Raw genomic sequence first — 69,301 nt, 5'->3', positions numbered from 1 at the left:
ACTTATATAAATTTCTTTTTTAAAATAAAATTGTGTTTTTTTTTACAAAATTGTACAAAAAAAAGTACATAATACTTTACAGTTTAAAATTGAACTTTTTAGATTTTCGACATTGGCAGTGCTGGGGAAACGTTTCTCCAGCACGCGCATAACAAAACCGGGTTTTCTCGGGTTAGGGGGGTTGTACAAAATTTAATTTTGGTTGTACAAAATTGTACAAAAAAAAGTACATAATACTTTACAGTTTAAAATTGAACTTTTTAGATTTTCGACATTGGCAGTGCTGGGGAAACGTTTCTCCAGCACGCGCATAACAAAACCGGGTTTTCTCGGGTTAGGGGGGTTGTACAAAATTGTACAAAAAAAAGTACATAATACTATTAAGGTTTGGTATTATGATTCGAAAGTGGCAGTGCTGGCGAGACGGACCTGTATATTTGATATGACTTAAATATTTATAAATAGGTATATTATTATTTGTATAATTTAACGTATCTTTATATAAATACAACTTAAATTTATTCAAGTAAAAATGAACGACTTTAATTTGTTTATTTTGTATGGTAAATGTTTTATTTCACAAACTGAATGACCACTTTGAGAAAAAATTACATAACTAGAGTGATATTATTTAATGAAAATATGACCACTTAGCACTTAGTGAAATATTTTTGTATTTTACCAAGTCTGAAAAAAACGTTCCCATTTCATGAAATTGAATTGAAAAGTTTCTAAAGAAAAGTCCGATTTTACGAAATTGCTACGACTTAACATAAAAAATAAAATTAAAACAATTAAACCACCGAGTAAAAAAAAAATCATTTCGATAACTATAGTTGTTTACTTATGTGTAAGACTTGATGACACGAATTAGGTAATTAATTATTTATTTGAATAAAATTAACCATTCTTCACTGGCCCTAACAATCAGGCTGATAGGACAAAGGAAACCATCATCAACAGGCTAAGAATAGGTCCCGCCAGAATAACCCATGGCTACCTAATGTCCCGAGTTGAGCCCTCCTCGTGTATGAGTGTATGACTCGCGGGGTCAAACTTACAATAAAACACATTCTTACCGAATGTAATGCATATCTTGAAGCAAGGAACCGCAATCAATTATCCGACGACATTTTAACAATACGAGTATACGACATACTTGGACCAGTTCTTCCATCACCAGGCTTAATATTTGTTTTACCCCAGGAGACAGGATTGGACAAACTAATTTAAGCATCAGAATAATACTATCTTAAAGTTTAAGCTCATAATATTATCTAGTTATTTGTTGTTATATAACCATTTTTATTATTATGTAATACTTTTATATATTCTACAAAAAAAAAATGTTATTTTTTTTTTCAATGGCCACAATGCCGAGGGTTATCTTAATAAAAAAAAAAAAAAACTAAATTATTTAAATTATTTATCATGGTTTTTATTTATTTACAACAAAAAACAAATTTAAGTACAGAATTTTTAGAAAATATTCACTATTGCTATGTTCCGCGTGGGTCTTTAGGAGAGAAAATATATTTTGCACTGACATCCTCTTTTTTATTTAGAACTTAATTTCCAAATTTTTCAACAAAATTATATTCGTTTCATTTTACACATTCGATTTATTTATTTTATCCATATTATAAGTCCATACTCTATAAAGTAATCCTAAAATAAATATATATTTATAAATACCTAACTTCTAAATATTAAAAACAAAATTTCAATAATGACTAATAATTATTATATTATTCGTTTTGTAGTTTATTTCCTATTTTCATTCAATAGTACTTAATTATATTATTTTACTTCAAATACATCAGTGCTGAACCGTAAGCCAAATCCAATGACACAATTATTACAGTAATGCCACCCTTAAATTTAATTAGAACACCCCTGGTTCCTATTGTCATTATAATTTCTAATACCAGCTTCATTGTTTTAACAAATGTAATTTTATTTTCGATGAATTTATTATCAGTTCACATTTTTTTTCTTATCTTGCATTTCCAATCGTATTATATTAGTAATGTATTACTCTGCATTACCTATCCCCGGGACTCGAGAGTTCGCCAACATGTGAACTTAGTATTTCAACGTTGCGAAGATTATAAAATTGGCTCAGAAGCAGTATGGTACAGCATCGTTTCACCAACTTAAGTATCATAAAGTATAAACATCGATAGAGATTTGGCTAATGAAATTGACACAGAAAATATATTAAACACATTTGCTGACATCGACATAAATGAATGCATACGTTTGGGCAACCAAAAGGCTAATAGCCTTGGAAACTACCGAACCAATTTTCATCAAATTTTGCACACACATTCTTCGGGACTATAGGTGTTTATTTATAGTTTCGATTTTAAACCCTTATAGATTGCTTTAGGGTGGCACAATTCACACATGAATTTCGTTTTGGCTGACGAAAATCTAATATTTTTTTTGCTTATATAATATAAGGTTGCCATTGGTTACAGACCGTATGCTTGTAGCTTATAGACTCAAAAACTACTCGACCGATTTTATGAAAATGTCAGAAGTTGTTCTCATAGTAGTATTACTAGCATCAGGAAAGTTCAGAGTATTGCTTAAGCCACATTATCGCGTTTAAATACACAGAGTGCCTTTTCTGCAATCCGACACAGGTGGATTGCCAATCTAAAGGGGGGTTTCCTGCAACACAGTGCACTACATACGTGTACGTTTACGTGCATATATTGACTGGATACGTTCGCTATGAACGGTCTCACAAACGTTTCCCATCGGTTAATTTGGGTTAGATCAGTTAGGATAGGTAACATATTATTTACCTAATATATTATTATGTTATCAATATTATTATCAATATAGAGCCGTGTACACGTGAAAAGTTGAACTGGATTCAACTTCATGGTATAAATGGTCAAGCCTGTGATAAGAACGTTTAACACTCTGGTATACCAAAAGCTTACCATGTATACCAACCAATCACAGAAAAGTATTTTTATGCACGTACACGTACAGGTATCTAGTGGAAACCCGCCTTCAGTCGAATTAGTCCGCAAAGCGACACCCATATTTGCTCGTGAACGGTGGTACTTACATTAAGACCGAGATACGCCGATTTAGCACCTACGTCCTACTCACTGTACCTACGACAGTTTTTTACAATACATAATATTTAGTTTATAAGTGAGCTATGAGCATTTTTAAATTGCGCCATTTTATATCTCCCAAAATAAATTAATTTACTTACCTATAATAAATAATCGAATTTCTGTTGATTTTATATTTTGAACAGACAGCAATATGGGTAGTTAGTGATCTCTAGTTTACAGATGTTACGAACAATAAATAAAATAACATAAATTATTTATGTAGGTACACTCAATGGCCAATGCTTAATAGTGATAAACTGATAAGTGATGAAAAAAATCTGCTTTTCTTAGGTGATCACTAGGGTTCGGATTTGAAGGCAAATGCCTTTCTTTTATTAATCATAATAGAAAAATAATTTTTATACAAAAATGTGTTTCATTTAATTTATTAGACGATGGAACCTTTTTTTTTTGCCTTTTTTGCCTTTTTACTTATAAATGCCTTTTTGCCTTTTTTTACCTTTTGTACTTATAAATGCCTATTTTGTGTTTAATTTTTCAGTTGATTTATAATTTTATACACAGCTTGCGTATATCGCTACAAATGGGTTTTATTATTCGCAATATTTATCGATATCGTCTTATCGAGTATTTGGTATTTACTGAAGACAGCCTATCAAAGTACATGGTAGTCAATTTTTTTTTTAATACCAACTAGTTGTTTATTTTGCATGCAGTTTTAATTTTTAATTTGTATTTTTCTCAAAATGTGTGCAATTGAAAGTATTTAAAAAATGTTCACTTTTTTATTTTGTAGTATATTTATGAATTGCCTTTTTATATAAATTAAATGCCTTTATTTGCCTTTTTTTATTGATTATATTGCCTTCAAATCCGAACCCTAGTGATCACCTATATGTGTATAGTTTAGGTATGACTGAAGTATGAGTAGATTCGTCATTTTCGCGAGTGGCACACAGTAAAAATTACAGACAGGATTAAGATTTAAGACCATTGGTGGCCTTTCCCCTACAAATCGAATTACAATATCGAAATCAGGATGCAGTCGATTCCCAGTCTATTCGCCTATAGGCATCCCCGTCTGTAGTTCTATAGAATCCCGTAGCTGATGTTGGTCAGTTGGCCCTGAGTGCTGCTCTGGCCTTGGCTTCCCGGATCCTTTCGTCCTCCTCCTCCTTGAGGTACACCTTACACCATCTGATAGAAGCCTGATGTGCTATGTGAATATGTGATGCAGCATCAGTCGGCTGCATTTGGTTAAGTACGCCGGTGCTTTTGTATGTTTAGAAATATAGATTCAAAGTCTATATACGACTATAGTATACCAAGACATAAAAATCAGTGCTCATACAGTCATAATTGTTTGTGTAACGCGGCGATCGTTATTCGTATCAGAGTCCGGTGCGTGATCCGTGGCAAACCCATTAAAAGGTTTTTTTTTAACTATACGTTATTTCATTTTGATTGTTTAAAAATGCCTAAAATAACAAATAATAGTCGTATAAATCAATACATATTATGCATATAGTTAGATCAGGTTAAGCAAGCCAATTATTAATTCATCAATTATAAATTATTTAACATTTTTATACGTAAATGGGACTTTTTTAACTAAAAAAAAATTAGTTTTATATTTTCAAGTATGTTTTGGTAAATTTGATTGCATATTTTAAAGATTTTTGTGTAATAAGTCCCAAACCCTAGGTATAATTTATAATTTTAATATTTTAAGCATAATATAATATATCATAACATACATAAATATTTTTAAAAATGGGGCTTAATTATAATATTATATATTTTGAGGTTTGAGACTTGGGTCCTCTTATATACTAATCTACGTAATAAAATATTAATAAACAACCAATTATAAGCAAATCTAAAGTGATTTAAATACTGCTCTGCTTGCATTTTATTACAGTTTATGCTATATTTTAGTAAAAAAAAAATGAAACAATCAACAGTAAACTTGGCTTTTAAGTTTTAAATTTTTAATACAATTAATTACTCTTACAATATATACTAAAGTAAATATTTTAAATAAGAAGCATAATATTATGATTATGAGCAAACTATATGAATTTAGTCATGAATTAAAGTTTTCTTTTAATCTAGGACCATTTAATAGTTTGTAACTTCTGTACTTGACTTTTTTTACATTTTAAATTAATGACGCCGAGTAACTAGTTTCCTAATAATACTTCCCCGATATTTCTGTACAACTATATCTGTTACCTATACTTATATGCAGTATGCAGCGAATACATAAATAGTTCTTATATTATTTTATAGGTATTATTTTTATATTTATAATAATTTGTTTTAGTAAATTATAAATTTGATTGGATTTTTAATTATTATAACAATTATAATTATAATAATAATTATGGCTGAGAAATTTCAGAATCATTTTCGTACTATTATTTTTGTTTTAGGTCTTCACATGTTTCCAAGAACCTTTAATTAATTATATAAGGTTATAATTGAAGTTTATTTTCTATTATTAAGTATTAAAAGTATACAAAAGAACTTGTAAAGATAAATAATAAATATAATTTTGATTTAACATTACTTGGTCTTGAAGTTAAAACAATAAATATAAGTAGATGTATTTGTTATAACTTACCTACATGTTATATCGCCATATAGGTGACCAACATGAATATATTATTTTAATTAAACAAACATTTACTTGGAATTTTGTTATGAGTTGTAACCCAAGGTTAATTAATTTTTTGCTGATATTAGTGATATTAACTGGATAGTCATTTTTAATTTATAAATTTCTAGCAAATGTACGAACATAATTAAACTATAATAATTAAAAACGTTAATTAAATATTTGTTGAGCTATACTATTTTTAACTAATAATAAGGACAAAAATACAAATAAAAATAAATAAAACCTCAATGTACAGCCTTCCAGTTTACAAAATTATACTATAAAATATAAAATAGGTTTAACTTATATCTTGTCGTAAATTTTGTTATGACTATAATTTTTGGATTTTGTTTGCCATTTCCAGTAATTTGACTTTTATTAAATTATACCTACATCATATTAAGTCAATCGTGAAATGTTCAGCTGTTGAAGCTGAATAATAATTTTCATATAGGTAATGCCATTTGAATAAAACAATTATGAATACAACAATATTATTATAGGTGTATTATTATTATTTATTACATTTGCTTTGCACTAAGCTCACTATTAAATTGTATAAAATCTTTATTTCTAATTATTTTACATAATTATTCAGTCTTATTACTTCCTTAAATCTATAAACTAAAGATTTTTTTTTTACAGTGGGTACCATTGGGTATATTAGAACTGTTTTAATGTATTTATTGATTATTTGCGTTAAACAATTGAGCATTATATTAAGCATGAAGTTTTAACCTTTAAAATTTCGTGTTGATCCTTTTTCTTAATTATGAAGAAATATATTTCGCAAAATGGTTGAGATCCCTTTAAAATATTTGAATATTCGTAGCTTTTTTTTTATATATTGATTAACACAGTGAATATGGTGAGTATTGGAGTAAGTAGGATCACCCTACTAGTATTTAATATATTTTTTTTTTCTGGTACAATATAATATAATTTTCACAATTTTTTTTCATTATTGAGAGATTAAAAAAATCGTGTAATCATTTAAATATTATTACCTATATATAAATCATATAATATTTCTTCGTAAAATTTTAATAGCAAATGTTTTTCAGAATAAATGCAAATGTGAAATGGTGCATGTTTATTACTTATTTCGAATAAATAAGTGTGCTGATGAAGTTTAATAAATGGTTTACCAATTTAACAGACATTATTCAATTATTTTAAAGTTATATAATCGTACTATTGGAGTCTCCGAAAATATATATGTAGGTACCTACCGCTTACGATAAGGAATACAATTTTTTAATCAATTTTTACTGCAAAAACAGTATTCATATATGCATTTTATTTTAAATTATGATAAAAAAATGCATGATATTTTATAAGTCCAAGGTTGAGTATATAATACGGCCTTGTCCTTAGTTGTGTTTCAAAACACTTAAAAAACAAAATGATAGGTACAATACTTAATTTTGTTCGATGACAAATTACAAATATATCTGATGCAAATTATCGAGAAACGCCCTAGTTTATTTCTTAAATTTTGTGTATAGTAAATTTGCGAATAATAATAATAATACGTAATGTGTACAATTTGAAATAGTTGAGTGTTCGTCAATCGCCGGTATAATATAAACAAGTACCTAACCTAGTAATAGTTGTGCAATAAGAGTAATAATAGACACAAGTCCGTTCAGGTGTACACGATTTGGTACAACACATAACACTCGTTTCGTTACGTTTAGATCAAATCCCTTTCGTTTTGAACGGGCTACGCATACGAGGCGCCGCACGCATACTTTTGCTTCGATAAAGGGAACAACGAATGATAATTGGAGAAAATGAATGGAAAACGTTCTACTTCGGAAAAATAAACTCAAGGTACACATTTACACAAACAGTGATTTCCGCGAAGCAACTTCGAGCAAGTGACCACCAATCGGCGGTGACGTACCGTTTTCTATAAAATCATTACCTACCGTCCTAGTTGTTGTACTTTAAAACCGAAATACTACGTAAGACAGTAAAAAACGATATCATCGATATAATGTTCGATATCGCTTTAAACGTTATAATATTAATACCTAATGATGTATATATATAATATATAGGTAACGATAAAATAAAATACATATTTTTTGAGATTTATTATTGGGAGGTACAACTATAATCGTACGCGTATAATGTTACGCACAAAAACGCGGTCTCGAAACCAGATCGGTTTTTTTTTTACTTTCCTGTAATATTATTTTATATATTATATTATATTATTATTATATTCCACTGCAGAACGTCGAAAACCGTTTTCCCCCTTCGCCGCCGATGATTCGTCCTACCCACCAACGACCATCGTCGCACCGGTGTGTGTGTGCGTTTGCACCGCGCGCACGATCGACTTGGGACCGTTCGGTGGCGGTGGCGGCGGTGGCGGTGAACTTGGTGAAATTTCCGGTTGCCCGTCGTCGTCGCCGATGCCGTAGTGCCGTACACACGACACCACCGCTACCACCGCCATTCACCATTCACCATCACCGCCACCGCACCACCGCCGCCGCCGACAAGAGATTCCAAACGTTATCGGCCGCCACGAGCTACGATAAAAACGGCGACGAAAAATTACCGACATCGTTCGCCGTTCGAATTTCGCGTACGGTTTTTTTTTTTCAACGACGGCGTTCGAAGCGGACACCACGGACCTTATGCCGACGATTATCATTCGGTTTTTGTCGTATTGCCGTAAATGCCGTGATACAAGAGTATTTATAATCACGTCGTATCAACGCATCATTCATACGACGCAATTTATATGCGACGAGCGCGGATATCAACCCGTCTGATATACGGTATCGTACGGTCGTCGCCGACGGGTGGTAACACTGCTCGACATGTATATATGTGTTGATCGGCGGCGGCGGCATGGTCCGTCCGTTTCCTAACTGAAAACAATGGCGGCAGTCGTATGACGCGTCTCGATCTGGCACACCGTATGTTGCTCCGCCGTCCTCTTTACGCACAAGCGATTTGTTGATTTTCATCGCGAATTCGATCTAATACACGTCCTGCGATTTGTATTTATTTGAATTTATTGATCCTGGTGCGTATACAGACTGTGTGGACGTAACGATTTTTGCGTAATAATCGTAATATAACAATAATAATGACAGTTTATCGGTGGCGATACCGACGACAACCTGTACAGACAACTTAGATCGGTTAAGTTCGATCTCTGTAACGATAGTGTATGTGTTGAGTGTGTGCTTGGCACTCGGTGATTGGTTTTTTATTAATCATTGCGACCATTGAACAATCCAAGACCGATCACAATGTACGTCGACCTGACGTGAACACGGACGCAATCATCAACGACCGTCCGCTGGACCACTTTTAGTTTTGACGAGTGCGTATCAAATTTTGATTCCTTTTAACGGTCAATTTAAATATTTTCACTCTACCCAATTATTAGTTGACGACACTTCTCGTATTGCTCAAATTTCGTAAAATATAGACTATATCATAAATTGTCCAGGTAGTAACTAGTTGCTGGTACATTGTTATCAGTTGTTGTTTATGTTACTCATCATCTTTCTAAGATCTTGTTTTGGTGTTTTATATTTAACATTTTTTGTTACATTTCTGTTTATTATTTACTATTGAGTGTTGATACCTGTTGAATAGTCTGTAATCTAGCTTAGTTCCTTCAACTAATTGTTCACCAAAACAGATAACCACCGGCCATCAATATTTATTTACAAGTTTCTTGTCACAACTTTCTTATCACTATTAAGTATTTGAAATTCTAAAAATATATCTTAGTATCAAATAATTAAGTCATAGAAAATATATTTTAATATTTTTTCCAAAAGTATTTTTAAAATAAAAATTTTAGGTATTTCAAGTCTATATAATAATGTATAGTTGATTTGCTAACATTTTGATTTTGTGGGTTCTAGTGCAAATGTGAGTAGCTGATCAAATTCATTCTACTAAACTGGCGAGCTACCACCTGAATTGCGGTCCTGAAGGATTGGACCAAGGTGCATTGTTAGGGGGCGGCTGTGGTGTGTTGCAGCAACAATCCGCCGCCCCCGGCATGGCCGATGTCGTTGTCCATAAGCGACAAGCAGTTATTGACAGATTAAAAAGACGAATGGAAGGGTACAGGAGACATAACCAAGACTGCGTTCCGCGCTATAACAACGCATTCGCAGAACAGCAAAATGTACAAGAAACATTAATGCTCAAACAGAAATACATGGAAACAAAGACCAAGAGGAATGTTAAAAAGAATGACAAAAAACCAATGGAAAATGGCAATACTATGCCGGTAAGTTTATACACATTTTCTTAAATATTTTTAGTTAGGTTTAGGCAAATTTCATTATCTTATTTCTTAAATATTTATTTAACTGTCATTTTTAAAATGTGTTAATTGTATTCATATTTGTTTAGCACAGTACTTATCTAGGTACGAGGTACATCCTTAATTTTGGTCTAGCCTCCTATTAGTATATTTTTCACATGCTATTTTATCAACATTTTCTAATATTTTTAGCTACCTAAGGTAGATTAGGTTAGGTTAGTAACCTAAACTTAATAAATAATTATTATTTTCTGGATACATAAGTGTTCATCCGGTTGTTTATAAGTGTTTCATAATCAACGATTTCAAGGTTGATAATTGCTGATGTTGGTATATTCTGGGGACTTGATGATTGATGTTGTGCTAAAAGTACAGATAAAATTCTTATCTAAAAATATAGCATTTCTATATTTTTCATCATACGGTATTAAAATCAAATACAATTTAATTTAAACCTAAATTGCACTGTAGTACCTATCAATTCATAATAATAATTATTGATCCATAATAATATAAATATATTTGCATGAAAAAAACAATAAGAGAACCATAGGGATTTTTAGTACTGTTGAAATTAAAATTATAATTTATATTAATATTAAATTAGTTAAGAATATTTGCCCAAGTACAAGCAAAAATTATTTTTGACCGAAAAATAATATACATTGGTTTTTGAGGTCAATTACCCTAGTACTCAGACAAAAAAAATAAAATTGAGTTATTGATAGTCAACGAACTAGGCAAGGAAAAATGTAACCATTGAATAATATGTAACTAATTTAAAAAAAATGAAATGATGGTGTTTATCAACTTTATTGATGTTTGCTTTTTTATGCAAAATCAATCAGATAAGTTATATATTCTTCAAGTGTTGCATTTTATCTTCGTGCTGTATGTATTGATTTTGAGTATGAGTTAAAAGTTTATACTTGGCTATTTCTCAGAGTTTTTTCCTGGTTTAATGCATAATAGGTACATCCAGTGAAGAAAAAATTGTATATTTAGTGATTTTAATGAGTAGAACAAAACGTATGAAGTATTTGTTGAAGCACTAACATTTTTTTTTTTGTCAGAAAGAAACTACTTTATTTGTTTATTATGAAATCATCGATGAACTGTATAATTTCATGGCCAGTTTCCTGAATTCTTAATTTGAAATTGCGAAAATTTGATTTTGCAAATACAGTTACTGCGACATTCTTAGTTTCTCCATGATTAAATTGATTTAATATTCATATCACAACCGATGTAAAAACCAATATTTATCGGAAAAGTAAACTCCCCCAGTTTTTTAATGTACCTATGTAGTATTTACATAATTTTCATTTACATCTCTTGATGTCCAGCCTTTTCAACATTGGTTACCAATTTAATGTCATTGAACGTTCGTTTAGTGTCCTGTAAACTTTGAACAAATTATACGAAAAAATAAAAACAAGAAGTAAATGCAGTAAAGTATTTCACGTGGAGATGGCCCAGTTAGGATAACAATGCTCCCGTAACTGAGCCCCGTACAGTTACTTATCGGTGAAAGGAAACTATGAGCTCGGACGAAATCACAATCTTAGAGTAAAACAAATGGACATGCGCGCGTTGCTGCATCGTGTGTAATATTCGTTCGAATGGAAATTTGTATTTTATTTTTATCATCTGGTGCTTAACAATCTCTTTTTTTTAAATTACATACAATATATATATATATATATGTATTTGATATTGAATTGCTCGTCAGTACATTTTTCACAATAGCTTATCTGCAAACAAAATAATTATAATTCTCGATGTCGTCGTCGCGCACTGTTTGCGCAATTTGAATATTTTTTTTTAGATAATAACTTACGACAAAAAAAAAATCAACCAAGAAATTAACACCGAGATAGGTAGCAGTATGATTTGTGCGTAATACAAAATAATATTATACATTTATATCGGAATACAATAATTTAATGTGATTGTTTAACGGTATGGAATAGGCAGAGTAGTGGTGACTATTATTACGTACACAATAATAATAATATATACGTGTGTGGCTACGTGAAATTCATTTTATCTGTGCGTTTTAGATATTGCCCTTGGACGGCTAATAGTAAAACATAAATGATTTATTTTCTTAAATTTGTGAAAAGTGTTTGGTTTCGAGAAAATGATAAAATGGTAATAAATAAACATTACAATCATTGGAAAACCCGAACGCGAATTTGCTGTTGTTGTTTACGCGAGAGGAGAGAGAAAGAGAGCGGGCGTCAGAGTTACACTTGTGACTCGAACGTTCACATCCAGATGGCGTATCGTTCGGAAATTTCGTACTTTATTAATAAATTATTTCCTAATCGAGAAACACCATAAACCTGACAAACGGCACAAACGTCGATCCCTTTCTCTTTTGGATTTGAATTCGGTTTATCTGACCGCATACAATATACAACGACAGAACATTGTATTATTTGTGTAAAATATAAATAATACAACTAACTATTATGTTATAATACGGTTAAAACTGCAAATGAATAACAAAATTTTACGTAAGTTCACGTTAATAAATCTCTACATTTGTAGGTTACGTGCGCAGCGACGTCGTTTTTATTAACGGCAGTCCTTCGATTCCGATATTATTATTTAGCGATAAGACCGTCGCGCCGCTAGTCCATTGTTATCGTAGGAAACACGCAATAATAATATCATCCTTGCAGGTGGCTCATAAACACATTTGCGCCAACGCATATTTAATAACAATCTATACTTAAATTTAATAACAGGTAATTTCCTTATCGGCTGTAGTAATTTTATCACCGTGTGTGTTCGTTGTACACATTTTTATCGAGGGTTTTTCTATTTCTGGGAAACGTCTCCGTGGTGTACATATAATTACCTATACAATATTATAGTAGATAATAGATTAGATTAGGTTATCATAGATTCAATTATTATATTATACAATAATATTATAATCATTTAAAATTCGATCTTCCAATGTGGTGCGAAATACAAAACCGATGCTTCTGCGCGCGCGTGCGTTCGAGTAGAGGAGAATAGAAGTTTTCATTTCGAGGAAAAAAAAGTGGCAAAGTCAAAAGTCCAAGGCCGGACGGCTCGCGAAACGTTTTTTGTATAATATAATAATTGTGCGCGACGATCGCGCGAGGTAACCGGTTAACGGCAGCGGCGAACGGGCGAAATGCATTGCGTGCGAGCGATCCCGTTGCTTGTGATTGACATGTGCCCCCCTCCCACCGCGGACGACCAACCGTAACCGCCGCCGTTACTTCGCCCGCAACCGCAGCACTAGTAACGCGGCGGTGGTGTAATAATCGGTTCGTAATAAAACCGACGGCACACGACGACTTCTTCGCACGCACACACCACTGCACCGCGACCGGTGTGGGAACGCGTTGACGCGCGCAACGCTCGCAAGTGGCCGTCAGCGGCGGCCGCGCGCCCGCGCGACGTAAGAGGTGCGCGCCCACGCGACACCGGTCGCGCGCGCGGAGCAAGTTGACGGAGATGCGTGGACACGAATATGTGGTGGTACTGGAATGAGAGCAACGTGTTTTTCGTGCCCCTACCCCCCTCCTCATTTTTGTACCTTTCTTGAGGATTTTCGGTTTTTGTCGAGCGTCGATGCGAGAACGTCCGTAACGCGCCAGAGTTACGGCAACAAGTTGCGCCCCGACGACGCCACCCCATTGCCCCACCCCCGCGTCACTTCATTCCGCGCGTATTTTATTTCTGATAATAATTATTATCCGTGTTTATACAGATTTTTTTTATAATTTTTCCACTGATTCTTCAACTTACAGCATTCTTATATTATTTTATATCATCTGTCGCCAATTTTATTATTTTAAAGGCAATATTATCGGTTAAATATTTTTGTTATTATTAGTTATTACTGTTATTTTCGACTATCCGTAGGTAGTGGTGGCGGTGGTCGATGCCCCTCAATGCGCTGTTATTCGATTTTTATTTTAACATCGTTGCATAACATTAGAAAATATTGCGTTTTCCTTCGGTTTGCCTACTCAATAATTAAAGACTGATATTCGATAATTGGCTATTATATTGTTATTGTACTTGTGCTCGTTTCTGAAACACCATTGTATAACTTGTTACCTTGGAATGGTTGAAGAGTAGACGTCATGATATAATCCGTGCGTTTATTTATCGAATGATGTGTTGGTGTTGGCCGTTATATTCCGTGTGAAAGTCTAAATCGGTACAACAGAAGAGCTATAACGATTTAAACAACGAAATTGTCAATAATATTGCTATTATTCCTTTTAAATTGATACCATCCTACATAAAATTGGAACGCTTAGAAATAAACGCCTCATCAATCACCTACAAGTTTTTCCTCTTTCCCATGTGCTTTCTGTGAGCACGTGTTCCTCTTAGCACACGTTAATGACCCCCCATGATGCTATTATTGCCACATAAAGGTTTTAGGTTTCTATTATTTTGTTTTTAAATTTTAAATCGTTATCATTTAGCAGCATTCCCAAGATTTCCTGTTCGTGGGCACCCGTTTGGAAACGCTAAACGTATTACTACGGCCTATTTCAGGCGGACCTATAAGTGTGAAAAATCCTTCAACTTAGGGTTGGCATAACTATCCATAACCGAGCTGGTTCTGTCTATACAAAACCCTTAATATAAAAATAATCGCGTTATGAGAATTCGTATGATATTATTGGGACTTGAACAAATACTGACGTGGTATAGTATGTTCTGTAATAGGGTTGAGAGGTCTCAGAGGCAAGACTGTTCGAATGTCAAAAGCGCTGGGTTGATATTGTTTTAAGGAAGTCAAAAAAACTTTAATAATAATGAATACTTTTTTGATTTTCGAATAACTACATCATATCACATTGTGATCCACACGGTAGAATGTTGTTATAAATTATAAGTTATAATCGACTTGACTATGAATATTTTCCAGCGGGATCCACGCGTAAACGTAAAGAAATGGCTATTCTTAAAAATGTTCACGAAATAAGTGTGTTATGTAACGATAATTTTGAACGAACGATTTAGCGCAATATCGCGTGTATTATAATATTACGATTACGGTGAAAATCGATCGTTTACAAAAATATTACGCCTCTACTATAAAGTTAAGTGGTCTTCGGGAGACAGAGCGATACTGTATACTTAGTCTAGGGCGGATGGGTTGCTTCTGTGGGCGCCAGTCCTTGGAGCGTGGTCATGACTTACATTTTCTACATTATGCATTACTTATGAACAATTATAATTAAACTTAAAAAAAATTCTTTTTGAAAAAATCGCATTGCGTCGGTATTATACACATGTGCGTATTTGTCATCCCGGCAGCGTCGGTGGTGGTTATTTGTTTGTTTCAAGGGTGTTTAACCCTCTGGATTATTCGTACGGTGGCGAGGCGGCGGTGGTGGTCTCGGCCAAAGGTGAGGTGGCGGCGGGGTGACGCGGCGGCGAGGGAGGTGATGCCAGCGAATCGATACCGATCTCTCATTCTCTCTCTCCTACACCCGTTCAGCGTTACCCCTACCACCACCGTAGCGTGTTGTTCCGCTCATGTAATATCGGTGGCCGGCGCGCGCGGGTGGCCGCCGCTGCCGCCCCCGTACGGCCATACTCTCTGCCGCCACCGTGATTTTGACGTACGTACTACGTATACGCCACCGTCGCGCGCACACTGTGGACGCGCGTGTCCGCGATGTCGCCGCCAATACCGCCGCGTTCACCCTTCAACCCCGCCCTACACCGCTATCCTACGACGCGCCACTGCGGCACTTATAATGTGTGTGGGTGTTTGTTGTAAGTTATACATATTATAACAACATACATAGGTATGCGAGTAAAATGAGTAAACCTATAATAGTAACCAATTGGCGGGATAATTCGATAACGTTGTTGCGTCGCATCAACAACGCACGACCGCGATAACGGTATCTAATATCTCTATACACCGGTCCGCGACTCGTAGGCCATCATCACAGTGGTGGTGTACTCCTCGACGCGTGTGTACACCTCGATTTGATGACGTTTAGCCAAACTAAAATACTAACTAGGAAAAAGATTTATGAAACATCTTAACCGTAGATCGACGCGGTGTAATGAAAAAAAAATTGTTAGTTAAATTGATCGTTATATAGCATTAGAGTTACTAGTTAGTCCCGCCGTGCACAGGTGTTCCGCGTTATACGTTTGTAGGTCGATATTATTACGCGTTGCGTAAAATGACGTTATCAGTAGACTGTAAACGTTTATAAATTATAACGTTTGTTTCCTCGACTGTTCCGTTTTATATTTAATACGCATATAATATATATTCTGTGTGACTGGTATTGATCGATCTTGTGAAATGTACTTAGCAGTTAGCGGTTTAGTCGACGTTTGACGTCTACAAAAATCGATAAATTCGCACTGGCACTCGTCTGCTGCTGGGATTTTGATAATCGTGTAAACGAGACGGCCCTGTGTACGATTATAGAGGTTCACAAAAATTCGGTCTATTCACGTCTTGTTGTTTTTTTGGCATTGAAATCGGCTTCAGATAGATTTTAGCGTGTCGTGTATAATAATATTATCATAATCATCGTAGTGAAAATGTTATTTAAGCAATAAGCTTACGGACTGTTTCGTTTCCAGAGGACTTCTTCCCCCTTTTATTTAATAAATTAATCGATTTTTGTTTTGGTATACTACAGCCGTAAGTAAGTGAGTAAGTAAGTAAGCTTGGTGTTGTGTATAGTGTGTATGTATAGTAGTATGTGTGTGCATGTTGTAGGACCGGCGGCCGAGACAGGGGACAGATGCGATCGCGTTCGGTCGCCGTCGCCTCTCCTAACAGCCGTCGTCGTCGCCGCCGTATGTCGCCCCTGAAAATGTTTCGTCGATTATTATGACTACTATCCACGGGTGTTTCGACGACCTCTCCGATCTTGTCGGCGTCGAATGCGTGTGTCATACACTCTCCTCCTGTGTAACAACCACCGGCGGGGGTTAGCGAGGGCGTAGAAATGGCCGAATACAGTTTTTGAAAAATTATATTTATCATTGTTATTTGTTTAAAAACGTCGTCGTCGACGAGTATTATCATTATTATATGATTCAGATGGATCGTAAAACACCTTTTGGCATTGTAATACTTATAATATATACATATATGTTATATGGTCGTGTTTGAGGGGAACGGTCGATTTCCGGTGCACCGGTTACCTAGGCCATATAATATTCACGTTGACATGAAACTATACGCTTAGGTATACCGTACATCATATCGCTCATGTGTGCGCCTCCCTCTCTCTGTGTGTTTTATGGCTACCCGACGTTGTTACGCACTCATCGGTATACCGTGTCTCTTCGCATTGTGATGTTTGTAGGTTTTTTTGTGTGTAGACAAGATAATATAATGTGTGTGTACTCAAGACCTTGAACTTGTGTTCACCCCAAAACTGTAGCATGCATAATCAAACAGGTATATACTGCAGTGTGTCCGGTTATTTTTTATTTTGTTCGTTTGTTTTCTACTAATATATTCCGCCGGCGATGTGTCGTCCGTCTGTTGTGTGTCGTACGAGTCTAATAATATTATAGTTAGTTGTTTTTGTCATTTGGAGTCGGGTTTGGACGACAAGTTTCTTTGGAGGGAGTCACTAGGTTTTGATTTTACTCCCCTACCTCCATGGTTCTTAACATTTTTGGTATTCAAAAAAATACTTTAATACCTCTAAAAAATAACAAGACATTTTCAAAGATTTGTAGTTTTACCAATATCTTTAATAGAATATTTCAGAACATTACTAACTATATAAATAAGTAAACCAACGCTTAAAATAGTAACGATTCGTCTGCCGTGAAGTCTCCGAGAATAGCTCACGTACGTGTGTGTATGGTGATAAATGAGTAGTTGTGTATATTATTACATATTATATATTATTGCTGTTATCTTATTGAAGGCCGTTATCGATAATCCGGACAAGGTTAAAGTCGCACGCGCTACAAAAGAGTGGATACAATTCTGTGTCACTACTCACTATAAGTGCATATAATACAATATTTATGTACAAACTGATCTTTGATCCGGACGAGAGGAATAAAAATTGAAAAGGAAAACGGCTCTCTTTGGTGTCGGGTTATATTGTGCCCGTGGAGGTCTAGAGAAGAGAGATAGATCTGTGGTACATACGGTGCGCATGTTTGATTAATGGTCATCAATACGGACATAAATAAATTAAAAACCGAAGAAGATAAGCGATTTTCGATAAATCGTTGATGTGTTGGAAAATACTTACGAGAAGAACAGTCTACAGCAGCGTGGCACACACGTACCTCATATTTTGTTCTCAAATTATTTAAAATATATACAATAATGCGAAATGTATGATAAGGTCGACGTTATCGCCCATTTTCTTTCGAATTCGATGGTAATAATTTAAGTATTATTATTTATTTGGCCTATTATATGACATTCCGTATATCCGTAATAAACCCTAGAGTGACACCTACTGATAATGCCGGCAGATGTGTTATCCAAAACGATGTGTTATCGCTTAGGGTTGGCTAAAAAAAGCCCAGCCCAATAATACCCACTGGTTTTTTTTAATTATTTAACACTTTTTTGGATTTTTAAAATGTTTTTTATTAACCCTTATTGAAGGTGAAAATAAAACCATACACTGGCAGTTGCCACTTTAGGAATAATAGTTATTGAAAGCCAAAAGTCACTGTACTTAATAATAAATTAAAACCCACCTATATTCCAACTTCTAAACATAATATATAATGATAAAACTTTTAGGAAATAGGAAGAAGTTATATTTTAAATATCAATCCGCAATCATAATAACGCAAATCACATAATAATAATAATAATATTTAACATGCTTATTTTACAGTGTAACCAAAACAAAAAATAAATAATTTTTTTGTGGGTTTTATGATTGGTTTAAATGAGTTTTACTATGGGTTTAAATGGGTTTTTTTTAAATAAAACCCATTTCAACCCACCATTTAATAATTCTTCAAAAAACCCTGGGTGATTTTGTGTTTTTTTTGGTTTTATGGTAAACTACCCAATTTAACCCAACCCAGTTGGGTTTTATTAAAAAAACCTGGGTTTTTCCAACCCTGTGATCACTGGTGGTCGAACAGCGTCGTTGCGTACACAGTCCACAAGTCTTGCCCGGTAACGTCATCAGCAGCTGATTACAGCAATTTAATATGTTGTAACGTACAGTGGATGGACTTTGTGTTCGACGACTATATAATATTATAATGTACTTGAAAACAAATATTTTATCGTTTTTTTCTGAAAATTCTATCGATGCCACTGGTTTTTACCATGACGTATATGTGTCGCCACTCTCGAAACAAACGTCGTATGTGTATTATGCGTTTAGATGTTTGTTTTAGCGTAAGGCACGTCGCATACCTAAATAATTGTCGTCCTTGGAGTGAATGCTTTGCGCACTAGTCGTCAAGACTCGCGGACAGCTTATAATAACGAATGCGTTTTAATAATAATAATAATAATAATAGTCAATATTGTAATAGAATATTATGTTTCATAGTTTTGACGTTAAATACATTTCTAAAGCTCGTAAACTAAAATAACTATCGTCGATCGAGCGCAGCTATGAAGCTTTTAAAAACCAGTCGTCGTCTTTTGGCTCCTCTCTGCCCTCGTCGTCTTCAACCGTCCATTGACATATTATTATTATTATTATTATGTGTTACAAAATATTTTTACAATAATTCATCGGCGCAATTTTTTCGCGTTCGTGAAAAAATATGGTTCCAATAAAAAACATCGAGTATTTTTAAACACTTCTACTCCGTGCATTTATTATATACTGGCAACCGTGTCACACACACACACGCGCGCGCGAGCGTATTGTGACCCTGGGTCTGAGATCGCGAGCGATCCTTGGAATTTTACCTTCCAATAATACGTCGTTGTCCGAGCGAAGCTCATCAACAGCAGACACACACACACACACACACGCATTCCTCTTCATTGCGGGTCGTTTATTATTATTATATTATTTTTTATTTTTTTTATTACTCATTCATTTAATTGGTCTCATCGTGTGTGTGTTTGTGTGCGCCGGACGTTTGAGCAACCAGAGCTCTTCTTAAAAAAAAAATTTCATGCTCTTTACATAATAACACACATCACATATAATATTATATACCATATACGTAATAATAATAATAATAATAATAATATAATAATGCTCCGGTGGTGGTGGGTGTCGTAGTGGTCGCGAACAAAAAAAAAAATCGTCTCGTACGCACGCACGTAATATCATCATCGTAATAATACGTACGACGGTGGGCACCGTCGTCGCGTCCGGACCACCTGCGCGCGCGACCGGAGAATATTACCGCACCATAATATCGTACGATATTGTTATATTATATTATTATATTTTTCACTATAATAATATTGTATAATATAATATTATCGTGTACGCATAACTGCCGGCGTTGTCGTTGATACCCGCCGCCCGCACGTGCACGGTCATCGGGTTCGCGGCCCGCGGTAACACTGTACGAATAGCGCTCGTGCCTCGCCGCAGTGCAGGCACAGTTTTGTTTTTTGGATCGGTATTATATACCCTCCGCGCGCGCGTTCGGCTCGCTCCATCACTCTCTCTCTCCGACCGTCCGTCACTCTGCCGCCGCTATTACACGCGGGCACCAGACTACACACACACACACACTCTGTCTACTTCTTTGCGTAACCCCTCCACGGCAGCCGTGTCCGCTTCGGTATAGCGCGCGTACGATTTATTATTATTATTATTACTATTATACATAATAATATGTGATGTGTGTGTGTGTACACCATCATATAATGTAATATTGTTCCAGTGGTTCTCAACTGTACGTCTGTACGGCGCTATTTATAAACTCCCTCATCTTTACCTATTTACAACCCCGAATACACGCCACCCTCTTTCGATGACGACGACCACCACCGTCGTCGGTGGTTGTGGTATGCGCGGTACTCGGGTTTTTATCATTTTTCGGCCTTCTCGGTTTCTTGTCAATAGACTCAGGCTGGAGTCGCGTTTCGGAAATGAGTACACAATCATTATACTATTATCGTCGTGTGTAGTTGTTGGCCGTATTGCGCGCTCGTGTCGTATCGGTTGTGCAGTAGGTAGGTAGAGCGTCGCGGTGTATAATATTATAATATAATATATTGTGTACTTGGGAGTCGATCGCGCCAGCCGATTGCTCGTGATCGTAATAATATGTGCCACAGGATGTGCGCCGATGTTGTTGCCACCGCACTCCTCCTGTACACGACGCGGCTTGTCCACACACTCAAACACACACACACACACACACACACACACGTACGCGATCGCCTCCGTAGTGTACACCGGTGTGGTATGTCCTTTTCGCTGCACCGGTGGCATTGGTTGTGGTGGCGGTGGAAGTGGGGAGGGTCAAATTGTGTACCTTCTCACCTCTCTCACTTGTTGGTGTTCATTGGTCAATGTTTTACGGGTCAAACACCTGCTTTTTTTTCATCCGTCCGTCTCTCTTATGCTCTCCTCTCTCTGCCGCTATTATACTCCCTCGCCGTCGCTTTGTCGTCGTCGTCGTGTATTCTCCTCCGTCTCTTAAGCATCGTCACCGGATGAGAATCTCTCTTCACCGCTGCAGTGAACGCCAAGCTATGGTGGCAGAGGGAGAAGACTGGCGGGGACGAACCACATATTATACGCGGGCGGCGCGCACATTACGAGGCGTGCAGCTTATTATTATTGTCTCGTCTGGCCCGTGCGAGACTGCCCCGGCGGCAAAAGAATCCCGCGAGTTCTATGTCCCTCCTCACCTACGTCGTCGAAAATTCCACCGGTAATAATGAGACAAAAATACATCTCGAATAAAAAATTAGTTAGGTTATTTTCCTTCGATTTTTGCGCGTAACCTCGATAGTTCACAATATTATATAAACACAAAATATTATTATCATTATGCCGTCGCAGATAAGTGCAGTACACGAAAACGTATCACCAACGACGTCGGCCGGAACGCGGGCGTTGTTCAATTATGACATAGGCTCGTCTTCGTTACCCAATTCGGGACACTAATCGATGCAATCTTTCTTCATCGGCAATTTTGTTACATCGCGCAATTATTGTCGTCCTCTTTCAGACGTTTTTTTTTTTTTTTTGTCTCCACATCATCGGTGGACTTATATACTTAGCTTCTTCAAAGGTGATGATGACGAGATTGAAATAGAAAGAAATTGCTCGTTTCAAGTTTTTACGGTGTGTGTATCGCCACCGTAGTTGTGGTGTTATTATTACAACAAAATCCGACACACTCGTTCATACGTCTTGTGTTCTCGTAAACACGGATTGTTGCCAGCAACCGGCCCCGATCGATAATAATATTATCGTTGGCGTCATTAGTCTTATCGGTTTTTTTTCACAAAAATGTATAGTGATTTATTTTTATAGTGATCCTTGAAAACGGATTCACAAGAGTAGGATGCTTACTTGCCGCTGCTGCTGTTCTTCCTCTTCCTCCTCTCGACCCGTCGGCGGATACCCTCCATCCCCGGTGTGTGTAATCTAATCGGAAACGTAAACGTGACTTCGACAAAGAAAAATGTTGTCACCGTTGTCTTATCAGCTATACACATATATAACATTATCTATGCGGTGTGTGTTTGTGGAGATCCATAAATTAAATTGTTGGTTTGTTTGATGATAATAATGCACAGTCTGGAGGGGGGAAATGATGTGAACTCTGTGACGGAGACTGAGGTTGTAGTGGTTATTACGTATATTTATAAATATATATAATACGAGATGTTTCGAATTCATTTTGACTGAACAAATTGAAATTTTTAATGGCCGATGAGTAATAGAAAATATCTTTAAAAAGAATCCAAAACAAATGAGTTTACTTCGGGGCGGGAATGTAGGGCAAAATCTTTTTTTAACGTATAGAAAATAATATATGCTCACTGTTTTTATTACATTTAGTTTATTATTATGTAAATATTTTGTTTCCAATCAATGAGTATGATATGTAATTAACTTTTAAAGTTTATTCGACTCGAAACGTAGTTTTGTATTTCAGAAAATCTAAATATATTTTTCTTTGGACATTAATTCTCAATGTTTTCATTTTTTGAATCAAATTGATAAAAATAGATTCTACTTAACAAAAATCATTTAACGCTCGGTTAGGTGACCAATTGCGTGAAAAAAATATTTATATTTTATAATATATTTCACCGTTATACCTAAAAGGAATTTGTTTTTAGCATGACAACATTTCAATAATCTGTATAAAATCAACATTAATTATTAACTATATAGATAATATTACGGACATTTTTCAAACAAAAATAATTTAAAAAATATTTTTTCTAAGAACAAAAATGTTTTTAATCCTATTGCGCGTATCCTATGAATACTTGACAAAACACTACACGTAGAAAGGTGGGTCGTACTCATTTTAAACGCCACTCTTTTTATTATATTCTGCAATCATGTGCCATGTCGTTTATTTGTTCCATTAAAGTTTGGATTGAATGTCGTTTTACTAACGTCTTAATATTAATTAATAAACATTTAATAAATATTAATTAACAATATAAATATATAACTCGTGTCCAGTTGGTAACATTGAATATATTCTTTTAAGAGGATGCTATTTGTTGTCTGCATTAATTGTTGTCTCCGTCTTACACACGTATGACATAACACATTTTCGTTCACTAGTTTCAATAGTGTGCTGTTAGTTTTGATGTTATAGTGATTTAACCTATTATCAATTTTTTAGTTAGTAACATTATCTGTGCTTAAGCGTTAGCTTTTATTCGATATTTTAATTTTCAAGCAAGATATGAGAATTTTTAATTTTTGATATCTTGCTTGAAAATTAAAATTTCAAGAAATCGGCAACGCTCAAGCACAGATAATGTTCCTACCTAAAAGTTTTATAATAGGTCAATTCACTCTAGTATCAAAACTAACAGCACACTATTGAAACTAGTGAACAACAATTTGCTATGTTCTGCGTGTGTAATACGGAGACAACAAAATGTAGTATAACATCCTTTTAAAATTTAAATTCAATGTTAAAATCAAATTAATATTTTGGTTAGATATTTTAAACTGAACTTTGTCTCGTTTACGTGCCTTAAATCTTCAATAAAATTTATTTTGATTAAAATGATTAATACTTATTTATTACTACCTAATAAATAATAATTTAAATTTTATAGAATATTAATTTAAACTGTATAATAAACCATTTATATTCTCATACGATATTATTATCACGAAATGTTTTTTTCATTAATTAAATATGTTTAATCGTTTTATAGTTTATTGAATTATTTGAACTCTACGAAAGATTAAAATATAATATATAAAATGCATCTTATGAGGTACGCATGCAATTGGGATAGTAGGTAAATAAGTACACTTTTTGTAGTGAAGCGTCTAGACGAATCCACCTAAAATGCAGTGGTAGGACATGATAAACAAGTGGGTGATAGAATATTCGTTAAAGTAAGCATTATTTTAAATTTATGTCTTGGACGGACGACGAGTCTTCATATTCGTTGGTGATAAACTAATTTTCCGTACGAATTGTTTCTAGAAAGGCTATCACTATTATTACTATTAACGGTGTAGTATTAACGGATGTATAGCACTTAAAGAACAGTTGTTTTCGGAGAAAGCAAAACTGAACAGTTGCCCGGAAGAGACGTCTGATTCTAAAAATTAATTTTCACGATTTCGTAGGTAACAATATACCTATATATTTTTTTAATCTTATAAATTATAACTATTACATTTTAACACAACTACGTCACACATTTCTTGTCGGCAACGTGTTCGTTTATTTCTGTTCTATTTTTAACTAATGTTATATATTATTTTATATTAATATTGGCTTCAATAGAGGTTAGAATCATTTAAAGCAATCATTTATAGCAATCTTATTTTGCAATGTGTATTTTTATATTAATTATATAACACCATAATAATTGCGTTAGTCTTTTTCGAACGTTTATCAGTATTCAGTGCGTTTCCGACGATTTCCACGGGGCCGGTGTATCACATGTATATTATATACATACATACAAACATATTTGCGCGGCGATAACGGTGTTTCGCGATGATGCCGCCGCCGCCGCGGAGTTGTTTGCCGAACGACCGTCGTTGTTGTGTTGTACTCCCGATGACGTCGCGTGCGTCGCTGCCGTCATCGTGCGCGTAAATAAAGCGGGCGATCGCGTTCGAGAATAAATAAATAACAATAACTATTACCTATTTATAATACGACTTGCATCGAATCGAAAATGGTTTTAATTTTATTTTTCCCACCCAATGCTTGTCAGTGGCTTGCCGTTTATCGCTGCGTTACATATTATTGTTATGCATTTAAAGATAATGATAATAATTAGGGCACGGGATTTCTAGCATTTGCATATTTGTTTTGCACTATCTGTAAAAAATCCAACTAGAAACGAATGTCTTTCATGTCGAGACAAAGCCAAAGCTGTAATTGTATGTTGCATATTTTTGCATCTGGATATATTTTGATTTTTGAGGCATGATATATATTTATTTTTTTAGCTATTTCTGCACATTTTCTTTTTAATAACGTTAATCAATACGACAATCAGTTCTTCTTATATTATTTGATTGTACGACGTACGTACACGTAGTTATCGACTTTGGTATTGTCCGCGTCTTATTTAACGTTCTGATTTTAAATGCTTATTTTTCTTATTAATTAGGTAAGCCACTAGAAAACAATTTTTAGTGCTTACTTATAGTCTTTGTTATGGGTTTAAGTGCATTGAGTGCTCTCGTATTTTGTGCTTTTTTAGGGCTATACGCCATTATACTATAATCTCTGTCCCAATATAACAATAATAATATTGTGTAATAACAATACGCATGTTGTAGCACAGAAGAGTAAACGCACACGACTATTACACAAGTCGTCCGTATCCCTTGCACCGCGCGTTACAGGTATATCGAAACGATCCATAACATTAAAATATACTTCGAAATCTGTCGATTTACGTCATACTCAAACCGTCGTCGTCGGGTTGAAATACGTACGAAGGTAGACGACGAAATAATTATACTATACGTCTGCATCTCAGGTATGCGGCTGTTGTACGGCCGTACGGGTAAATAACAAAATACGACGGAATGTTTCTCTTCTCCACCGTCGGTGTGTGGTTTTACCGTGTACAATAAAATAATAGTATAATATCATATAGGTACCCTCTTCGGACTTTGGTGGTGAAGAGGTGTACTATATAATATCTGCGCGTGCGCGTGTTTATGTGTATTCCCTTTGTCGTCGTTATAATATATTATTATGCGTACGGGCGCGCGTATGTGTGTGTGTGTGTGAGTTATTATTATTATTATTATTATAATATATTATAGTCGTATTTTATGGCGCGCGTACTGTACCCGTAGCAGTATTGTATGCGTGCGCGCGCGGCGCTCTCTCCGTATATTGTACGCCGACGGGAAGGGGACCGACACACGGTATACAGAGCGATCGTGTTCGCGGCAACCCGTCGTCGTCGTCGGCAGCACTCTGTGTGCACACATATTATCCTCGTTAATAGGTGGGGGTCAAAGGGTGCCAATATTGAATATCCGCAGCTGCAGCTCACTCCGCCACACACATCCCCTTCAATATAATACAATAACGCGGCGTTCGTTTTTATTGTTATTCGTCACCGCCATCGTTTTTCTGTCCGTCCGTCCGTCTGCGTGTGCAGCGTGTCTGCGTGTGCAGTGTGCACCGTGCATTCAACAAGCCCTCGTAATAATAATATGAAATTTCTAGAAGAAGAAATAATAATAATAATATCAATAATGTTACAATCCGATCGCCGTGCATGTAAATAATAAATTTCCACAAGACAGGTGCCACCAGTCGATGATTATTTTCTCGTTTTTCGGACGCAATACACGCTAAAAAAAGTGTAATTCCGTTTATTCCCCGCCCTAGTGTACCGTTTCGCCAAATTTCGATTCGAAACAATTTAATAATATCATATTATAAATATTGCGGCGTACTAATATATGTACACAAGTGTGCGCGCATAATATAAATTACTATGGATTTAAAAAATGAAATGAAATTACGTTGCGCGCTGCGGCCGAGGTTGCGACACACTCATAACATTATACACGAAACTGTGCGACGATCAAGGCACGTGGGGGTGGTGGGGAAGTGTCGCAACTGTGTTTAAACAGTCCGAGGTTAAAAGACAATAACTGCACGGTGTTTGGAAGAGAAAATAACGAATTTTGTAATTTTGCGTACGATTCTCGTTCAAATAATAATAATATAATAATGTATATAATCTTATATAGGACTTAAATAGGTATTTTAAGTCGGAATGATGACGTCGATGCAGAATGTAAAAAAAAATATTACGTCTGTTTGACTTTTAAGCGGAAAACAAATATTACGTGGTCCTACATATTGTTGTGCTTGTATTTAAATTTTCCCGATTGGCCAATCCGTGGTAGCTGTTATAGGTACCCGTTTGAGAGATACAATTATTGTGTTAACCTTTGTACTTGTCTGTATAATGTATATAATACATTTTCGAGCGCGTACTCCCCTCACTGTTGAACGCGAAAAGCCACTCGGTGGCGCGGCGGCTGCGGTCCCTCTCGATGATACCTACTTTACCAGTTTAGTAGTGTACTTACTATCCCCGTTCTCGTCATCCCCACAAATATAATATTATCAAGTGATATCGTTTAATTGTAAATTTCGCTCACACAATACTACAATAGTCGACGATTTATTTTTATATACACGAAAACTGTGAAGATTTCCATAAAGAGTATCTTATGTGTACACCAAGTTTTAGCACTAGTCAAGTGTTACTATTTAAGGAACGGTTTTATCTGTCGTAACTCGATTATTATTATGTAGTATTTACGCATTGGCGTGGAAAACAACATGCGCGGGAGTATGAAACAATTATTTTAAAACGTATATAGAAACATTAAGAATGTTATAGAGGATTAAAAGTAGCCTCGATAAATCCCCTTTAGCTCTTTAAGATTTAAATTGCGGTCTGATATGCGCGGTTTTCTATAAGTACTTCTATAATGTAATCGATATTACATGCAAATTATGTTTAGGAAACTATCGATATGTAATGTTCAGTCGTAGTTTAAAATAATTAACTGGCATCAGTTCTCATTTTTCCTCGATTCTATAGACGGTTACGAACGAAGCTTTTTTTTTATAAACATCTATGCATTAGATAAACAGCGTGTACGAAAATATAATCCCGCGAAAATGGCAAAACTCTAATAATAATCGATGATCATATTGATTGTAAATACAATCATATAATCTATATAGTATATATTTTAAAAGTCTCGGACACCAAGTTTCTTAGTTTCGTATCGCATTAATAAATTATTTGAATATTATGATATTATGGAGTAAAATCGTATTAAGGTTTTCCACTGATGTAGTTGGTTGTGGGTAGTCAATAATTATTATTTATAATTAACTACTTAATATTAATTTTTATAATCTTGATTCTTGAATAATATAATATGCAAATATACTATCAACTACGATATTATTCGTATAATCGTATCAGATTTTAGCGACCAGAAATAAGTTAACGGTATGTAGGTACCTACTAAGAAATTTATATCGTCTCGTACGCACATTGAGCATATTGCGCAGGTACCTTTCTCCTGTGTTAATCTTAATCCCATTTCTATTTATCGCCGACGTTGCTGCTGCTGCCTCATTTACCGTTGTAGGTTTATTTTTTTAGTTTAGATTAGTCCAATATTATACCTATTTACTAGTTATTTGATCTTGATATCGTGTACAGTATTTTTTTTCAACCATAATATTTAATCAAGTATTTTAGATTCTGAGTGAAACGATGAATGTATTGATTTTACAATGATGTGTGTTTTTTTTTTTATTTTTTTTTTTTTTTATTTTTTTATTTTTGTGTCTGTGTACACGATAAGTAGTCGAAATAATGCTTCGATTTTCGACTTCAGTATCTTGTTCGATGGGAAAGTGAATATCGTTGGTGCATTGGGGAGGTCAAAATTTTAATTTCCCAGTAGTTTTCAAAAGCGATGTGAAAAACAAAAGAAAAATTAAGGAAAAACGGGAATTTTTACGCAAAATCGATTTTTAACAAAATCGATTTTGGTTATTGGTGTAACTCTAAAACAAATGACCGTAGATGCATGAAATTTTCACTGGTTGTTTATATTTGCATTTTCTATACACAATACAATTTTGAAAATAATTTGACTTTTTTTGAACTGTTTACGGACATTGTCAGTTTTCAGTTTTTTTAAATTTTTTTTCTATAAATATCAATAAAATTTTATTTTTTGGGTAAAAAAGCTTGAAAATTTAATAGAAGGCTCCTAGGTTATTGTTTCAAAGGCAGATGAAAAAAATTAAAAATCCTTAGTCACAGTTTTTTTTTATACACGTTTAAAGTTCAAATCTTGAAAAAATACGGAAAAATCACGAAAATTTGCAAATTATTTTGAGTTAGAAATTCATAAAAAATTTTCTTTTTAAATCTAAGATTTTAAAATCTAATACAAGATTCCTCATAAGTTTGTCTAACTTTATCAAAAAAAAAATTTCTACAAGAAAGTCAAATTAAATTTTTATGAGCGTTTTAAATTCATATTTTTACAACATTAGATATTCACTCGATTTCTCATGTACCGATTTCCTTATTTTCTTGTAATTCAAAAACGAATAACTGTAGATACATGAAAATTTCACTGAATGTTTATATTAGCATTTCCTATACACCATTCAATTTTGAAAATATTTTGACACTTTTTGAGCTGTTTACGGGCATTTTCAGTTTTCAATTTTTTTAGTTTTTTTTTCTATAAATATCAATAAAGTGTTATCTGTTGGGCCAAAAAGTGTAAAAATTTAATACAAGACTCCTGATATATTTTTACAATAGCAGTTGAAAAATATTGAAAATACATAGGCACAGTTTTTTTTTATAAGCATTTAAAGATCAAATTTGGACAGAATTTATCAAATTTATAATTTAATAATTATTTTGTAGTTAAAAATTTATAAAATGTTCAACTTTTATAGCTAAGGATTGAAAATTGAAAACAAGGCTCCACGTAAATAGGTTATTTATAAATTACTTTATTCACAATAATATCATCAAATATACTTGGTAATATCATAGGCTGACTGACCGTTTTCGCTCAGAATCGTTTTTCTTATACAATGATATTATATCATTGAATTCAAATTTAACACCATCCATTACAGTGACCCACTTGTAACCTACTGTACAGCAGAGCGACATCCACTTATCCACCTTTTTTTAATTTGTATAGGTATATATATAGGTTTATATTTTGGATTTTAAAAATAAATTTTTCACATATCTGTAAAATTTAATTAACTTTCATTATCAACCAATTGAATTTGTTTCATTTTGGAGACTTTTTAATGTCTGTACTTAGTATAAATTGTCTTAGTAGCAGTATTATTATTATATTATATTGATAAAAAAGAAATAAATAAAAATTAAAAAGTTAAAATTATTCAAAAGTTTCGCTAATGTATTTTTGCTTTAATATTTCTGTAGGTACACCCACCAATTCGATTAGCATTTAGCAGACATCTATTTTATATTTCATATTTGGTATTCATATAGCACTATTCGAATTACACATAACTGGTCAATACCAATTGGAAAGCAAATATACCCGAGGTAATAACATTGACGCCTTTACAATAATCTCTATAATAATTATATAGTATTGACTGTTGTGTAAATATCGACATTTTTAGAAGAAAATTTCAATTCTAACCACTGCGTGTTTATGTTACAATCTAGTAGGTAATATTTTTCGTGTGGTGTACGTGTTCGAGTAAACTTGAATAAACATTAATATTTAATTTGATGAACGACGTTACTATGGTAAAACTAACTTTTCCACCGAAACCATTTTCTTCAAATTCTCTTCTTTTACCCTTTTATTTCAATTTGTTCATTTCATTTTATTTAAGTTTTTTTCTTATTGTAATGATGGTCAATTAATTTCAAATACTGTCATGAACAGCACTTGCCAAGACTTTTAATTTTATATCACCCGAATAGAAAGAAGTTTCGTCGTAGGCAATTAAAGAAATGACAATTCTAAAGAATATCCATTTATATCCAAATGGCTCATTATAATATAACATCGTAGTATACGTTGAGTGAATATATATTTTTTTATTAACGTTCACTTATGGTATAGACTTAAGTTATGTAGTTTTAAAATGATTTAGTGTGCGGGTATAACATTATAATATTAACTATTAGCTAGCCGCTCATCAGACACAAGTACGTGTTAATTGATTTGTTTCATTTTGTCAATAGATAAATGTTATATTTTTATTAATCTATAGCTGCATCATTTACGTAATTAAATCTAATATTTTTTTCTTCCTTTGATAAAAGTTGAGTTTAATAATTTGATAGATGTTTCGATGTTATTGGCGCCTGATTTTTTTTTACAATTTGTAGATTTTTTATTTATATTGATTTTTGTTTGTTTAAAATACTTCAATTGCGTCCACTTATCGCGTCATTTGGACAACGTACATGTGTGATCTCGAATCCCGGTGTAGGCGGGTGCTATAAATATAATACTGTGCAGTGAAGTCCGCGCATTGTGTGTGAAGCTGCTTTGTATAAGCTACCGCCTCGTCAAGAAATCAGAATAGAAAAATTAGCCATCGATGATAGTAATCACAGTTTTAAACGACTGAAAAATAACCTGCTTCCGCGCTTGGAATAAAACAAAGGACATAATTGATAAAGACCCGTTTTCCAACTAGACACGTCATATTTCTCTGATTTTCTTTTTCTGTCATTCATTTTTGCTCTACTCCCTATATACATATTATAGCATAAATTGATTTCGACTTTTATCGAAGTGTTTTAATGTGGACGTTTCACGGTCGCGCGAAAGCAAACCGATGCCTAGTGCGCCAGCGTGTCCTCTCCCTGACGCAGTCTCTCTTGCCCGACGCCGTCGTTGAATGAGTGGTGGCGGCGGCGGCGGCGGCGTCAATATGCGTAATTGGACGGCGCGCCGTGTAGGCAACAGTTACACCCGCGGTCCGGCGGCGGGGTGGTTGTCTCGGCAGCGATATGTGGCGTCGCGTGGGTGTAGTGGTGACGGTGGTGGGTAACGGTGGTGGTAGTGATGGTGCGGTGGCGGCGGTGGTTATAGGAGACGTCGACACACGGCCGATGCGCACAAGACGCTTGCGCTGTCCCGCGAGGAACGACGACGACGACGACGCCGGACGGACGGACCACATGACGCCACACGTGTGGTGCCGCGTGTATAAAGTATAAACTGTAAGGCACGCGTCGTTTTTTTTTTTTAATTTAAATGGAATTTCCGCGAAAACATGTCGAGAGAAAATCCATTAGCGCACCAATGAAATGGCGTCTCCGTCGCGTAATCGTGTTTGTATAATACTATATAAAATAAAATATATCTGGTATATATACGAGACGATATAGATCCCCCGAGGAGACCGGAAAAAATATTGATGAATCGTGCGACACGTCGATCGTTTTCGGTCTGTCGATCGATGTTAGACCGTTTCAACGGCTGACGGGGACTATTGGATATTACGGGAGTCGGGAAATTAAATTCGTTTCGATATTCGTTGTAGCAAAATATTATATACGTGAACGGGATTTGGCCCCGTCAGGCCTATATATATATATAAATATAAAATATATATGCACACGCGCGGTCGCTCGCGGGGTGAGTGGGGTTGGACGAACGGACGGACGACGGCGACGACGCCACCGCCGCCGTATATACATAAAGACGGAAAGCTCCGCCGCCTCCGTCGACCGGTATTGATTAACCCTCTGCGCGGCGTTACTATGTTGTATATGTACATAATATAGTGTGTATGTGTATATATATGTATATAATATATATTTACACACATATATATATATATTATATATAATATAGTATATGGTGTGTGTGTGTGTGTCATTCGCGACGACTATTACACATGCTGAACGTGTATTTATAATAACACAGTGTTATGATATTATTATATACACGCTAGAAATAAAAAAACGAACCTTCCAGCGAGGTAACGGTCATACTTAGCGTGTATGTGCAGTGTCCGAATGAATATGCGAATTCTTACCGTGTATGACCTACTTATGTTATATATATAAATATATATATGTGCAAAAATTGTGTGTAAGAGAGAAAGACTTAATCAGAATTATCAGTTATAATATATTGCCTATAAGTATATAAGTACCTGATAATTCCGATTAAGTCTTGTGCTGATACGACTGACTGTACCGCGGTTTGTTTGAAAAACCATTCATGGTGCCGAAATATGTTTACGCGCAAAAAAGTTCCCGCCAAAGTTATGATCGATATCAATTAAGTCACACTCCGTTTAATCGACACCAGACGACTGTAGAATAATTTTATTTACACATACGTACTATAAATATTAAAATATGCTTAAAATTATTTCTCATTCCAAAATGTTAGTATTTTCGTATATCTAACAAAAGCAAAATTATAGATTTTCATTGTTTCATCAGGATTTTTCGTGTCTTGTATTTCTCGGTCAGAGATATGAGGGCAACCGTAAGAAATTGACTTACTAGAAAAAAAATTGTATGCAAGCTAGCCACCGCTGCCTCACTATCCCGGTGCAGGTTGATGACCGTTTAACAGCTCTGGTGCTACCGGTACGCTATTAGTATAATTATAAAACAATCGTCCTCTGGTGTGTTTGCCCAGTAGTTCAATAATGTCTATCCAAACATAGTTAACTAGCGATTAAACTCGTATCGGAAAAAAAATTTAACATTTACACTAGAATAATATGTGTCCTAAAATGTGAGCCAAGTGTTATGTCTGGTATACCTAACTGTTGTGTACGATAGTGTCCATTTGCCACACCGGCGTTTCGACATTCGACTGAAACACTATATATAGGTACCTAATAACATTGTGTATATACGATTGCGCGGGAACAGTACATAGGCAAGTGACAAAAAGTAGGCCAACATTCTTTGGCGTTTTGCATAACTCGCCTCAATCATTAATTAAATCTCGCTTTTCGGTCACAATATAAATATATATGTTTATATTTAAATATCTCGACGACTAAAACATTGATGGATTAATTACGGGTTTTAGGTTTTGTATATTATATGCATATGCATATGTAATTATTACATTCGTATAGAGAACGATACGTCGTCGTCTTCACTCCCCCGACGACGACCACGACGACCGTTCACGGTGAAAGTAGTATTATTACGCTATTATAGTATAATAGAATAATAGTAATATATTTATACATGTCCTTTGTGTCACGTTCCGGAACTGCCAAATAACAAGAAAAAAAACTTTCGAACTTTTATCACCGTACAGTATTTTGTCTGAACAATACACGCGCACATACACACACACACACACACACACACACTCACACACACAAATTATGTGTAATATATACAAGCTGTAAATTGTAATCGGTTTTTAAATTATTTTTTCTATTTTTGCAGAAATTCGGCACCAAGAGACCTTCCAGTGAAGACATGGATGGGTCAGACGGCGTATACCACGATGGTATGCCAGCACCTCCCAAGTGCGTACCTATTCCTTCGTGCGGTAACAATGGAGTCGGTGGTGGCCCTCAGCAGCAGCAGCAGCAACAGCAACAGCAGCAACAACAACAACAACAGCAGCAGCAACAACAGCAACAACAACAACAACAACAGTCTCCCCATGCCAAAAACGACGCGAGTAATAATGCCAAGTTTAGCGTGAAAATCGTGCAGGAACTCGAGTTTAGCACCAGCGAACACCAGCATAATGCTCAGATCTCCACCAACCTGACGCTGACGTCGGTCAACACGTCAGTGCAGAGCGACGTTACCACGAAACAGTCGGCAGGCGGGGGTCCTGGTGCGGGTGGCGGTACGGTGCCTACCGCGTCTGGCGGCGGTGGAATTCCACCTGGAAGTGCAGCGGGGGCGCCCGGTCCACCAACTGATCACACGATGCATGAGTGCAAGCAAGAGCAACCGGACCTGATGGACTTCCCGGGCGATGGTGACCTAAACGACCTGTCTTTCATCAACAACGACACCAACGAACCCATATTGGCCGTCGACACGGACACGCTGACCGAGATCATATCGGATCTTAACAGCGAGGGCATCACGCCGGCCGACTTTAACCAGGTGGACCTGTGCGACAAACGGCCCATAAAGACAGAACCTGATGCCAGGTGCACACCACCGGTTAAGTCGCCGTATGACCAACACCATCAGCAGCAGCAGCAGCAGCAGGTACACCAACAGCAGCAACACCAACAACAGCAGCAGCAACACCAGCAGCAGCAACAGCGAGGTGGCGGCGGTGGAAACAATAATTATTCGAATTGTGTAGCCGCCGAGACGCTAAAACAGTTGGCTGAACAGCACAACAACCAGCAGCAGAGGCCAGACAAGTGCGGTTACGATTTCCCTTACCAATCACCCGGTTCCGTGCCTGACTTTATACACTCGCCCAGCACTCCCGTGGGCACTCCCAACCCGAACGGTTACAACATGATGTCACCCGTTAACTCCATGTACCACCAGCAGCAACAACAGCAGGAAAAGCAACAGCAGGAGAACAACAACTATTACCATCCTCAGGAACAACCAAAGCCGAGGATGAAGCAACAACAGCAGCAACAACCCCAACAGCAACAGCAACAACAACAACAGCAGCAGCAGCAGCAGCAACAACCGACGGTGGCGGCGCAGCGACTACAGAAACAACAACAGTTGCCACCGCCGCCCGTGTCCCAACAGCAGCAACAGCAACCCCTCCAGTCGCCCCAGTCCCGATACAACCAGTATAACGGACATGGAAGTCCTCAGTATCCCGTGTCGGCGGCTCGGAGGATAACGCCGTCACCGGGCGCAGCTTCGGCTGGCGTCCTGTCCCCGCAGCAGCCCAACGCCGCCAGTCCAGACGTAGTGGCTAGCTCGTTCCAAATGTCCCAGTCCCAACAAGTTCACGTCAGTCAACAAGGCCAACAACAGGTAATAAACGTTCTTCTGAAGTATGGATAATACTGTTTTACAAATTAAAATGTTCCACATGGCAAATTTGTGTTCAGTATAGTTTCAATTTTGCACAGTAAACTTTTATAATATAGCGATTAACCTATTATCAGTCTTAAAGGTAGAAACATTAGGTATGTGTGTTTTATCTTAACGTTTTCACGAATTTTTAATATTTAAGCGAGTTATAAGTTTTTTTTTAAATTGTAATATTTTACATACTCGTAATTCATTTTAAAATAACAATATCATAAAAACCCACGAGAAAACACACCTTCAAGTTTGATAATTCTGGCCAATTCTTCTATTCTAAAGGATTTTAGTTTTTACACAAAATTGGAACTGTTGAACCCTATGTGGGTGTGGCATCTTCTTTAAAAATTTTTATAGCAATATTTTCTCAATATTAAAATATTTGTCGACGTTATTATTTCGGTTCTAACTTTGTCAATTTCGCGTCGGCCTCGGTACCAGGTCTACAAATTTTTCGTTAAAAAAACTACGGCCGTCGGTGAACTCTTTAACGCCGTCTAGATTTAGTATATACTATTATGTGGTGTAAACCATTATAATATGGTATTTCTGTAGTTCTGTCCACTACGAAAACGATTAAGATCATATTTTGTCGTCGTCGTATAATTCTATTAGGTATACTTTTCGTTCGAGTGGTGGTCCATGTGTACATTATATAATAATATTGTTTTGTTCATGTACGGTGTGTTGTGTTGTGTTATCCACTCGAAAGTCATATTATTATCGATATAACATCGCGGTGGTTCGAGTGGGCGAAGCGTTGTGTGTATTCGTCCTGTACCTCTTCAATCCGCACGCGTTTCTCTCTTGTCGCCTCTCTCCCACATCCGCTCCTGTCGTACACACATCTCACTCCGGAGCTGACCATATATATTCCATAATGTTTTCCAAAGTATATTTGGTGTACGCGCGTGTTGTGTATCTCGGGCACACGAGGCAATGCCGTCGCGTACGGCGAATCATGCGATGTTATTCGTGTGTACGCTATGTGGTCTGTGTGTATTATTTTTTACTTCTAGTCCACTTCCTGTGTCGGCTTTCTCCTCTCGGATGAAGTAACAGCAGTTATTCAACGCGCGAGAGAGAGAAAAATAGTTCACGTTTCGGCCGTGCTAATGTCTACTCGCGTCGATGTCGCCGTCATCGTGACTTCGGCACCAGTGATGGAAGGAGAGAACGTAGTGATGTGATGTGGGAGGGGGCACTCGGCAACACGGCACTTCGTTTTCTCTCTCTCTCCCGTCGCACCTCGCTCTTTATAGTCCCTCGTTCGATTAGGATTATTAGCTTAATTATTTTGGCCTAAATAGTTTGGCCGTTAAAAAATTAATATTACTAAAGAAAAAACCTCTGGTCCAACGGCCGCCGTGTCGCCGACACGTGTGTGCGTTATAAGCCTATCAAAAACCCAGTTTAACATGCGTATGTACTACGTATAGGACAAGACTCGCGCGGGGGCCGTGTCCGTGTGCATAATGGTTTTTTAATTAAATCCAAGTGTCATCCGAGTGGTGGCGGAGGCGGCGGCGGCGGGTGTGTGTGTGTGTGTTGGCAACAGTGTAATATTTGTAACGCGCGCGTTATTATGCGCTCGCGGTGTATACTCGCGCGGGTACCGTCACTGCCATCACCACCAGTCACCAGTCACCACCACCACCACCGCCACCACCTCCACAGCCGTCGATGGCTTATTATGCAAGACAATGTCGACTTCCTGCATTTATTTATTATAATAACGCGACTACCATTTGCTGTTGCGTTCAGGAATAAAAAAAAATTATACACGCGATTAAAAATAATAATTTTATAAAACTGTCGGTCGAAAATCGTCGTTCCTACCTATAACTCCAACACCGCTCGTCCGTTGACATAAATTAACAGCGACATTCAAGGATAATAATTATCCGGCGGAATAATATCGAAACCCATACAGATACTTATTTTTTTTTTCCATCTTTTATTAATTCTCACAGGTGTGCAATACATAAAAAATAATAATTTTCTATTCCTGTCCTTGATGTGGTGTGGCGACGATCGGTTCCATTAAAAAAGCGCGCGCGCGTTTTTGATCGAAAACGCATTATTAAGGACCTCTGGTGGTAGTGGTGGTAGTCGTCGTTCGCTCTCCTTTACCGCCCCTCCGTTATATCATTATTGTTACTATTGCCCGCGTTCTAGTTAGGATACAAACCGGAAACATTTCTTTCCATTTTTTCCCCTTATATAACATAGTACAATATTATATTGTCTTTCGCCCAATGATTATTGCAATTCGGTCGTTGCGTATTATAATAGTAATAATATAATAGGTATTAATCAATATATTATTATTATATTTTATTGCATTTTCTTATTTCGAACGCCGTTGGTTTAGGTTTGATATTATAACGTTATACGCATAATGTAATAAAATTATTTGTTTTTGTCGAGTAATAAATAATAATCACTGAAACAAATAACAATATTGTTTCAGTAATAGCGTTTACGTACGTGGTACGTGGCGTAATTTAGAGCCTTGTTATTATTAGTCTTCCTTTTATTTTTAATAACGCACACACATAGCATACGATTAGTTTAAAATGAAAACTAATTATAAGAGGACCATTAAACCTCGCCCCGTTCAATTATTTACGGACGAATGGTAAACTTCTATTAGGTACGGTGTACACCAAAACGTTTGACACTGTTATCCTTGTGTGTTTCAACAAGACATTGTTGCGATTCAAAACTATTGACTCATGAAATTTGAATAAAGTTTGGACAATATTGACACATAATAGATTTTTTTCAGCTATTAAACGAAATTGTGATAGTGTGGCTATTGTTCATCATATTTTGGTTTCGTTTTCAAGTTATCATTTTTGAAAATTTGTTCAATAGCTGTTCGTCGAGACGTGTAAAATCAACATTAGGTGATGTGTATTAAAAATGAAATTTACCATTCCAATCGTTGATCCAAATGTTCGTTTGTAATATAAATAACATTAATGATTTTAGTTGTTGTTATAACAGGTGGTTTAACACATTAACTGTGTCATGATGTCCTTATTGAGAAACTAATATTATGTTATTTTTTGTAGGCTTTTGGTCAAGGGCAGGCCATCCAAGACAGACTTATGACCAGCGCTTCAGTCGCTTCGACAACAGCACCAAATTGTGGTGCGCCCATACAGCAATACTATAACACCAACTGTGGAGACAACAGACAACAGTCCTATATGCATATGACCCAGTCACAGAGTATGACATTCTCACAACAGCGTGCTAGATTGCTCAGTGCAGGAGCCAGTCCAACTAATATTCGACCACCAACTAATGTACAGCAGCCCAATATGAATAACGAACATCACATGTTACCTCAGCACATGAACAGGACACCTGTATGTATACATTGATTATTTTTATAATTTATTACGTTCTAAACGTAACTTGTATTTAATTTAATTTACATTCTTATATGTATTTAGAACCAGATGAATATGATGGGTCCTGGTGGATGTCGACCACCTCCTCCTGAATACAAACTAAACGTCGCCCAAAATATGGGTATGTGCCAAACCCAGTTTCCTGCACAAGGATACATGCCATCAGCCCGTCAGTCTTTACCACAAGGCGCTCAATCTAGACGACCTATACAACAACAACCTATTCCACCTTCGGGTAAGAAAACACTTTATTTTTTATAATGTGTATGAACATCAGTTAAAGATTTAATTTCATTTTAGGACCTATGCTACGATCACAAATGGCTAATACTGGCGGTGGCGGTCCAATGGCTGGTGGCTACGATCGTAGTATGTCATCAGTTCAGAGAAATATGATGTACCCTGGCTCAGGGAATCTTCAACGACCACCAAATGTCACACCAAGTTCAGAAGCATTTGACAGTGATTGGCAACAACTGTTAGCAGCAAGGCAACAACAACAGCAACATCAGCAACAACAACAACAACAACAACAACACCAACATCAACAACAGCAGCACCAACAACAACAACCACATCAACAACAACAACAACCACAACCTCACCAGCACCAACAACATCAATTTAGACCCACAGTTACCCAAGCTTCAAGTAATTACTTAAACTAATATATTAATGTTGTCGATACTAGTCAATAATAGTATTTATATTATTTGTCTTTTCTAATACTTGTACTTTTTTTGTAGTTGGCAATTTAAACCAACCTGGAAACACTCCAGTAAACAATATTGGTGCAGGTTATGGTGGTGCTAATCCAAATATAAATACTTGCCAAACAGGGCCGAATAACGTTCATTTGATGGCTGGACAAATGCAGCACATGTCTGCTAGAATGGGTAATGGACAGCAAACTATGACACAGCAACAACATGCCAATATTAGTATGCAGTCACAAAATAATCAAGTAATTAATGTTACTATTATATCTATATCATATCCCCAAAACTACATTTTTTATAAACGTTAACAAAATTCAAAACTTACCTATGAAGATAACCGTGATAAAAAAATAATTATAATCTTAACTATGTTTTCAGATGTCGGTAAATCTTCAGATGTCCCAAGCAATGAATGTTAAAATGGGCGGAGGTGGCCAGAGTCGTATGACTACTAATGCACAGATGGTTCCTCAACAACCTCAACAACAACAACAACCTCAGCATTCACCACATCCACAACACCCACAACACTCTCAACATCCACAACATCCACAACATCATCATCAACAACAACAGCCTCAACCTCAGCAGCACCCGTCCATGATGCGAGCAGCACAGCAACAACAGTCATTCACCCAACAGCAACAACAGCAAGCAACAATGAATACTGGAAATCCGTATCAGCGTAACATGGCTTCTGGCTACGGAGCAAACCCACATCAGCAGCAGTACCAGCAGACAAGCACAACAATGCAACCTGCACCCGTTGCAAATCCAACAACTATGCTAAACACTAACAATGGATTACCGTCCCGTAACTCATTTAGTCCCAGTGATTTCAATTTTGATTTCCTCGATCAGCCACTCGCTAATGATAGTAAGAATGGTTTTAACAACAAGCAACAGACGTTTGGTGATTTCAACTTTGATTTCCTTGATGCTCATTAAACATTTTTATAGTACCGCATTAGACATTGACACTCTGACCTAGATCGATATTTAATGCTTGTGATATTAACTATGAACTTGATCACATTGTTTTGAAAGTTGCACTACGGCCAATGTAGCTTAAATCAAAATTTACCATCTTTTTAAAAAAAACTGTTTAAGGTTATTTTTGATAAGTAAAATTTGATTCTTAAATATAATTTTTAAAAAATGTCAATAATAATTTTGTATATGATTGAACAACCATTTTTGATAACCAATACAAAGTATGTAGTCCCAGTGCAAAGGCAAAGCTACAGAGGCTGTATAAAATAACACTATTAGCCTAAAAACTTGAAAGACATATTATTTATATTGTATTTTATAACTATTTAGAAAGGTAAATGTCAAATATGACATTTTGTTCCTACTTCTCTTTTTCTTTCTCACTCTGTTTCTACTCTACAACTTACATACAATAAACTATTGTTACCACTCAATGAGTTAAAGTATTGTTTGATGGGATGTCAACAGTACATTTATTGTCATCTATATTTTCCTTTACCTGGTATAATATTATAATAAATTAATTGTAATGTGTGTTTTGAAAAAGGTACCGAGTAGTTATTATTCAATTACCTTGCACATTAAACAGGTCGTTATCTTATTTGTGAACATGCGACCAAAATAATTAACCCAAGTTACCAAATGATGGTCAGCAAAAATTGAAAATACTTAATTATGTGAAACAATATTGAAAATCTAAAAAAAGATGAAAAAATACCCATGGGGGAACAATCTCGTTTGATCTCAACTAGTTATTCTTGCATACGTTTCCAAAGCGAGTGGCTCCCTGATGATTTTCTTCTTTTTTATTTTCTTGTTGTTTTTTTTGTTTTTGTTGCCATAACAAAAATTTTACCATACAGGCTATGAGTTTGTTTAAGGTTTCAGTAAGGAACCGCCTTGTGATGGTTTTCTAATGATTATGTATTCTATAAAAAGCAAATATAATAATTACTTGAGGTTATTTTTAAAAAAAATGCGCCCAAAAATTTAAATAATTTATTTATTGTAAATAATAATATGCTTTTGAACAAATAATAATTATCATTATTATATATAAATATATATATATTATACATTTAGAATTGTTTAAATTATAACCAGTTTGGTCTGTAAAATTATTATTACTATTATTATTATTATTATTATTATTATTATTATTATTATTATTATTATTATTATTATTGTGTTGTTGACATAAAATTTAAAAAAAAATTATTAAACAAAAAAAATATATAATTTATGTATGTATGCACATATAATATATTATTCAAACTATTTTCTGTTGTATTAATAGTAATTTGTAGTTGCCGATTGATATTCTAAAATACCAAGACTGAATGTTCAACCAGTGGCTAAACACACTAAAAACATTTTTCATTCTTTAACAATAATAAATAATAATCATCAAATTATTACACTGTAAGTATAAAAAAAATTGTTCTGTGTGCTTTGCCACTAGTATTCAGCCTGTTTATGATTTTTTTCTTGTAAAAATGTCCAAAACAATTTTTAATATTAATACAAATGCAATAAAAATTGAGTGTATGTTTGTGTATGTGTTTGACAGTTAATTTCATATTGTTTTAAATTATTATTCGGTGCCCAATTTTTTATTTTTATACAACAAAATGAAGAATATTTTTTAAATGTGTATACCAAGCAAAAAAAAAATATTAACCATAAATTTGTTATGTAAAGTGTTTTTTTGGTTTTAAATGAAACCTAAGAGAATAATAATTTTTTTTATATATAAATATATAATATTGTTGAGTCAATTAGTCTGTAGTACCGTGACAATTATGAACACCAATTTGTTTTTTATTTTTTACATTGTATGACTTATATTAATTTTAATTATTATTATTAATTTGTTTTCGTCTTGTGTCGCTATAAATCTTGTTCTAGACGTATAAAAAAAAGAAAATAATAATACCACTGACAATCATTATTATTTTTTTTCTTTTTATATTATAATTAAAGAATTTATTATTTCCAACATTTTTCACTGTTTAATTTTTGTTTATCTTTTTTAATTATTATTTTTTTTCTGGTGCGCTTTTCTTGATTATTATAAACTAAATAAAAAAATATTAATATTATATAGTAAATTAAATATAAATAATTATTATATACATTATATACATATATATTTCCATATATATATGTATGTGTGTGTGTGTAGCCTATCAATTACGCTGTTATATAGAGAGTTAAGGTTTAATAATATTTATATATCACTATTATTATACATTTATACCCAACTTAAATTGTAAGTTTAAATTATATTTAAAAAACAAGATTTCATTTGTGCTAAATACGCAGAAAATCAATTATGATTATATTATTACCTTGTACAAAAGTTAAGAAAAAACAAAACAAAGATTATTGGTTTTATGAGTAAAAATGAATGAACCGAGTTAGTTACAATTGTAGAACAAAATATAATATATGAACATTTTATATTAACTGAATTGTATTTTATTGTAGGAACTTAATACTATTTATATTTTATCCAAATCCTAATTAATGTGCTTTAATTATATTGAATAACTGGTACATTACAGAATTTTTATCTGGGTAGAGCCAATAGGAGGTCATCAATTATGAGGTCAGGTCATGCATAAATTACATTCTATCCCTCCACAAAAGAAGAAAAAAAAAATTAATATGAGAAAATTAAGTTATGTTTTTGACTCTGTAAAGGAATTTCTTGATATGTTATTTCTCTTTGACATATTTATTTTAGACAAAATGAAACAGTATACTCAGTATTTAGTATGGACTTATCAAAAAAATCATTGTACTTCGTACATCACTAATTATTATAAACACAAGTAGGTCGTAGATATGATAAATTATTATATAAAATATGTAGTATATTATAGTTAATAACTTATTTCTGTGTATCTATAGTGAACTATTGTAATTTTATTTAGCTTATGAAGCATGAGTACATGACCTAATTAATACCTATGTTGAAGGTATGGCTGGTGGTAGGATAATGGCTAAATTTCCAAATATGAACCTGTGCGGACCACACTCCCTTCAGACCTTCTTTGATTCAACATTTTTGTTTTCAATTATTAAATCACTTAAACCTTATATTTATTATTGCTGTTAAAAATTAAATTGGTATTACATAAAAATAATGTGTAGGTTCTTAACTTATATTGTTATTGCACTAAATTTATAAGTATCAAAATACTGAATGTGGATGCTTACTTAATCTCAGTGTGTTGATAATCATATCATGAAACATTGAAACGTACAAATGATTTCTATATAATTATATAAACTATGATCAAAATTTGAAAAAATGATCTGACTAGTAGGTATATTAGCTTATTAGTTATTACTTATTACTATTGTAATCTTTAGGCTGTAGAACAGGAGAATCATAAAAAAAATAGTTAAGACTTAATGGGTGCCAGGTTATAGGTAGATAACACCGACCATCATCCACCCAAAGCTTACATGGCGTCCACGATTAATGATATTGATAATTTTATTTAATGGCGGTGGCGATCTCAATAGATACATCATCTTAGGGATTGGCGCCAGTGCTTATAAATTAGAGCTTAGCTGTTAAAAAATGTAATGAACCTACCTAGTACCTAGTGAATTTCAAACATAAAATTAATCTAAGTAATTTATTCTACTAAAAATATTATTAATTGTTTCAGGATTATGATGTGTTCAGTTCTGTTCAATATTATAGAAAATATGTTTATCGTTGCAAATAAATAATATCAAGAATGAACACATCAAACATATATTGTTTGTAGAGTCTGATATTGTATAACAATTATTGTGTTATCAAAAATTTTAACTAATGATTTTTAAATTTAACAGGTATACAATGTCATCAAATTTGAATTTCAAAAGTAATTAAAAAGTATATGATATGTATATAATTGACGTATTTTCGATATTTAAAAATGTCTAAAAGGGTCACTGTAATGGATGTGTTAAATTTGAATTCAATGATATAAAATCATTGTACCTATATTTTCAAGTAGGTACCCATCCACGAACAATATTATTAAATTACAACAAAATAACTAAAATCGTTATTTTTTGTTAAAACTTCAAATATGAACTTAAAAATATCTATAAAAAAACTGTAAATATATTTTTTTAATTTTTTGGTTACATAAAAATGTTATACATTTTCAATCCTTAGCTATAAAAATCGAACTTCTTATACATTTTTAACAACAAATTAACTATAATTAAATTTAAATTTAAATTTGTCAAAATAAAAAATTATGCCTATGTATTATATATCTTTAATACTTTTCAAATGCTATTATAGGTAACAAATTATGAAAGACCTTGTATTATATTGGTAAGCTTTTTAACCTAAAATTTATCGATATTTATAGAAAAAAAACTAAACAAATTTAAAATGTCATGTTTCTATAAATAGTTCAAAATTAGTCAAAATATTTGACAGAAAATGATTAAATAATTAATAAACACACGGTGAAAATTCCAAGTCTCTGTGGTCATTAATTTATGAATTATAAAAAAATAAAAATAAATAGTTTGGTGAGTATATTTTGTTGATGTACGGATAATGTCAAAAAATTTGAACTTCAAATATTCATAAAAAATTAATTTGACTTTCCGGTAAACTTTTTTTTGTTAAAAGTAAGAAAACTTATATGGAATCTTGTAGTAAATTTTCAAATCTTATATATTATGTATATTTATATAATAAGAAATTTTTTATGAATTCCTATAACTCAAATTAATTTGCAGATTTTCATGAATTTGAAGTATTTTGTTAAAATTCTTACTTCTGACGTCAGAAAATTATTGTGGATTTACGCTCAACTTTTTTTTTAATTTCCACTAAACAATAAAACTTATTATGAATCTTGTATTCAATTTTCAATTATTTTAACGGAGTCAACATTTTTTTATCGACATTAATAAAAAAAATTAATAAAAATCGAACATTTCCATTGCCCATAAATAGCTCAAAAAAGTCAAAAAATTATGAAAATCTATAGAAAATGCTAATATGAAAATCGATGAAAATGTCATGTATCTACGGTTGAAATAAGCAAAATCGATTTGTCGAGTAGGTAAGCTTTGCATTTTGCACCGTTTTTCCTTAATTTTTTTTTGGCTTTTCTCCAAGCTTTTGAAGACTACTGGGAATTTTCAATTATAACCCTTCAAAAGTACCAACTAGATTGGTTTTCCAACAGAAAAGAAACTGAAGTTGAAAACGTAGCATTCCTTCTTCTAGAAAAAATGTTTACCGACAAAAAAAATCACACATCAATACATAATTGTAAAATCAATACATTCATCGCTCCGTTTAAAACCTAATTTATTATATATTAAAATATAATAATATGTCGGTACAACATGATTGCGCCTGTCTTATCTCTTTATCTGCAAAAAACGCAACATGTTTGCGCTCTATGAAATGTAGGTGTAGTTGTCCTTTTATCAATTTTCCTTTTCAATTTTACCGGCATAGGACTGACGGAAAAATTAAATTTTTGACATGATTAAAATTTATTATATACCTCGAACTGTTCACTTCAACATCTAATTAACCAAGACCGACTGTATTTTTAAATAGTTTAACACTGTAAAATTGTTAAAAGGACAACACCTAATAGGGTTGTGTTTTTTGCTTATAAAAAGGTAACACGGCGCAATCATGTTACACCCATATATTTAGTAATATATAAGCTGACGGACCATCTCTGTCCAGAATAATCGTTTTTTGAATGCATCGAATTCTAGTTTGACGCATACATTAAAAATGTATATTGACTTACTCAATGACGAGACACGCCTACTTGTCCACTATTTTTGTAAATGATTTTTGTTTTGGAAACCAGTAACCACAATATCTATTAATATAATCTAAAAAAATTAATATTCATTTTTATGCAAAAAATTAAAAATAATTAAAACCCTTTGCTAAATAGGTATTGATCATTGAGTTAAATTTGATTTTTTTTGCAAAATCTCATAATTATGAATTATCTATAAATTGTTGTTGAAAATTAATACGAAAAAAGCCGCTTTAATTATATACGAGTAGGTGCGGGTAGACTGTGATTTTATGTGGTTTTATTCTGTTCACATAATATATTTGTGGTCCTGGATCGAACACTGTCCCTATTTATTTTATTAACAACCCGATTGAGCACAGTAAAAACGAATTGAACGTTGTCAATTTTTCGGTCTGCAGGCACCACCGCAATACCGTAATATATTACGCTTCTTATGAAATTCTCGAATATTACGCAGGTAACTTACGTTTGTACGATTATTATTTGTTATTTATACTTAATTTAATTTTTGTGATCTTTCAGATCAACTACATTAAAACGACAAAAGCGTTTGAAAATGTTCACAAAACTTATAATTCACAATTCTACAAGACGTCGCATTCACATATTCACTTGGGGTAATAATTATGATTTTTAAAGAAACTCAGGCTGAAACCGCGATTATGACAATTCGGTCAAGAGAAACTAAACAGTCATAAAAATATGAGTTTTATTGAAAGACAAATATTAATGCAACCACAATTATGGCATACAACAAATATATTTAAAAAAAATACAATTGTTTCTTATGACTTATAGCTACAATGTGTAGTTTTAATTTTTTTGCATTTTAATTAATAATACTTATTTAATATTTTGTATTTTATTTTTGAAGGACAAAAAAAATGAAATATTGTTTGGCACTTGTAGGCACTTAGTAAAACTATGTAGTAAAGGTGACAATTGTTTAATTTCAGGTGCTGAACATTAAATAGTAAATAGTTTTATGCCTTTTATGCTCTAATGATGTGTCTCCGAATATCAGTTAACACCAATGAGAATATTTAATTTGGCATTGTGTATTCTCGATACCAATAAGATTATATAAAATATATAAATTTGCACATGTCACATGGTATAATATTATTTAAATAACTAGTTAGGTATAAAATAATATATTAATATATTAGATTAGATTATGTATAGGTATTTAATATTGTATATCTATGTATAACGATCCTGGAGTGCTTGAGTCTGAAAATTCCTGAAATTTTATTTCACTCTGGAACAGAAAGAATTTATTATATAAGCTGTTTCAATGCCTTAGCCGGTATAATAATATGACACGCCAAGTTGACGCCGTTGACTATATTATTATAATGTGTTCAGCGTGGAATTCTAAGAAATACTAAATAGTTAAGTTACACTAAATGAGGTTTTTTTAAATTTATATAAAATTTGTAAGATCGTTACTTAATTTGTGTTTCTTTAAAATAGTTTTGTCTTTTACCTGTATACTCTATACTCTATAGTCTACCTATATCCGTAGCGTTCGTGTGACGTGATTATTCAATTATTGGTTACACATTTATCAATCATGAATACCTATACAAATAAATGAATTATTGAATTTAGAAAATATTATGTAATGATATTTTTGGTGTAATATTTAAGTACCTAATAAAGATAATTTATTATTATTTTATTAGCATTAAATGTACGCAATTTTTTGTTCCACTTCTATCGAGCACGCATAATATTAAAAGCTATTTCATATAGCCCATATAGGTACTAAATATACTACCTATTTATTAGTTTTATCGATGTGTTTACCACAGTACCTAATAATGTAAATTATAATGTATTTAATTTGATTTGGACATTTTTTATTGGTTTTTTTATTGTATTTTCAGCTCATAAATCATACTGTAAATGCTTATTTTATGTAATTACACATTTTATTTATTAACATACTTTTATTGTGTTTAAACTTTTAGCATTAATTTGAACTTGCAATGTTTATTAGCGTTGGCTTTGAGAAAATACATTTCTGTCTGCCCTAACAACTCTATTACATATCAACATTTATGTATATTAAGCACATTATACTATAGGTCAATAATATTAAAATGTGATATAGATAAAGCGATATTTTAATGCTTTCTGTTTATTGATAAATAAACATATACACATCGTGTAATGGGTTATTATAGTGGTGTTATTATGACATAAGTACAAGCCGGTATAGAATAAATCAACTTAAGTGATGTGCAGATATTGATCATTTTTAAAAATGAAAATAATTTGATAACAAATTACATAAATGATGCTGAGCGTTGGCGAAGAGGAGGTGCGGGGAAGTAAATAGTAAAAAAAAACAGTAAATGGTAAATTTGACCGTGACACTAAGGCCAGTTTGAGTTTTCCTGAAGATTATATATAACTTATATATTAACTACCTACTTAAATCGAGTAGCCACTGTAGGGATGTAGGTACACAGTATACCTGTGGTAATTATATACTTTGTATAAATCAAACGTGTTTTTTCTTTTGATATATTCCTAGGTATATACCTAAAATATATTTAGATCCGACTTTAATTTGCATAAGTAGTGGCCAGTAAAAATATTGTTAAAGTTAAATTTGTATGAACTCAAAACCAAAATATAAATCTCGGATATGTTTGGTTGTTGCATGTAGGCATATAGAATAAAAACCAGACGCCTCCATTTTTATAATATCATATAGGTATAGGTAATTGGATATGTCTGATTGTTGCTGCACTAAAATAAAAACCAGACGTCTCCATTTATATGATATTTCTGTAATTAACGATCGGATTTGTCTGGTTGTTGAACCAAATGACTCAGTTTTCTTTTCTGAATAACGTGCAATCAAAAACTGATTTTGACCAAATGGAGATGTTTTATTGTTGTTGATACAATAATAGGTCTTCAAAACCTATCACGAGTTTATGGCATTTTTGATATCGAAATGCTTTAAAATAGTGTAAACATCTTTATAAGTTTATTTTACAGAACTTCAAAAATATCGACAATTTATGGCCACAATTTTTATTATATGCATTTGTATTTTATGTACCTAGTCAAGTATAAACAAATCGATTTTTCCTCTACAGATTTTGTTGTAATTTAATTAATATTAATCGCAGAGACTGAAAACTTTTTGTCGTTACGTAATGCATTTTTCAAAGTATTTAGACAAATGCTTAGTTATTTATACCACAAATCTATTAAAACCATAAGTATCTCTACAGTAGGTACCTACGCCGGTATTGATTTTGAATCGAATAACATTAATATATGATATGATATATCATGCAATGTCTGTTAGAAAAAATTAGATAGTTCAACATTTCAGGCTAGCGTGTATTACAGATAGAAAAATAAATTACTAATAGTAAAATAAATAAATTATAAAGTATCTATAGTTAGGGCTTAAAGTGAGAAAAAATTCCAGGGGGACTACTGACTCCATATAGTTTTAAGCGTCCCATATATAATTTTATGTGCAATGTCTAATGTATAATGTATATAATATATTACCATAGGTATCTGGTATATAAAATGTATAAGCAGTGATTGTGTGAACACACTCATCCCATTTTCAACCCTGAATAATGTTAATCCTAATGTGTTGAAGGGGATTTTTAACCGCCGTTAGAGGTAGGGGGGCTATCTGACCGAGTCACCTCCACTTTGATCCCTCCTTGGAATTAGTGGCACCGTCTCTGCTCAATCTTGTTTTTCGTATACAAGTGTACAAATATTAAAATATGTAACTATACAAATATACAAATATACAATGACGGTTTAACCTTGAAATAATAAATTCAAATTTAGCACACCCACTGCAGTGAATTAAATTATTTAACTTCAATTGAGTTCCCTGACTTTTTTTTGTTAATTTTTGAAACAATAATGACAACTTTGTAAAACGTGTTATCAATCAAATGAAATGAAACTAGAAATGTTTGTTTGGTTTTTGATAACATAATTCGTCGACCATGACAAAACTTGCACGTAATCGTTTCTATATTCACCAGATATCGTAATTCCCCAGTTAATATTCTAGTTTAAGACTGTGCTACTTTTTATTAAAAAGTAAATCTTGTTCAAATCTTTAATGATATCGTGTCCGCTATAGATTTTATACAATTCGTTTTTAAACAAATTATAATTATCTTACAAGTTTTAGTATTGCACATTCTACATGGAAATAGTACCTATTATTAATATTATTTAAATTATATACTTTGAAATCTTACTTTCTGTAACATAGCAATCATTGTAATTTCTGATTGATCTGCAAAAAAACTAGTTCTGAATAACTGTTTAAAAATGAATATCAATCCAAGTTATAATATAATATAAGATTATGAAAAGGTTTGATAAAAAAAATACACACGTGTTAGACTTTAAATAATAAGGCGCTATAGTTGGAATAGCTATAAAAATAACAAAACTAAATGTTCAACAAGACGTGATTGAAATGTGCTAATTGTTGTTTTGAGTGCATACAGAATTAGCATATTATAGTCTCATAATAGTTGCTACTAATCTACAATACCGATTTATTATTATTTTCACATTTTATAGGAACAGTTGTTAATATTACCTAAACACGTTGAGAATTTGTCTCCAGAATGACAGAGGTTTTGGTGCAATAATAACATGAGGTGTTGATAACTATGAATTTCGTGAAATACGATTTTTGTGTTAGTGTTCAATGTTCATTTTAGGTACCTATAAAGGCGTTGCCTACATTGTTTTCTTACATAATTTTCGATTGGTGCGTATATACATACATATGTATAATGAGTACCTATGTTTATTTTAATGTATAATCTGTATAACAATATCAATATTGTGTATAAAAAGCAAAATCTGTTTAATAGTGACATACTTTTTTTTTTTCCCCCGTCAGCTCAAAGTCCACTGTTGGTACAACACGATGGTATATGATCGAAGATTGTTGAATACATTAAGCCATATTATTATGTTTATCTCTAAACCGGCCTTTTACACACTGCCGTTGATTGTGAGTAGTGCATAAACGTTTTAGCAGTGTTGAAAAGTGTTTGTTTGCTGGTCTGTTATCGCGTAGGTACGCGTAGGTACCTATTCCTATATTTTGTCAGCATCATCGTAAATAAAAGGTAAATACAATAAGTCAAACTTACCAACAAATATTATTATATTAAAATATTGTTGTAATTTTTTGGTACCTAATACCTATATTTGTTTATAACAATAATATTGTTATTTATTACTTGCTCGTTGTAAATGTGGAATGTTACGCATTCAACATTATTGTATAATATAGTAATACATAATATGGCATACAACTAAATAATTGTTAGGTATTATACGGCTTTTTACTTGTTGATTGTCACAAACAGTGTAATAGATTTTAAACTGGATTTCTATAAATTAATCACAAACTTGTTACGCAGTATACGCCAAACATCATCGTATTTGTAATAGGATTATAAAAATAATAGTTTTAAATTTTTACAAATACCTATAGTAGGTATTTGTCATTTGATAGGTATATCTCACTTATACATCAACAACTATTGACCCACAGCGATGACCGCATTTTAATTAGTACACATCTAATGTGTTTGGATTCTGAACGGAGCGATTAAATGTATCGATTTTACAAGATGTCTGTGTGTTTTTTTTTACCTATCTAAAACATTTTTTATTTTTATTTTCAATCTCAATATATTTTCTGGTAGGAAAGTGTATCTAATTGGTATTTTGAGTAGATCAAAAATAAAAAATTCCCAGTGCTTTTATTAATAATTGGAAAAACTAAAGAGGTGACCTACTGCTCCGCTGTACAATAGGTTACAAGTAGATTACTGTAATGTGTGGTGTTAAATTTTAATTTAATGATATAATATCATTGTATACAAAAAAAGATTCTGAGCGGAGACGGTCTGTCAGTTTACGTATTTATACTAAAATAACATTTTAAAATTTCAGCTAAATAACAAATTACTAAGATCGTTATTCTTTGTTTAAATATCTAAGTTAGTCCAAATTTAAACTTAAAATAGCATTTCAATAAAAAACTGTGTTTTATATTTTTTTGGGTGAGAGTATAAATTACTTATGAGACACTTTGGATTAAATTTTCAATTCTCAACTATAAAAACTGAACATTTTAAAAATTTGTAACTACAAAATAATTTACAAACTTTCAATATTTTGACGAATTTTGTCAAATTTAAGATTTTGAACTTTAAATGCTTATAAAAAATTATCGTGCCTACGTAACCTAACTTATGAGGAATTTTACTTAGCGGGTCTTTATAGCTTCTTTTTTCCACCCCTATATGTGAATATAGGGAGACTCCTCACACATGAATTTAGTTTTGGCTCACAAAAATCGAATAATGTTTTGTTTATACTTTATATGTATAGTTGCCATTGTCCATTGGTTACATATTATATTATATTACTATTATGTTATATTATTATGTATTATTATTATAGTATTATCATAATAATGTTGGTCTGGTCAAGGTAGCTATAGGTAGCGATCGCTGCCCGGGCCCCTAACCTTTTTTCAACCAAAACTTAATTATTAAGTCTCGAAAAAAAGTTTGACAATACAAAATATTATGAGCACAAAAATACAAACGAGTTAAAATAGCTAAATTATTAGTATATGCATGTATTTTTCGAATCATGTAATACTATGGTACTACGATGATAAGATAACATTAAAATATCTGCTGTTTGGAAAAATATAGGTTCTTATAGTGTTCTAACACATCACACAAATATTATTTTTTATTGAATTAAAACTTAAAAATCATCTTCTTTCCAATATATTATAATATGTATTGTTAGTTGTATTGAAGTTGAACAGAAGTTATATGATAACCACAACCTACCTAGTGTTTGTAGAATAAACCTAGATGTGAAACTAGGAAATTGTTTTAATTAAATTTTAAGTTACCTTAGTAAGTAAGCCAGAGTTATACCTCGTATAATGTATATATTACATTATTACTACCTACCTCTAAAGCTTTATCCACAGTTTCACGTATTAAATGCTTAAAATACTAATTTTCGTAAAGTCTGATTTCCCATGCCACCAGTTTGGCAAAACACAACAAACTAAATTATTACATAGTATACACCATTTCGTTTTTTCCGTGTAATCAAGCTAAGTTGTATTAAGCAGGAGTTTAAATCGGAGCTTTAAACCACTTTTTTCATTCATCGCGTGTAAGGGAAATTTGATTTTTATTAACTTCATCTCGGCGGAAATCCCTCGTGGTGACGGAAATGATATTTTCTTGCTTTTGTTACTTTTTCAAATATTTTATTGTTATCAATCAACTTAACTCAAATTAAATAAAAATCACTCAGAAAAAAATATTGAAAAACATGAATTTTTATTTTAACAATAAATTCAACAGTTTTTTCTGTGTTGTTCAGAAATCAATAGAAAAAATGCAAATGGGGGGGGGGGGGGCTCACTCTGTGAACAAATTATATCGAACAAACCACATACGTCATAGTTTCATCGAAATGCTTATATTGTATTCGTTAATTAAATATAAAGTACAATGCATAATTGATTTTGAGTCCCTATAGTCTTAATTACGTTTGTCAAAATAATGAAAGTATTTAACTCACTATTTAAGTGATTCATTTGAAGACAATTTTAATTTAATTAAAATTTATTTTTCCAATTAAAGTCGTACATTTTACATGTGAACTGGCACAGGTTGTTTTATTGTTTACCGTAGACTATTTTTGGACCTGTGTAGTTGTAGATTAGTAGTTTCCACGTGACCATTGCCATTAATTAACCATATCATTTTCCTCAATCTGACTGGCTGAAGTCTATGACGTGTGAGGAGGAGTCAAGGACTTTGCAGTTTAGATGCCCGACGCCCCGAGAAACTTAATTTCGCCGGATACATGAGTGTTGACTATTTGACAATTGATAGTTTTTATTTACCAACAACAAACAATCAACATGAAATAATCGCGTTATGGCTTGCTAACCACGATTTCATATCAAATATCTACTACTAGCACCTACTTATTACAGTTACCAACATGAATTATTCAGAAGAGCTTATAATTACTATCATTATTATTCAAGTACCTATCTATAATTATAATGTATCACTCACATCCGTGTCTCATACGTACTGGTTTTATATTTGTGGCTCTATCTAAATTATTTATTGAAATCAACTGTCTAATTTAATTTTTTGAACACTGAATCTAGAAAAATATAATATACCGAAATAGTAAATACTGCTCTAGGGCCTATAGTTAGGTTATCCTTGACCTGCTCTTCTTAAACTGATTTTTTTAATTATAAAAACAACCTATGATGTCTAATATTTATTTAAAATATTAACCTATACACGATTACTTAAAGTCAAATCTTCAATTAGGTAGGTATTTAAAACAATTAAATTGATACCAACAATGAACTACTATACAGTTATAAATAAATCAAATCGAAACTTTTTGTTTGTTGAATTTGATACTTGGATATTGGTACTGGTTAATTGCTCACAGATTAAAAATGTACTATTATTCAATATTTTATTCCTGCATGTTAGGTAGGTACCTAGTCCGTGCAGTGGCATTTATAGACATTTTTTTGTGAGGGTCCATATAACGCTGTTTAAGTGGCGTAGCCAAGAATTGTGTATGGGGGGGGGGGGGGCTACGTATACAAATACAATATGTCTTTTATTTACACTTTTTATTTTTTTATTAATCTTGATAAAATTCTAAGGGTAACACAGTCAATGTGGGGAGGGGAGCTATAGCCCCCTAAGCCCCCCTGGCTAAGCCACTGCGCTGTTCCGTGGGAGGCTTTGCCCACTTTACCCCTAAAAACGCACGATAACATAAGACCCCTTGACGTTGTTTTTATCCGAAATATTGTCGTCCATACATTTCATCATTAGCGTTTTTACTCGAAAATCGTATTTTAATGCCTTTTCTTTTGCTTTCCATAGATATGTTCACGTCGATTAGACGTTTAGTCGTATGATTTAATTTTTCATTAGTCTCATGTGCTGAGTCCATACGGATAAAAAACGACGATAGTCAAAAAATAGCTGAAATCATAATACCATTATACCTATTATCTAGTATAGAACTGTATACATTTATATATGCGTGTATAACTAGCTGGTCTTTGAATTTGAGTGTTCGAGACTCACTTAAAATTATCATTTCATATTCTTCTTTTTTATTAGGGCATCATATAAATAATTTAAGACGCCTATTTGTTGATTATATGTTAGGTCTGATGGGGGATGTATTGCACCACTGGCCATCAGTTTATTATATTTTTTAATTTTGATATACCGTGTAGTAATTATATCCATTGATTATAAAAGTTGTTATTCATTATTTGTTGATGTCTGACGATATTATTAGTACCTTATTATAATTATATAATATAAATATAATATAATATTAATATTTTCCTGTTAAATAAAAAAGTTTAAATCCTGACAAATAAAATTATTTGACGTCATTGCAAGTTGAAGAATGTCCGAATCGAATATAATATAGCTGGTACTGTATTGCGCCTGCTATAATCACGACTATTATTAAGTAGGTAGGTACTTGGTATGTGTAATGTATAGTATTATAGGTACCTACCTACGTATAATATTAAAGATCTATAATTATTCTATAGGTATGCTATATCTATAATTAGACAAAAAAAAAAAAGAATATGAATCTACAGTCATTACTCATTAGTATCGTTGTATTGTGGTTTTTTCTATAAATTATATAATTATTACAATAAGTAATATTATTTAAGTAAGTACGTCACAAAATCATACTAATGCTGTTTATCACATTTTCATGAAGATATGTCGTTAATGATTAATTATATAGTATTAAAATATTCATTAAAAAAATGAATGAACATTTACTAACACAAAAGTTTCTTCTTGTACTGCTGAGCTGTTGACAAAAATGTATCGAAACAAAATGTAAAAGTATGTACTTATTTGGTACCTATACTACCTATAGTGATATATAATGATATATAATATATATAATGACAAAAGGCTATGAAAAAAATTTTTAAAAATACCGCTTTCTTTAATTTATAAAACCAATAATACATAACGAAAGGTGATTCATCTCTAACATAACTATAATATAGTACCTATTATATTATTATCCAGTCTATTTTTATGACTAAGTATGTAAAATCTTCATAAACTTGTTTTTACTATGCATCACGCGTGAACGACAGTTGAAGTAATTAACATTATAATAAGTCATAACAAACACACGTCACACACATACGACATACACATAAACTACATTACCTATACATTCAATATTGTTGTCGTATCATTGACACAGGTTCACGACATTCAAACATCACAATAATTATTGTGGAGGCGAAAATGGAGTTTTTCACGGAGGACGTATAGCGCCTGTTGACGTCCTCTATAGTCAATACGTCCGTAGGTAACAAAACGTGTACCTATATATGTTTTCTAATTGTATAGTATTATTGACTATAGTACGCAGTACAACTAGTATAAGACTTATAGGAATATGTATCTATTATATGATGGCTATACACAATACACAACATTATAATAATGTATTATTATATATTATTATTTATATATTATTATTATTATTATTATATACGTCTGACATGTTTCATACCGTCGACCACCGAATACCAATAACAATAAGATTATAATTTTATTCACGGACTGATGAATGGTGTATATACATTATAAGTACATAATATTATGTGGTATTGAATAGTCTGAGCTAACACTATTGTATATAATAATCTTTGTCGTTGTGGGTTCGATAAAAAAAACCTTTGCATACTTATATAATAATATATACTGGCCACTCGCCACTGGGTGATTATTTAAATTTTTAACAGTTATAAGAGTTGTTTTTTTGTATTTTTGTTGCACACGATTTGAAGTGATCATGAAACAATATTTTTGAAAAAAAAATTTATATTTTAGACTTTTTTAAATGACAATAATATACCTACATTTTTATTTTCATATCGTGAAGCAAAATATTTTTCTGAAAATGTTGATGATGGAACAAATTTAATTTCGAATGAGTATTATAATTATTTATTTAAATATTTAAAGTTTAGATGAACAGAGTGGAATAATTGTAGTACAAGAGTTACCCCATACAATGTTGGTCCACTACTCCGATCAATGTGACTAATGAACTATTCTTCCAAAATTTGATTTGTATGCATTAAAATTCACAGACAAATATTCTGTTTTGGAATAAGAAATTAAAAGTGTATGATTTCTTTCAAAAAAGTAAAATAACTTTAAAAAAAAATTATATTTGTATATATTATAAGTAGCATACTAGTAGTATATGCTACTAGGTAGATAGTTTTCCTCTGCAAAGAAAATTATATCATCGATAGGTTTTTGGGGTATATTGCAGTGGAAAAATATAAAGTATAGCATTTTGTTAGCATTTTTTTTTTATTGTTGATTGGCGATATGGTAAAATGATAATAAAATGAATGTATTTAATTTATTTAATTTTTATTTGGTATGGTCTTTAAATTATTTAATAAAAAACCATAAATAGTTTACATAATAATGACTAATGAGTGGATTTCACTTATGCGGATTCACAATTTTTATTTCCAGTAAAAAATCTCCCTCTATAATATACCTACTAGATAAATATATTCTAAACAACTATAATACTTTATAAACAATTTATACGGTAGAATCAGCTTATAACGATCTTCAAGGGGCCTTGAGAAATAGATCGTTATATCCTAACTCCGTTTTAATATCCGGATGATAAAAACATACCACAACACGTGAGATTTAAAACGTGATTAAACCAACCAAGTACGTAGCTGTAAATCGTTTTATTCGGAATATCGTTATATACTGCATCGTAAATCGTAATAATCGGATTCTACTGTAAGCGTACGATTGACGATGGTGATTGTATGAAGTACGATGTACCTGGCAGTTTTAAGTTTTAACTGTAGTGTTCTTAAATTAAGAAATTAAATCAATAAATAGGACGTAGCTTCATTTTAGCATGATTTAAGGAAATTAACACATTTTTATACCTTCAAAACTATACTCTTTTTGACTTCGCAGATATTTTGTTAAGGTTTTATAATACGTATTGAATTAAGGTTGTTTTGCGGTTAAGGCTTCAGGTGTCAGGTTCCTGCATATTACATCATAAAAAGTGTGTGAAAAATTGCGTTTTTTTTTTAAAACTATTATCACACCAGTTTGGCGCGTTTTTAACAATAATTACATTTTTATTTGTTATTATAGCTGGTCCTGTGCATTTTGATGCCCGTTAAAAATACGAAAAAAACCGCTAAAAATTAGAGTTGTGAATAATAATAATAATAATAATTTTTTATTTATTGTTGGCATGATTTCATTACAACTGTTGGCTTCTTTATATTATAATATTTTATGTAATTGAAACACGTCCAAAAGCGTGTCATGCAGGAGACATAATTTGATTCAGTGATTTGATTTCTAATGATTTATTTTATTTTATTAATTGAGATCCAAAATTAGGCAGGCCTTGCAAAATTCACAGCAGTTTTTCAAAATTTTTAAAGTAATTATTTAAATAATATTAACTATTTAAAGTTTTAATATAACTATTTCTTTATAACTATTACACGGAAATTTATTATTTTTAAATTTAAATATGTGTTGATTTTTAACTCACACGTATACTATAAGGGTAAAAAAAAATGCTGTGTTGATTAAAAATTCAGAAGATTTGATAACGAGTTATTTTAATACCTACCTTTATTCCTTAATCCAAATCTAACCTTTTAAATGTTTCAAACTACATATAGGAGGCCCAACGTGTCTCTATGCATATTATACAGACCGTGACCCTGAGTCTCATAAATGTTATTCCTATTTTCATAATTATATAAATTACGAAAAATTTACGGGTCCGTGCGACGGATTGCCAATTGTATTTTGTACTAATCATGAAACCGGAAATTATTATTCGATATTATTATTATAATCGGTATACCTACCTAAGTTACATACCACTAACCGGTTAAAGTAATTTTTTTGTTTTAACCATTTTAACTATATTATTCACAAATCTTGATTTCAAAACGTACTATAGTTATTACTGCAACTTACCCGGAAATATATTATTTATAAACAATAACAAAATTAAGACCATACGGTTACACCGACAATTGTAACTATATATGCTTATATATAATTTTGTTGGCGATACAAAATTCAATTCTATTCGATGTTATTATTGCAGGAATAAATCTTATACTCTTATGGCTCATACAAATAAATATGCAATAAAGTATTTATTATTCTTATGTTCGTCTGTGTAGTATATGAAGAAAATTAACAAAATAATAATTTAATTATTCGATTATTCAAAAATTGTATTACAGTATATAATGTTAATGTATACTGTATAGCCTAAAATATAAATTCCAATTGTTCTTGATTCTTATAGGACTGGTAGGAATTGCATTGCTTAATTGTTATTAATCTTATATTATATTTAAACTTATCTGCGAACTAACTATGTACTTAAAACAATAAACAAGTGATAAGTTTTCTGATAAGTGATAAGCTAGCTTTACTATAAAATATTAATTAGAGTGATCTGATATTACACCCAAGCGGACAACGATTTGAATCCACAAAAACGTCGGCGTAAACAGTCCCAAAATTTCTATTTTTTAACTTTTCTCCTAAACTATGATAGCTTTTTTTTCGTATTATCGAGGACTGGGGAGAGAACCGCGATTTGCATTACAGCTCCCCGGGAACTATGATAGCTCATTGGAAATTAATTATCAAGTAGATACAAAATGTGAAAATAAAAATTTTTAAAAAATATTATTTAATTTTTCTCGGTTAAAAAAAGAGTTATTTTTTGTTAGGTTTTCATTTAGAAAGGTAGATTACCGAAACTGGAGAACAGATTTTGTTATTTGGGGTCTTTTTGGATTCACATTGATTAGGAGAAGTTCAGTGAAGATTTTTACAGAACTTTATCTTCAATCGTTAATTCACTACAAAGCTATAAAGCTGAAAAACATAAAAAAAAAACACCCTATAAAATCAGACATACATACAGAATCGTTTTTCATAAGTATGCAATGAATAATCGTTGAATTAAAATTTAGTACTCATTTCTACATTCGAAAATCGAAAGTCTTACTATACTGTTGTTCAACAGAGCAATTTCATAGGCTTTTTAAAATTTAGTTTTATTATTTTTATTTTAGGTACCTATCATATAATAATGCCACACCTAATTATTTGCAAAAAATGCACAATAGTACTTGTACTTATAGATTAATACTTAGTATATAAATCTTACAAATCTCTAAGTATGTTTTTATTGTTGCAAACATATTGAACCGTTTATCTGCAGGCTCACCCGCTTGCATGTGACATCGTTGGACTGAGCAGAGGACGAATGCAAACTGCACAATATTATAATCGTCAATAATTGTAATAATACCAATACACAGATAAATTATGAATAATCGTTAACGTTCAATATTATTTAATTGATAATCTTTTTATGTTTTTAAAATATTATCTCAGCTTCATTAGCTGAAAGAGTTTTTTTTATTATTTGTATTGATTTATATTCATTATATTCATTATTTATGAATGTAGTCAATTTTAATTTGTCTTATAATTAGTCCAAACTTAAAAACCTTTAAGTTTGCAGTTTCTAGTGTGTTGAAGTATAATTTTCAGTGCAGTAAAAAAAACACGAATTCGTGTTAATTTAATTAAATTTCAAGGTCTTGCGTTTAAAATATTTCGAATTAGGTACTTTTATTATTGAACACACCGCACACATTTATAATATAAATATACTTAATGTTACATACATCTAAAGTTTCTTATTTAAATTAAAAAGTAAGTTCTTGTTTACGTTAAAAGTTATTAGGAGGATTAGTCGTATGTTACATATTTTCAGCAATAAAATGTTAAAACGTGTAGGTATAAATACTATAAATATGAAAAACTACTATTTTCAAATACAATCATACAAATATTTCAAATTTGTGTGTGAAAGAACTTTAGCATAATGGAAGTTTGTAAATACTTCTACCCAACGATGTTGAGTAGAAATATACTGAGTGATTGTACATCTAATTTAGATGATCTAAATATAATATATAATGTATTACATAATAATATAATATATTGATCGACGCGGTGGCCGTGATAAAGACTCTAATTTATTATTATTATTTCATTTTTACTCTTGGGGATTTCCATTCCAAATCTTTTTTGATAGAACGCAATGTCACATATTGACACATAGCTCGAAAACGGGATCGTCCCATCCAAAACGGGACATGGCCACTTTAAGTATTAGTATGAGATTAGAATAAGTTAAAAAAAATAATATATTGATGTGTAAAACATTATAACTTAACTCGCAGTGTTTAACGTGTGTATGCTAAATATTAATACAACATAATATTATGTATGATAAATGATAATAAAAATTATGATTTAAATAAATATTTATAAACATTTTATGCATTATACAGTATACATATTTTGACGTAGTCGGGTGATCTGGTTACGATATAAGCATTTTATTATAGTATACGGTATGAGCACTTTTGCAAAAGGTTTTTAACAAATAAAAATAATTTAATTTATATATTTTAATTATTACCTACTTTACTGTATGATTTTAAAATGGTTATTAATTATTGTTTCTTTGAGTTCGTTCATGTTGATGGCGAATATCATTGCAATGTGCAAATTTTATAAAGCACTTGCCTACCTATAATAATTTGGACGGAGCCGAAAACTGCAAAAAGTGTCAAATGTATACATGCAATTTTATGTTTGTCAGTTACTCAGTTATAAGTTATAACTTAATATACAGTTATATTGGTAGCTATAGATAGCGTGTGTATTGAATGTCTTACTTATGTACCAGGTACATTGTACCTATAATGTAGGACGTAGGTATTGTACTAATAATACATTTTACAATATTAATATATTATAATATATTGCGTATAAGTGTATAACATCAAAACGTCCATAATGTACCTATTGAAAATTGTAACAATTTTTGCCTTTATTCCAATTTCTAAAAGAATAAATTCATTTTTATTTGATATTTATAAATGAATATTAATATTTTTACCTATACTACGTAAAAATGAAAAGAGGACAATCAAATGCGTTAAAATGTTTTTATTTTAATAATCATATAATAATAATATTATACTATTATAACTGTATACAGTCTATAGTATTATATAGGCATGATTTCTTGTCGACATGTTAATGTGCTATGTGTTTTTAATTATAATTTCCAGTTCCAAAGTCTCTCTAACCTTCATAACACGTCAGACGTCAGTAGGAAAATTGTTAAGTTCACCTTAGTTTGGTACTACTACTGAAATGTGTGTCAACAGCTGAGTGGTGTATAGAATGCTTAGTTTATAGTGTATCAGTTTATTATGCTAAACAACTATATAACTTTCTTAACTAAATTGTATATAACTATTAACTATTCAGTTAAGAAATTATAAAAATAGTTTTATTTTAATACTAATTATGAGTTATGAATAATGGTATTATACTTGTCCAAGACCATAAACAAATACTTACTACGTAATTTGTTATAACTGTTCAAGGTCCGACAAAATGTACAAACCAGAAACGAGTTATGAAGAATTTTTGAAGTCAGAACAAGAAAAATATCCGGAATTAAATTTAAAAGACATCGAAGCGCTAAAAGAGCGGGTGAAAGAAAATATTGATTTACCTCCAATACGAGGTACGGTTTTATAGAATAACCTTTTGGGGTAACCTTAAATATACATTATGTAAATATGGAATTCAATAATATATACCTAATATATGAATTATGATATTGATATATAAATATATAATTTATGTATGCAGTGGCTAGACTTGGCAAAATTAAAATAGTGGGACTTTGTTTACTTTTAAAAAAGAGCGTCCCCATCACTTGTTAAAACGATATTGAGCCGCGAGGGCTATGCCCCCCCCCCCCATCCCCTAATATCCTTCTTTAAATCGTATGAAAAATATTTATAAATAATTAATTAAAAAAAAAAAAAAAATATAAGTAGGCATTATAATTTATAGATCCACGGTTATGAAATAATCCATAACCCAAATTATGATAATGGTATCTCGTTGATGAGAATGATGAAACGTCCCGTGCGTTACCTATAAAAATAATTGTAGGGGGCACGCTAAAATTTCTGAAAAATTAGTTGGGGTACTCCGTCCTCTTGCCCCCCCCCCCAAGTCTAGCACTGTAATAATATATGTATCCAATTCGATATAAGTTATAACTATTTATACAAGTCTCTATACATTTACGTTTCCCTATTCCCTAACCCGGTTGTTTGTTGTTTTTTGTAGACAAATCAATCGTCATGTTCCTCCACAGTAGTTACTTCGATGTAGACGTGGCGTACAAGACAATCGTTGCTAATTGCAAGTACCGCAAAGAACTTCCACAAGTTTTTGAAAATTACGATCCATCGTCTGAAGAGATGAAACAGGTATTCGACAGCATGTAAGTAGGTACTATTATAGTACTACACGACTATTGTCAATGCCTACCTATAAAGTATTTTAGGTATTTTTAGAGTACCGCATAATATTTAAACCGAAAATACAATTGACATTTAGGTTAATTATAAATTATAATTATCGGTTGACTTTATAACTCTTAAAACTAGATATAGTGTGTCATAAAATAGGCTCACCAGGAGGATAAAATCCCACCTGGGGCAAGATATAAAAAATACTTACAATACAATCTAATAATAGTTGTAGTGATATTGATATTAGAGTACACGCAGTTAAAAATTCCTAGGGGGGCAATGCCATAAAGTAATTAGTCGTTTAGATTATTTTATAATCAAAAATGTCAACGACACAACAGTTACATCGGATCAGTCGTCCAAAATAATTGCATATAAGTAAATGTACGAAGTACCTATATAGAGTATTATTACATTTTACTTTTAAAATCTTGTACAAACTTGTAGTAAAATTAGATAACCGTTTAACACTTTGATTTTGATTTTTGAACTTAAAACGATCGATTTCTGAACTTATATTAAATATTAAAATGAGGATGAAGAATTAAAATTATTTATCACCTTAAAAAAAACGTAATTATTACGTTAATAATACACTTATATTACCGTAACGTTGTCTGCAGAGCTCACGAGTCACGATACTGGCTCGAACATATTAATTATAACTTTAAACTGTCCTTTCATATACATACCTGTGCAATTTAGGGACATTGATTTTTGGTTTTTTTTTTTGGTTTTACACAGGAGCATTTCGATAGTGTCAAATCCAAGTACCGGCAAACAAGAGCGCATCCTTTACACAAATTTCAAAATTACCGACCCTCAAGAATACGACTACGTGCGCTGTGTTAGATACTTTTTTATGATGTTGGAATATTTAATGGTTACGAGTGGCACATTTGACGGGTTGGTATTAACAATGAACAGCAAAGGTGTATGTTGGCGGCATATCACCAAGACGCCGATGAATACAATGAAAAAATTACTCGGATTCGTACAAGTGGGTATTTAACGAAAACAATTGGATCATTCCAACTTCTAATATATTACGGGTTATATTGATCGTAAAAAACAATATTATATGATCATTACCATGATTATTCTGCAAACTGGTGTACTGCAGGACACTGGTATATAATATATTATAATGCCTATGAGCTAGGCTAAGTGACGATAATCTTATAGCAGGTCAACATTATTTATAATTTATATTTTATAATATAATTTATGAATAATAATTATTCATCATAAATCATAATACAAATCTGAAAATCTTAAGGTTGTACACTTATAACTGGTACACCGTAGTCAGTACGACTCTAACCTTAAGTGTATAACCTAAACTACGACATAGTTTATACAGTTAAATATAATATAACCTATAACCTTATGTTGCACAATTTATAATTCATACAAAATATTGTATTATGTTAAACATAATTTAGTTGTAATATTATTTAATACCGGCATGTCATTCCCACCAGGTACCATTCACCACCAGTTAATATTTCGAATATTATATATGCTTACTTTTTTTTGTATCGTATCTACCTACATATACAGACTAAATAAATGATAACAATGAATTCATATTATTTTAAAATTTAAACTTAAACTTAATATCCTATTGTTTTATTAGATTTGAAATATTGTTATCGGTTTCAATTGATTTGAATAAGTATAGGTGCCTAGATTATGATACGTAGGTTTTCTGTAAGACGACGTATTTAATATAATATAGTAATATAAAATATTAGCCACAATCAGATACATATGTTAATGGAAAAAACAGCAAAGTGTTAACTTAAATTTTATTTTATGTTTTTCTAGGAAGCATTGCCAGTGCGACTTAAAGAAGTGCATGTCTTAAATGCTGGAAATATAATTAGTATGCTGTTTAACATAATAAGACCGTTTATGAAGAATGGTCTTATGAACCTGGTAAGTCGTATTAAAGTCGTATTTATTTTATATTTATTTTATTCATAAATACGGGACAAGCCCAAAAACAACTATAGGTTGAGTATAATATTTTATTTTCATTTTCATTTATTCTTCAAGAAGATTATTAATATATATATATTACCTATTTACTTTCCGCTGCATGAAAACTGTTTTGATGTTTTATTCTTTATTGACACTTCAGTAATTATCAAATACCTACAAGTATTTAATATATGCTGAATTATTATCTAACACTTCCCGACTTTATATGAGAAATTCAAAAATAAATCGACAATCCAACATTTTTTTTTAGTCTTTTATCTATATAAATTATATTACAATCTGTTAAACATACACAGCTTTAATTGTGGTATTGACAAGGCAGAAAATGAAACACGAAGCACGTGAAGAGGACCCAGAACAGAACAGAACAAACCAGAATGGCAAATTAAATAATTTATAAATTAAATCTGAAACACTTACCTTCTTTTAAGTTTTATATTTTATTCTCTCAAAAATACAAATTTAGATAAAATATTAATATGTTTAAGCTGCGGGTTGTGTTTTGTGTTTTAGTTGAAAGTATTTCCAGAGGGTTCGACAGAAATTTTTGATCTCGTGCCCATCGATATAATGCCGCAAGAAATGGGGGGCAGTGGAAAATCACATTATGAATATTGCGGTAATTCACAACAATACGTTCATACATGAATCAAAATTATGGACAAACTTTTTTTTTTGTATTTAATCAATTTGTTTTGTTTTTGCAGAAGAAACGTACAATCAAATGCTCTCTGCTCGTGATTATATTGTGTCTCTATAAAGTAATAGTTCAACTATGAAATCATATTTATTTTATACAATGCACAATGCACTAAAAATAAAATCATACATGATACATGATGTGGAGTAGATAAACTATATATACCTATTAGGGTATTTCAACATTCATTTTAGTTAAAATTATAGAACTTCAATAAATTTAATATATTTATAATGGGTCATATAAACATCAATTGTTCAACAGATGTTCAATACTTTTTGTTTAAAACTTTAAAACAATAAATTTATCAAATATTTGTGCATGTTAAAGTTATAGTTATTATTTGATATACCTATTTAAAGGAGATATTATAAAATGTAGTTACATTTTATGATTGTTAATAATATAATAATTGACAAGTGTATACATTTTTAATAATTTAAATTTGTATATTTATATGATTGTATTGTTGAAATAGTAATAATAAAAATAAATCGATCAATGTTTAAAGAGTAGTGAGTTACTGTTACTCGTGTGAAAATTTGTAGTAAAATGTTTAAAGAAAAATATTTTATGTTCGATGATTAAATCTTGATAACAAAATCAATAAGTATAGGTACCTAATACTAGAAAAATATATGTTTTTATATATTCCAATATTTGTACATATGGACATACCAAAATGTTTTTGAACTATTGAGTTCATCCACGTAGAATTCTTAAGTGTTGTTACCTACACAATGTGTTGTACCTATTAGATTCTTAATGGTTGGTTTTACAAAAATGATTTTTTTTCAGACGTCTTATGACACTGCAATCTTTAATATTGAGAGTGGTTTCTGGTAGAAAATTGTATCTAGTAGTAAGGTTAGGTGTAAAAAGAAAAAAATCTCCAGCAATTAATTATAATTGCAGGGAACACTTAATGAAGAAACAGAGAAATCCTTGTGCAATTCAAATTTGGTTTTTTGGTTGTTATTTAAAAAGGAATTATCTTAGAGACTTGCATTGAAAACAAGAATTGACGATCGATTTTTTTACAAATAATGTTATTATTATTGTTTAATTTTATAAAATTACCAACGGAGCTTTGAATACATTTCCGAACCGTGGAGCCCGGGGTAACTATTTTTCCCCTCGGATCGTCTCTGGTTATAATGAGCTTGGTGGAAAATAGAAATATAGTGTTATCTGTTAAATTAATTGTCCATTTTTTCATGATATGTTTCATGAGTTACAGCAAAAATAACAAATTAAAATAGTTCAAATAGTAATAGTTCAATTCTAAGAACAATATTAAAAGCTCCATTTTACGTCTCCGACGAAACAGTATACATATAGATATCTGAATATCTTGAAATGCAAATATACCTTTTAGGTACAGTATAGAAACTTTTATTCATAAATGCTAAAACACCACGCAAAAGATCTCTTGCACTCAGCCGATTACTGATTAGTTTGCGCTCACTCTTCTCAAAACATTCACGATTTACGTAGCCCAATGTATTTAATAGTCACCTAAATTACAATGGTATGAAGTCATTTTTTAAGACGATTCCTTCTTCATCTCAAAATAATAATATTCATTGTTGGGAGTGTCTTTCTCATCTTACGCATTTCAAATGGTAAATGTATTCTATATATTTATCACTT

At 32.4% G+C, this 69,301-nt stretch overlaps 2 protein-coding genes across 2 annotated transcripts; both read left to right on the top strand.

Moving 5' to 3' along the window:
* Positions 1-8,660: 8,660 nt before the first annotated feature.
* On the top strand, positions 8,661-43,914 carry LOC132940265 (neurogenic protein mastermind-like). Its single transcript, XM_061007757.1, has 8 exons — positions 8,661-9,118; positions 9,672-10,045; positions 34,722-36,254; positions 39,389-39,688; positions 39,776-39,968; positions 40,034-40,384; positions 40,480-40,697; positions 40,831-43,914. The coding sequence occupies exons 2-8, from the start codon at positions 9,812-9,814 to the stop codon at positions 41,398-41,400; spliced, it is 3,399 nt and encodes a 1,132-aa protein (XP_060863740.1). The 5' UTR covers positions 8,661-9,118; positions 9,672-9,811; the 3' UTR covers positions 41,401-43,914.
* An 8,360-nt stretch (positions 43,915-52,274) lies between these two features.
* LOC132940943 (alpha-tocopherol transfer protein-like) lies at positions 52,275-68,160 on the top strand. The gene is made up of 7 exons (XM_061008750.1): positions 52,275-52,432; positions 63,994-64,136; positions 64,754-64,910; positions 65,686-65,941; positions 66,772-66,882; positions 67,462-67,567; positions 67,656-68,160. The coding sequence occupies exons 2-7, from the start codon at positions 64,004-64,006 to the stop codon at positions 67,706-67,708; spliced, it is 816 nt and encodes a 271-aa protein (XP_060864733.1). The 5' UTR covers positions 52,275-52,432; positions 63,994-64,003; the 3' UTR covers positions 67,709-68,160.
* The last annotated feature ends 1,141 nt before the right edge of the window (positions 68,161-69,301 follow it).

This window comes from Metopolophium dirhodum, chromosome 3 (genome assembly GCF_019925205.1).
Source record: "Metopolophium dirhodum isolate CAU chromosome 3, ASM1992520v1, whole genome shotgun sequence".
NCBI classification, from domain to species: domain Eukaryota; kingdom Metazoa; phylum Arthropoda; class Insecta; order Hemiptera; family Aphididae; genus Metopolophium; species Metopolophium dirhodum.
Note: the sequence above shows the minus strand (reverse complement) of the source record. Positions and strands in the feature narration are given on the sequence as shown.

Coding starts and splice junctions, on each gene's coding strand:
- LOC132940265 (XM_061007757.1), top strand. CDS start 9,812: ATGGCCGATGTCGTTGTCCATAAGCGACAAGCAGTTATTGACAGATTA. Junction 10,046..34,721: donor AAAATGGCAATACTATGCCG/GTAAGTTTATAC, acceptor CTATTTTTGCAG/AAATTCGGCACCAAGAGACC. Junction 36,255..39,388: donor GTCAACAAGGCCAACAACAG/GTAATAAACGTT, acceptor TATTTTTTGTAG/GCTTTTGGTCAAGGGCAGGC.
- LOC132940943 (XM_061008750.1), top strand. CDS start 64,004: ATGTACAAACCAGAAACGAGTTATGAAGAATTTTTGAAGTCAGAACAA. Junction 64,911..65,685: donor AAACAGGTATTCGACAGCAT/GTAAGTAGGTAC, acceptor GGTTTTACACAG/GAGCATTTCGATAGTGTCAA. Junction 67,568..67,655: donor ATCACATTATGAATATTGCG/GTAATTCACAAC, acceptor TTGTTTTTGCAG/AAGAAACGTACAATCAAATG.